This window comes from Capra hircus, unplaced genomic scaffold (assembly GCF_001704415.2).
Source record: "Capra hircus breed San Clemente unplaced genomic scaffold, ASM170441v1, whole genome shotgun sequence".
In the NCBI taxonomy this organism is placed as follows: domain Eukaryota; kingdom Metazoa; phylum Chordata; class Mammalia; order Artiodactyla; family Bovidae; genus Capra; species Capra hircus.
This window is the reverse complement of record NW_017189618.1, coordinates 250,428-322,516: the sequence shown is the minus strand read 5'-3', so window position 1 is coordinate 322,516 and position 72,089 is coordinate 250,428. Positions and strand designations below refer to the sequence as shown.

At 41.1% G+C, this 72,089-nt stretch overlaps 1 protein-coding gene and 1 pseudogene across 1 annotated transcript; both read left to right on the top strand.

Moving 5' to 3' along the window:
• Positions 1-20,903: 20,903 nt before the first annotated feature.
• On the top strand, positions 20,904-30,504 carry LOC108634571 (annotated as a pseudogene).
• Positions 30,505-42,817: 12,313 nt separating this feature from the next.
• Positions 42,818-48,003, top strand: LOC108634570 (zinc finger protein 280B-like). The gene is given in 6 exon segments (XM_018044559.1): positions 42,818-42,826; positions 43,941-44,133; positions 44,136-44,555; positions 44,958-44,984; positions 45,654-45,902; positions 47,963-48,003. Coding segments are annotated over 6 exon segments (939 nt in total).
• The last annotated feature ends 24,086 nt before the right edge of the window (positions 48,004-72,089 follow it).

Below are 72,089 nucleotides of genomic sequence, written 5' to 3'. Positions count from 1 at the left end.
TATTAAGGCTTTCATTCTGTTCTCTGTAACCCTTCACTATTATCTAGTTTTTAATAGTTTGCCAGAATCCATCGCCGAAAATTAGGCTGTATTTAAGTGTCTGCAGAAATGAGGATCATTCCACTTTCCACCTACAAAGTGGTTTTAAAGCACCTTGAAGGCCATTTAATTCTGGGCTACATACTAGAAAACTTCCATGCTACCTCTTTCGCATAGCCCTCCTCATTTTTCTAGTTTCTTGTATGAAACTTGTGTCTTCGGGCTTGAGAATGCAAAGGATGCACTTGTCTTTGCTCCACTTGGAGCTGTCATTGCCACTTTGAAGACTCACAGTCGTCCGCTCCAGAGCCCTTGAGAACCTCTATATGTAACCCTCATCAGGGAGACACACCCTTGTGCTTTTTGAAGTCAACAAATCACTTCCCCAGGCAATGGTGGCCATTGGTGAGCATTGATATTACAAAGCCCAAACCTGCCACCTCTTTGGGAGAATGGGGAGAAATTCAGATGGTTTGGTGCGATAAAAGAAGCTTTAAATTTTTTAAAATATGTTATTTTAATTGGAGGCTAATTAGTTTACAACATTGAAGTTTTGCCATTCATTAGCAGGAATCAGCCATGGGTTTACATGTGGTTTCCATCCTGAATCTCCCTCCCACCTCTCTCCACATCCCATCCCTTTGAGTCATCCCAGCTCACCAGCCTTGAGCAATATTTCTCTTGCCTCAAACCTGGACTGGCCTGCAATAAGGCAGGTTGAATCCTCTTATTCCATTCTTCTTTCTCAAGTTTGCTATGGCTATTCGAGGTTTTTTGTATTTCCAGGAAAATTGGGAAATTATTTGTTCTAGTTCTGTGAAAAATACCATTGATAGCTTGACAGGGATTGCATTGAATTTATAGATTCATTTTCACATATTGATTCTTCCAATCCATGCACATGGTATAATTCTTCATCTATTTGCGTCCTCTTTGATTTCTTTCATCAGTGTTTTATAGTTTTATATATACATATATAGATGGGTCTTTTGTTTCTTTAGGTAGTTATATTCCTAAGTATTTTGTTCTTTTCATTGCAATGGTGAACAGAATTGTTTCCTCAATTTCTCTTTCTGTTTTCTCATTGTTAGTATATAGGAATGAAAGGGACTTCTCTGTATTAATTGTTATCCTGCAACTGTACTATATTCATTGATTAGCTCTAGTAATTTCCTGGTAGAGTCTTTAGGGCTTTTATATAAAGGATCATGTCATCTGCAAACAGTGAGAATTTTACTTCTTCTTTTCCATTGTGGATTCCTTTTATTTCATTTTCTTCTCTAATTGATGTGGCCAAAACGTCCAAAACTATGCTTAATAGTAGTGGGGAGAGTGGACACCCTTACCTTGTTCCTGACCTTAGGGGAAATGGTTACAATTTTTCAGCATTCAAGATGATGTTTGCTGTGGGTGTGTCATATATCTTTTATTATGTTAAGGTATATTCCTTATATTCCTTCTTTCTGGAAAGTTTATCATAAGTGTATATTTAATTTTGTCAAAGGCTTATTCTGCATCTGTTGAGATAGTCATATGATTTTTAGCTTTCAATTTGTTACTGTGATGTATTACATTGATTTATGGATATTAAAAACCCCTTGCAATCCTGGGATAAGTTCACTTGGTCAGGATAGTCATCTTTTTAATATGTTGTTGGATTCTTTTTGCTAGAATTTTAAGGAGATTTGCATCTATGTTAGTCAGTGATATCGCCCTGTAGTTTTCTTTTTTTGTGTGTATGTGGCATCTTTTTCTGGTTTTGGTATTAGGATAATGGCCTCATAGAATGAGTTTGGAAGCTCACCTTCCTCTGCAATTTTCTTGAAGAGTTTGAATAAGATAGGTGTTAGCTCTTTTTAAAATTTTTGGTAGAATGCAGATGTGAAGCCGTCTGGTCCTTGGTTTTTGTTTGCTGGAAGATTTCTGATTACAGTTTCAATTTCTGTGCTTGTGATGGGTCTGTTAAGATTTTCTATTTCTTCCTGATTTGGTTTTGGAAAGTTATAGTTTTCTAAGAATTTGTCCATTTCTTCTAAGTTGTCCATTTTATTAGCATATAGTTGCTGATAGTAGTCTCTTAACGTCCTTTGTATTTTTGTGTTGTCTGTTGTGATCTCTCCATTTTCATTTATAATTTTGTTGATTTGATTGTTATCTTTCTTGATAAGTTCTGGCTAATGATTTGTCAATTTATTTATCTTCTCAAAAAAAAAAAAACAGCTTTTAGTGTTGTCAATTTTTGCAACAAAGCTCCTAGCAACTTCTCTAGACAGGAAACACAGAAAGCATGTATAAACACAAACTTAAAACAACAAAGTAAATGGCAAAGGGACCATACTTATCAATAACTACCTAAAATGTAAATGGGTTGAATGTCTCAACCAAAAGACAAAGACTGGCTGAATGGATACAAAAACACTACCCCTATATATGCAGTCTACAAGAGACCCACCTCAAAACAAGGGACACATACAGACTGAAAGTGAAGAGCTGGAAAAATATATTTATGCTAATGGAAACCACAGAAAAAAGAGGAGTTGCAATACTTATATAAGATTAAACAGACTTAAAATAAAGGCTGTGAAGACGCAAAGAAGGACCCTACATAATGATCAAAGGATCAATCCAAGAAGAAGATATAATTATAAATATTTACATACCCAACATCAGAGAAGGAAATTGCAACCAACTGCAATACTCTTACCAGGAAAATTCAATGGATGGAGGAGCCTGGTAGGTTGCAGTCCATGGGGTTGCAAAGAGTTACACACGACTGAGTGACTACAGTTTTACTTTTCACTTTCATGCACTGAAGAAGGAAATGGTAACCCATTCCAGTGTTCTTTCCTGGAGAATCCCAGGAACAGAGGAGGCTTGTGGGCTGCCGTCTATGGGATCACACAGAGTTGGACACAACTGAGGCGATTTAGCATCAGCAGCAGCAGCACCCAACATAGGAACACCACAATATGTAAGGCAAATACTAAAAAGTATGAAAGAGGAAATTAACAGTAACACAATAATAGTGGGAGACTTTAATACCCCACTCACACGTATGGATAGATCAATGAAACAGAAACTTAACATGGAAACACAAACTTTAAATGATACAAGGGACAAGCTAGACCTAAAAGAGTCATTTTAAATGCCACTTACGAGCCTGTGAAATTTACCTGCCATCTACGTATCTCTAACCTCACAATGCTGTGTCACATGGCAGGAGTAGTGTGCCTCCTCCAAACTTGTTTTCACAGCCAGAGCATTCAGGCTTTCATTCAGTTCTCTCTCACCTTCGACCATTATCTAGTTTTTACAGTCCTTCCTTGAAAATTAGGCTGTATTCAAATGTCTATGGAAATGAAGATCATTCCACCTTACTCCTACAAGGTGGTCTGAAAGCACCTTGAAGTCCATTTAATTGTGGGCCACCTATGAGAAAATTTCCATTCCACCTCATTTTCTCAGTGTTCACATTGCTCTCCTCTGTTCTCTGGCTACTGGTCTGAATGCCCTGTCTTCAGGCTATAAGACAGTGAAAATATGTGCCTTTGCTCCACTTGGAGCAGTCTTTTGCAATGTTGAATTTTTGCAGTGGTCTGCTCCAGCGCCCCTGAGCTGCTAAGTTGCATCAGTCGTGTCCGACTCTTTGCGACCCCATAGATGGAAGCCCACCAGGCTCCTCTGTCTCTGAGATTCTCCAGGCAAGAACACTGGAGTTGGTTGCCATTTCCTTCTCCAATGCATGAAAATAATAAGTGAAAGTGAATTCGCTCAGCCATGTCTGACTCAGCGACCCCATGGACTGCAGCCTACCAGGGTACGCCTTATAGGGGTGTTCCCTTGAGCACCCCCATATATACCCTGCCCAGGGGGCACACCGTTATGTATTATGAGGTCATCAATTCACTTCCCCAGGCAATGGTGGCCCTGGGTAGGCCTTGACATCACAAAGCCCCTTCCTGACATTTCTAGGGTAGGAAGGGGAGAAATTAAGATGGTTTGATGGGATAAAAGAGGCATTTTTAGTGCCCCTTATAAGCCCGTGAACCTCACCTGCCATCTTCATCTCTCTAACTCAACACTGATGTGTCACATGGCAGGGGTAGTGTGTCTCCTCTGAGACTGGTATCACAGCCACAGTATTAAGGCTTTCATTCATTCTCTCTCACCTTTCCCCATTATCTAATCTGTAATGTTTTGCCTAAAATCCCTCCTTGATAATTAGGCTGTGTTTAAGTGTCTGTTTTCCTTGTACAAGGTGCTCTTAAAACACTTGAAAACCATTTAATTCTGGGCCACCTACCAGAAAACTTCCATCCTACTTCCTTTTCTCAGTGTTCACATAACTCTCCTCAGCTTTCCAGTTTCCATTTTGAAAACCCTGTCTTCTGGCTGTGAAAATGCACTGAATACATGTGCCTTTGCTCCACTTGGAGCTGTCTTTTGTAATTTTGAAGACTGGCAGTGGTCTCCTTCAGTGACTGCCTCTGTACCCATGGGGGATGCCTCCACGCCTCGGGCAGTTTTGTACTTTGTCCATTTGAGAATTGGTGAGACTGCCACTCCCTGCAATGGCCTGGTGACCCCGAGAACCCTCTGTCTCTCCTCTACATGGGAGTTGAGGATGGTGCTGACCTCCATGGGCCACAGAGAAGCCCCCTCCCACAGGCACAGTGTGCAGCTCTTTGCAGCCAAGCCTGTGTGTGCCACTCACCTACCCCTTCTCACCAGTCTCACTCTTCCCACCTGTCTCTGTCTACTGGGGCTGTTCCCAGCCCCCTTCATCTTTTGGAGTTTGTGGGCAATTAAAGGCCTCCCCTGGCCTATGGCTGCATCACTCCCACCTACTTCACATGACCATCTCCTCCCTGGGTCTTCACATCCCTTCTGTCTGTACCTGTGTCCCAGTTTCCCCTTTGTAGAAGGACAGCAGTCACACTGGGTTTGGGTCACCCTAATCGCCCCACTGTAACTTGATCACCTGTGAAAAGACACCCCCCCCAAACAAGGTCACAATTCTGCAGTCATACTCACACATTAGGGTGCCAATGAATTTGTGGGGATGCATTCAGCCGGTAAGAGCACCCCCCAATTGCTTCTCCACCAGCTCTGGTGTCTCTGGGCTCATCACTAACTGCACCTCCTGGCCTTGTGAGGAGGGTGTGAATGGGGCCTCTCCTGACTTCACACCCTACCCCTGCCCTTCCAGAATGGGTCTGTGCAGGGGTGAGGGGTAGAACTGGGGTGGAAAACCCCCTGAGATGTGGAAGCAGAGAGGAGCCGGCCTGTCCTGTGCACTGCACTCTTCCCCCATCCCCCACCATTTGGGCCCCTTCAGCCTCCACTGTCCTCTCTGCCTCTTCCAGCTGTACACCTCAGGTCAGCCTACGTGGTCACTCTGGACCCCATGGAGTGACTGCTCTGCCACTTGTGGCCCAGCCCAGCACCATAGACACTGCTTCTGCACGTGGCCCCCTGGCAGGGCCCTGTCCAGCGTGGCTCCGCTGCCCCTGCTAGGCTCAGCATCCCCTCTTTGCTGAGGCCCCGAGGTAGAGGAGCCCTGTCTCCTGCTGGAATGTGACCGTGCGTTCCATGGAGCCCAGACGAGCCTGTTGCCTTGCCCCAGCCAAGCCCAGCCTCTCGCTACTGCTTCCTCTTCTATTCCCCGGGAGCTGGAGGCTGGGGCCCTTGGGGACTCTGGTCCGGCTGTAGCCGGAGCCGGGCGGGAGGCTATGGAGTCAGACTGGAGCCTGTGACCAGCCCTTACCCCAGGGTCTGGGGGATTACTCTGAAGGGTGTCAGACCCAGGGCAGGGCCTGGAAAGCTCTGTGGTTTCCCAGTACCTGCCAGGGAAGGCTGTAGAGGTCAAGGAGGAGAGGTGGGAAAGCTGAGGGGATGTTCTGGGGAGGCGAGCGGGGAGGTGGGGATGGAGCGGGGGAGCAATCCGCACAGCTGTATACCCATCCGGCATCCTCCCTCTGCAGTGAGCAAGTGCACCGCCCTCAAAGGGGCCAAGTACAGAGCCTGTGGTCCTTCATGCCCTCCCTTCTGCGATAACCTCATGGTGCGATCGGGCTCCTGATGGTCACGTTGCAGATAGCAGGGTGTGGCCCCTCTGACCTGGGGGCGTCCGCAGTTGGTGGGCAGGATAGAGGTCAAAGCCCAGCTGGCCTGGCTCCTGGATCTAGAGATTAGCGCGAGTGAGCCTCAACCTGCAGCCCTTGTCCTTGCCGCGTATACCTTTCTCGGTTGACACGTTTTATGATAGAAACAGCAGGAACGCACAGGAAAAGGGTAGTCTTCTTGGAGGATCATCCCAAACCCCCTGCCTGGGGTGCAGACCTTGACCCTGTGCGTGCAAGAGTGCGCACGCATGTGTTGGGGCACGGGGTCAGTCCAGGGCCACGGTGAGGGACCCAGTCAGCCATCAGTGGGTGGGTGGGGTACGGGGTAAGGCGCTGTCAAGTGGTGCCTGTGCAGTGGCAAGGCAGCTGCCCTGAGTCAAAAGATGCTGGAGCAAACAGCTAGGGAAGGGATGGCGCTTTGAGAAGCCTTGCTCGGGCCTGTCCAAGGAGGATGGGGAGCTCCACACTGAGGCTGGAGGGCCTGGTCCTAGCCTCTCCCAAATAGTTCCAAGACCTCAAACGCCCACCTATCCCGCCACCTTTAAGGCCCCGGCTCCCTCCGTCCTAGGAGATCTGTTTGTTCCCCATTCAACCCTCTACCAGGCCCATCATCAGGCAGATACGCCATTCAGGGCAGCTCCTCATAGGCTGTCCTTTCCCCCACACCCCCAGAGGAGAAACTCCAGTGAAAACTTGGCATAAACTTGTTTAGAAAAGACAGTTATGAACTGGAGCATTGGACTTCCCTCAGTCTGCCCCTTCCCCCTGGAGCCACCTTCTTCACTTCATCGTGTTTCCTAGGCATTCCCCTCAACCCAGAGCAGTCCCCTTGGGCCCCTCGCTTTCCAAAGACCTGGGCCCTCCCTTCCTTGTTCCCCAGCACTGCCTTTGGTGCTGCCAGCTTGGCTGTTACTGCCCTCCAGGCCAGGTGCTGAATGCTGACGGCACTGTCTGTGTGCAGCTGGGTCACTGCAGCTGCCTGGACCCAGTGACCAGGGAGTAGCACCGTCTGGGCGCCCTGCTGGCCAAGCCTGATGGCTGGAACTACTGGTGAGGGCCAGGGGTGGGGCGCGCAGGCACGATGCCGCGGGTGAGTGCATGGTGAGTCTACTCCAGGTCTCACGCACCCAAGTTATCCCAGTCTCAGCTGATGCACACTAGGCTTCCGTAGCCCTGAGAAGATGCGGCAGGTACTGTAACCCCTGAGCTCACAGGTAGGGAAAATGAGGCACCCAGTTCTGGGGGTCTGGGAGACTTCAAAGATCTGGACTTATGCTTTGAGGGGGCAGGGAGTGGCAGTGTGTGTTTCTGCCTGCTGTCTGGCCTCCTTCAGTAGCAGACAACCTCTGTCACTTCCCCATAGGACCGAACCTGTAGGATATCTGAGAATGCCTTGAGTGGGTCAGGGAGCAGGGGCTGGGGTTGCTGGAGAGTTGGGAGGTGGACTGAGACCTCAGAGGGCAGTGGAGGTGATTGAGCTCTTCATTCACCTTGGAACACTGGCTACAGAGCTGTGAGACTCAGAATTTCTTCAGTTTCTTTAGGTGGGATTATTTTGAGACACTTCCTTGGTCTGCTTTGCTTAAGTGTGCTTATTCACCCCCATGGTTACCCTGGCCATCTGGAGAAAACAAGAGAGGGAGCCCAGAAGGGCAATGGTTGGGGAAGAGGGTGAAGACGGATGGGAACAGTGGCTTCAGGAGAAGGGGTGTAGGTAGAGAAGGGGTATGTGCCAGGCAAGGTCTTATGAGATGATGTCAATAGGCAAGATGACCATGGGTGGGTTCAGCTCACCTTTACTTTTTTGGGACCTCAGTTGATAGGAGGCCTTTATCTTTTCCTCCTGGGTATCTAGAGTCAGCTGTTCCATAACAGCTCTAGAGCCTTGTGGCTTCCCAGTCACCTTAGTCCTTTGAAGACTCCCAGTGGTCTGTTCCAGAGGTGCTGAGCACCCCTATATATACCCATCCCCAAGGGGTCACACCGTTATGGTTTATGAGATCAGCAAGTCACTTCCCCAGCCAATACTGGCCCTGGGTGAGCCTTGATATCACAAATCCCCATCCTGACACCTCTACAGGAGATGAGGAGCAACTCTGTTTTGTGGGAGAAAGGAGGCATTTTTAATGCCTTTAAGAGCCCTCCAAATTCACCTGCCATCGTCATCTCTCTAAGTCAGCTCTGATGGGTCACATTTCAGGGAGAGTGTGTCTCCTCCAAAACTTGCCTCACAGCCACAGTACTCAGGCTTTCTTTCTGTTCTTTCTCATCTTTCACCATTAACTAGCTTTTAATATCTTGCTAACAATCCCTTCATGATAATTAGGCTGTATTGAAGTGTCTGTGAAAATGAGAATCTTTCTACTCTCCTCCCAGAAGGTTGTCTGAAAGCACTTTTAAGACCATTTAATTCTGGGGCAACTTCCAGAAAACTTTCCCATCCCACCTCCTTTTCTCAGTGTTTATGTAGCTCTTCTCAGCTTTCTAGTTTCCAGTCTGAAACCCCTGTCTTCAAACTGTGAGACTGCACTGAATATACTTGCCCTTGCTCCACTTGGCTTCCCTTGTGGCTCAGCTAGTAAAGAATCTGCCTGTCATGTGGGACACCTGGGCTCCATCCCTGGGCTAGGAGGATCCCCTGGAGAAGGGCATGGCAACACACTGCAGTATTCTTGCCTGGAAAATACCCAAGGCCAGAGGAGACTGTTGTGCTTATAGTCAATAAGTTCACAAAGAGCTGGACAGGACTAAACACGTTCTGTCAAAAACTCTTAGCAAACTAGAAATAGAAATCTTCCTCTACCTGATGAATGTCACAAATTTCATAATTAACATCACACTTCATGGTAGAATACTGAGTGCTTTACTTCCAAGATCAGAAGCAACAAAAAGATATCCACTCTCTTAATATTGAATTTCTGTCCATGAATCATCTTAGACAATGATTGAGAAGTTATCCAGTTTGGAAAAGAATTAAATTTATTGTTGGTGACATCTATGTAGAATATCCAATGAAATCTAGAGCAACCACAGAATACCTAAAACTAAGAATTAATTTAAGCAATGATGCAAGATGTACAGATGATATGTGAAATGTAATCAATTGCTTTTCTATATGGAAGGACAGACAATGGAAAATCAAAATCAAAATAATAACTGTAACATTAAACTATGAAAAACTTAAGAATCTGACAAAATATATGAAAGGCACCAATACAAAAAATGGACAAAAATTTGAACGTGAAATTCACTAAAAAAGATATACAGATGGCAGCTAAACATGCAGGGCACAGCAAAAGGATGGCTCTAGTGAGAGAAGAGACAAGAACAAGTGTGATGAGGAGGTGAAAATATTTGGACTTTCATGGCCTGCTTATGGAATACAAAATGCTACAGCCATGGTAGAAGACAGTTTGGATGCTTCTTAAAAAGTTAAACATTAGTTTACCATATGACCCAGCTATTCCATTCCCAGGTTTATACCAATAAGCATGAAAAAAAAAAAAAAGAAGTTTGCCCAAAGATTTGACATTATTGCCCATATCAGTCATTTCTAATAGTCAAAATTTGAGATGAACAAGATGGTGGATGTGGCATGCCTCTCTATCTAGGGACATGTCAAGAATACATCTTCAGACACAGAAGTGCTTGCAGAACATCAGCTGATAGCTGACAGGAGTACCTGGCCAATAGAAAAGAATATATAGAACCACATAATTGGTAGGATGAATGAACTGGGGGCTGGGGGGAACAGGAGTGTTAGTGGGACTCGACCTGCCCTCCATGGGTGGGAGAACTGAAGAAAGTGTCAAATCCCCACATTGGGGTAATGATCTGGATGAGAGGAGAAACATTTAAGGCTAAGAGTGAAACAATTGATCTGTGGCCGCCAAAATGGAATGAAAATAAAACATTATTTTCATTGGCCTCACTGCAGTGATACAAACCCCAGACAGTGTGCAGGTCCCCTAGAAGTCACAGCAGCTGGGAGCTGGAGGTGGTGATTGTGAAGCTATCTCAGGATGAGAGCTGCTGTTGACTATGGAGAGATGGATTAAGGGGATATGCGGGAGGAGACTGTAGTGGGAAATGCCTGCAGAGATAAGCCAGGCAGCCATGGAAGCAAGATGATACTGTTGAGTTGTTGAGTCGCATGTAAGGGGTGGAGCCATCACCGTAGCCTCTCTCTTTCCACATGCCAGCATCCAAAGCTGAATAATAGAGGCTGGCCCATCAAGTGCCCGACTCACCAAACTGCAGAGCAGCACTCCACCCAGGGAGCCCCTTTAAATGCCTGACTCATGTAACTACAAGTAGCACTCCAGTGAAGGGGCCCCTCTATGTGCCTGACGTGCTGGACAACAGATAAGGACCCCAGACAAGGGAATGCTCAAAATGTCCGATTGGGTGCAGCTATGGACAAAAAGTAGCCAAAGAGGCCTCCTGATCGCTAGCTACAAGAAGCTGGAAAAAAGACTCTAACAGGGCCATAACTCCTGCAGTGGAGGCAGTCTGAGTCCCTGCACATTTGGCGCTGCCATGGTGCCTACAATCCAAGCAGCTGTGCCAACTTCATGCTCAACTCTCACCGGGGAAGGGCTGTCACAGGCAAATAATGTCTTGGGTCTATGCATGCAGAGTTGCTTCAGTAGTGTCTGATTCTTTTCTATCCTGTAGACTGTGGCCTGCCAGGATTTTCTATCAGTGAGGGGATTCTCCAGGCAAGAATACTGGAGTGTATTGGCCAATACTGTATGCCCTTCTAGAGCACTATATTTCTTGTGCTGTAGTCACCAACCCCCCTGAGTACATGGTGCTGCCACAACTGCTGTGACCCAAGCATCTACCCCACCTCCACATCTGGCCCTGAGAGGGGCAAGCCCAGGTCCTCCAGGGCAGCCTCAGGAGCAAACCTCGGTGGACAAACCGCATGCAGAGAAGGAAATAAAACCGCAGTTGAAACCCAGGGGCAATGTGGTTAAGGAAGAAGACCCCAAAACCTTCCTACCAGCTGTACAGGCTGCAGAGTAAATCCACACGATCAACTAGGCAGCCCCTGTGTCTACAGAATATGTAAAAGGTCATTGAAAGGTCCCACAAAAGAAAATGCCCTAGTTCTGATAGCTGTGGACATTGCAGGCAAGAACACATAGAAGTAGGACAAGATTAGTACCTGAGCAGTCACAGCAGGTTCAGATATCAACAAAATATTGAAGAGCATCCTAGGGAAGTGAGGTAGACTGTGACTTCCAGGTATGGATTGGACTCTGACAGCAGTGACTCAAGATAAAATATATATTATTCTTATCTTTTGACTTCCTCTGTAGATTCTTTTGGATGCCACAACCCTCTGTTGTAGTTGTAGATTTTATTGGTACTAAAATATCTATTGAACATTTTGAGCTTTTGTTTTCCTCAGTCACATTTTTTATTGATTTTATAAACCTCTACTTCTACGTTGGGCTTTTGCATTTCTGTAGAGTTTTCCTTTTATTTTTCATTTACCTGTCTCTATTTTTTTTTTATTTTTTACACCTATTATTTTCCTACATTTATTTCTCTGTTTGCTTTTTCCACTGTTCTTTTCCCATTGCAGTTAATTATTATAGCATATAAATTATGTTTATCTACCTCTGTTTAAGTGTGCATATCTGTTCTTTCTTTCTTTCCTCTCAAAATATATCACTTTTAATTGCTTTATTCCCCAACTAGAACCTTGCTCTAGTTTTGTTTTCCAGTTTGTTCTTTAGTTAGTTTTGTTCCTGTAAATATAATTTTAGTGTCCTTTGTCACGTCAACTTAATACACCCTATGTTTCTTTATCTGTTTTGATGTTCCTTGTGGGTATATACGTATATTTGCATACTCAGTCACACTTTTTATTGTTGTTATAAACCTCTGCCTCTACGTTGATCTTTTGTCATTCTGTGGAGTTTTCTCTTTCTTTTCTTTTTTCCTTTTAACTGTCTTCTGTTTGTTTGTTTGTTTTGCTGTTTTCCTTTATACATTTAATTAAAAAATGTAAATGTATTATATTTTCCTACATTTATTCCTAATGTTGCACATTGTAGCCATAAAAAAGATTAAATAAATGAATATATGTATATGTTTATATATATATATACACACTATGCTTATAACATGTATGCATGTATAAATGAATCACTTTAAGCAATAATTAACACAACATTGTAAATCAACTATGCTTCAAATAAAAAATAACAAGACAGGATAAAAAAAGATGGGTGTATTTCATTGCACATAAAGTTTTTATTTCAAAGAAACTACTGTAAACAAACATAGCTCACCACTGAATGGCAGTCTTGCTAAAATACTTACAGAGGTGCATACTGATGTCGGCAATTTATTACAAAATGCATCAGGAAATAAGAGGGATTCATGGATGGATAGAAGGATGGACAAAAGGATAATCACATGACAAAGGAAGTACCGTAAAATGGTTACAGTAGAATTGAGGTGGGAAATCTTTGTGTATTACCTAGAAAAAATTTTCAACTTTGTGGAATGTTTGGGAATGTTTATAATGAAATATTTGGGAAAGTACAGAGCAAAGAACAATGAAAACCAAAATACAATGAAGTATAGTTCCAACTGTAAAAATATGCTGTGAAACATGATGGGGAGGAAATGGTTTAGAATATGCACTGTGGTGAAAGTAATCATGGTTTTTGCTTACTTTTTCACAGTCCGTGCACTGACCAAGTTCTTTTCCCAATATCCACAGACTACATTTTCCATAGTAAAAGTAGCATCAACTTTCTGGCCCCAGGGAGACAGACTTACTGGGCAGGATCATCGCTTGTGCTTCCCTCCTCGTGACCTTGTCTTTGAGCATGTGCTGGGGCTCTCTTAGTCCTCCAATCACAGCTCGAGACACGTGTCCCTATTGACTTCACAGGACTGACCAAGCCTATGGCTGACTCATCTGTTTGGAGTCCCAGGTGCCGCCCCACCCATCCTGGCTTCATCTTGGCCCATCACGGCACTAACCACCTTCACTTAACTTCTCTCTCTCTCCACACACACACACACACACACACACACACACACACACACACACACATATATATATATAATATATCAGTCTTATTGTGGTCTCCCAAAACCCCATAAAATTTCTTCTCTATCTACAGTTCCCTCACGGAGTCTCTAACTGTTTGATCATTCTATTCTATAATTCCATCCCTACCACCTGGTGACACTCCCATTCCCCAAGTGCAGGCTGCAGTGCCCTCAGTGATCCTGACACCACTCCAGCAAATGAGATACAGCTCTGAGAGCCAGGAGACCAGGCCCTTAGTTCTGCTGTCATTTCCTTCCTCCTCCTTGTTCCTTGGCTACCCTCTGCCAAGTCCTGCAGTCCTACCTGCCTGGAGTGGACCCTCAACCTCCCATCCCCATCCCACTCCACCCTACTGCTGTATTGCCTGTAGAAGCACAGCCCTCAGGAGTAACTGGCTAGAGTTAGGGTGACCTGGACATCTGGCAAGTCTTCACTGGGGAGGAAGAAGGAGGAAGCCTCTTGTTTAGGTCTACATGTCATTGAATCTCTCTCGCCAAGCAAAGAAAAAGGCAAATAGGGCTCATAGAGAGGATAGGTTATTCCAGGGTAAGAAGAGATCTGACTTCAGAGTGGAGGGAAGGCAGACCTATTGGAACTCCAAGTGGGATCTCGTCTGCTGGAGGCTGGGTCCCCAGGGCTTCTTGTCAGTCTGGTGTCTTTGAGGACCAGCCAGGCTGTGGTCTTCCTCCAGAAGCCAGGGAGGGTCATCTTCCAGCATTTTGAGTGCCTCCTGGGGCATAGATGCATTCCAAAGACCCCAGGAAGGTGCTAGGGAGCAGATGCTTTGCAGTCAGAGAAGGAATTATGCAACTATAGAGGGGATGAGCTCTTCCCAACCCCGAAAGAGCTCAGGGGCTGCACCAGCTTGTGCTGCACAAAAATAGGTAAAACTGTCCCCCAGGTTGACTCATGCCTCGGTCCCTGGGAGCCTTCCAAAAAATTCATCTGCTCTCAACCCATCTACAGAAAGCATTCTGTCCTCCTTCCTGGAAACCTTCCATGCAGAAGAAGTTGAACTCATGTCCTCTGTTTCTTCCTAACCTAACATGGGAAGGCTTTTCTCTACATCTATTGTTAAGCTTCAGTGTGTTCTGCTAGAAAACAGTGTTTACTTTTCCTTTCCTTTGGCAGGGGAGTGGTTAATAAACACACTCCCCTTCACATCCAGGATGGTTTAAGCAAAAGCCTCGCTCTGTTCTCACAGTTCTGTCTCTCAAAGTCTAGGAGAGTAGTAAAAAAAAAAAAAAAAAAAAAGTTTGGGCCTAAAAGAGAGTTGGGTGAGGACCTTTAGCAGCAGTGGTGTGCAAGAAATTGTCTACAGGAGCAGGCTGCATCATGGAAAATCTGGGTGGATGGGCATTTGTTGATTGGTAGGAGTCACCTGGGACCTGAGTCATCACCTGCATATCCCCTACCTGTCCCTGAGGTGAGCCCTCTCTAGGGACCCCTCATCTAAAGAACATGTTAAAGCAGTAAGGTGGCCAACAGAAATACGACAGACTTACACAACAGGAAATTGTTTGTTTGTTTGTTTTCCCACTTTCGGAGGTGAGAAATCCAGGATCATGGTGTTGACAGTGTGCTGTCTCCGGAGGTCTCTTTCCTTGATGTGCAGACAGCTGCATTCACGTGTCTTCCTGTTTTTTTTTTTTTTTTCATGTTCAAGCATGCTTGATGTCTTGTGTGTCCTAAATTACTCTTTTTTCTTTTTTCCTCCCTGGCTGTGCTGCTTTGCCTCTGGGTCTTAGTTTCCAGACCAGTGAATGAACTTGGGCTCTTTGCAGTGAAAGCTCTGAGCCTTAACCAATGGCCTGCCAGAGAATTTCCCTCACTCTTTTTATACAGAGAACCATCAGATCAGACTAGGGCCCATGCTAATGACCTCCTTTCAACTTCATAACCTCGTTAAAGTTATTATCTCCAAATATGGTTACATTCCAAAGTACTGGGTGTTAGGACTTCGACAGATATTATTTTAAAATGTATGAGTTTATTTGACTGTACCAGGTATTAGTTGTGGCACTTGGGGTCTTTGGTCTTCCTGACAGCAGGTGAGATCTAGTGCCCTGACTAGGGATGAAGCCAAGCCCCCTGCACTGGGAGTGCAGAGTCTGAGCCACTGGCCCCTTGTGAAAGTCACCACCACATATTGATTGTGCAGGACACAATGAAGCCCCAAACAGGGTTGATGGTAGGGTGATTTGCCTGGCTATACATTTGCACCCTACATGCTCCTTAGAAATAGCTGAGACCTTTATTAACATTGACTCCCTCTTCCCAATTGTGGAGATACTTATTCTTTGGGTATGGAGTAAAATGGGCAGAATCAAACATAACATCAGTGCTTTTCCAAAGCTCTCCAGTATTCACTGTTTAACATGGACATCTTAAGCAGCCTGGGCAACAGCTGGAGCTTGTAAGAAACTCACATTCTCAGGCCCAACCCACAACTGTTAAACAAGAATGTGGTTTGCACAAGACACATAGGCAATTCCTTAGATTCACTGAGGGTTAAGAAGCACAGCCCAGGAGATTTGAAAGTGTGATCAGTTCTACTACCATCTGGCATGTGGGATCATAGTTCCCCAACTTTGGATCAAACTCATGTTCCCTGCATTAGAAGGCAGATTCTCAATCACTGGACCACCAGGGAAGTCCCTAGCCTTGGGTTTTGATACTCACCAACTTTGCAGAAGGACATGGCAACCCACTCCAGTATTTTTGCCTGGAGAATTCCATGGATAGAGGAACATGGCTGGCTAGAGTCCATGGGGACGCAAGGAGTCAGACAGGACTGAGCACCTAGGCACAGCACTCACCATCAACCATCTTAAAAGAGTGTAAAACCAGCTCTTTCTAATGGTCAGTTTTTGTTTTTGTTTTTCCTGCTCCTTTGAGATGTAATGGACCTGTATTGTGTAAATTTAAGGGGAACATATGTTGATTTTACAAGAAAGGTATTTTTGATGTTATATTTGGTTACAGCACTTGAGATCACGTTCATTAACGAACTTCATTTTTGTTGTAATTTAGTGGCTTTGTTACCTTTTAAGGAATGGAAATGCACATATTTCTTCTCTGAATCCCTCTCTCCCCCTAAGAATCTGTGTGTAGTGGGCTGTTAATTCAGTGGGAGGGAAACCTTGAGATATAATCTAGGTGGTGCAAAGGGGAAGGAAGGAGAAGAAGGGGAGTGAGGGAGGAAAGGAGAAGGAGGGGGAACAGAGTGTGACCTAACACACCTGACGTGGTTTAAGAAAGCATGAGCTCCTGCCTAAGAAAAGCTTCTGGGCTTCAGCATGAAGATCCACAGTGAGGACCCTGGGAATCCATTGGGTGCGAGACTTTAAGTGCAGATCACTTGGGAGTAAGCTTGCTCCCTGGCACCCACACCCTTTCCACCCTCCGCCTACCAACCCCCTCCCCTTTTCCTTCTGAAGAGAAGAGGGGTTTGCTATATGCAGCTGGAGAATTTTCTGACTTTGGAAGAGGACGCCTGGCTTTTGAGGTTCCTGACATCAGCACAAGCTCTGTTGGAATAGCTGTGTGGACCACCGTCCCCTGTCCTTAAGCTATTGAGCCCCAAATAACTAAAGATATAGATACATTGGAGATAAGGAGGTGGGCCACTGGATGCCAGAGAGGGAAGCAGGGACTCTTACCACACTGAGACCTGGAAACAGCCCCTAAGTGGGCCCCTGAAACCCCTCCCACATTCTTTCTCCCCTCTAGCAACTTGGTAGGAAGGTTTCTAGTTGACAGATCCTATGGGGAAAAACTGGTTCAGAAACATGTATGGAGCCCGGTTTGGATACTATGGATTAGATTTGAATGGGTTTTAAAAGCCTTGGAGTCGCCTGTACCAGCCTCACTGAGAAAAGGCTTTTGGAGAGCCAGGTAGGACTTGCACAGACGCAAGACACAGGATGTGGTATTGGTATTTCCAGAGAAATCTCTCTGGGATGTGGAGACATAGACACTCCAGCTTCACCCTTCACTAGGGCTCAGAGTGGGAAGTGTTTAGCTGCACTGAGTCAACTGGACTGATGAGCCATAGGGTTTGGATTGTTTCATTTTGTTCTCTGCAGCCATGAGTCTGCAAAATTTCTCTGTAATGGGCTAGAGAGTAACCAGGCCTTAAGGGACATGCTGTCTCTGCCACTAGCAGTGTGAAACAGACTCTGGCAGTGGCAAATATTCATGACTGTGTTCCAATAAAACTTTATTTGTGACACAGAAATTTAGATATCATGTAATTTTCACGTGTCACAAAATGTTCCTTTGTTTTCCCCAAATTTAAAAAAAATGTAAAATTATGAAACATATTTTTAAAAGTTCAAAAAATGGTAAAGTATAAAAATCATTCTTAGCTTACTGGTGGGAGGAAAAAAAAAACACAAACAAACACACAAATTGGGAGGCAAGCCAATTTGTCAATCCCTGTATAAACCATTTGCCTATATAATGCAGCTAGCATCCCACTAGTGACTTGTGGCATGCATTTAGTAGGATGGATTCTGCTTCTGAAAAACAGAAATTGTTCATAAATCCAAGATGAAATCAGCTGTAAGATACAACATCAATCCGTTTTTTTGTTTGTTTGTTTTAATTGGTCACACACTGTGGTCTGTGGGATCATAGATTTGAACCCATGCTCACTAGAATGGAAGTGAGGAATCTTAAATACTGGACCATCAGGGAAGCCCCACAGCATTGTTTTTCATGCCATATAAAATATATATTTATATACATATGTATGCATGTGAGCTCAGTTGCTTCAGTTGTGTTGAACTCTTTGTAACCCTAGGGACTGTAGCTCTCCAGGGTCCTCTCTCCATAGGATTCTTCAGGCAGAAATACTAGAGTGGGTTGCCATGCTCTCCTGTAGGAGGTCTTCCTGACCCAGAGATGGAACCTGAGTCTTCTGCATTGGCAGGAAGGTCCTTTACCACTAGGGCCACAATTTAGGCACAGCCAAACAAACTATGATATGCTGCTGATGAAAGGTGATCTGATATCAGAAATGGTCACATGTAAACTTTAGAATGTCCCTTAATGTCAAGGAAACGTGTTAATGGCATGGAAGTTATCAACAAATGCATTATATGGTGGCAAACTGTTATAAAACTTTTATTTCAGTGACCACCACTGCCCCTGTCAGCAACCAGCTACCTACTGGCTGACCTTATCCCTTGCATGCTAGTTTTAAATAATTAAGATTTGTATTACATGAAATGCTTGGAGAAATCCTTTCTCAGCCTTCTGGCTAAGGTCAAGTGTAAGTACTTGGGGAGCCAGGAAGTAGTGGGTTGAGCATGTGGTCCAGATAAATGATTGTGTCAAAAACACTTACTGATTGTTTATGTAGCATACACATAGCACTGACAGATGCCACATGTTGTTCTAGAAACAAAAATACAGTAACCTAATAGCTCTGGCGGTGAATATGGCATGTGGGTTGGGGGAGGCTGTGATTTCTGACATCCTGGTCAGGGAAGCCTGGCAGGTCAGGAGCTGGATAGCAGTACTTGAGACAGCGTCCAAGACAGGGGGAGTAGCAGAAGTCCTGAGAAGGCCCCGTCCCCTGTGCTCGGAACCCTGCACCCACAGATACCAAAATCTATGGGTGCTCAAGTCCCTTATATAAAATGATGTAGTCTTTGCATGTAACTCTAGGAGATGCTCCTGCATGCTATCAATCACCTCCACATTCCTTATAATGCCTAATACAATGTCAATGCTGTGTAAATAGTTTCAAGTACAATGTAAATTTATATATATATATATATATATATATATATATATATATATATATGTACATATATATGTGTAGTTGCCAGCATGAGGCAGGTTCCAGTTTTGCTATTAGAACTTTCTGGAATGTTTTTCAAAAATGTTTCTGATCCATGTAAAGAGTCTGGTGCCTCTGGACTCAGAGAGTGGAGGGAGTGAGGGACACCCCTAAAGGTACATCTGGGGGCTCTTTTGGACATTTTATGTTGGTCAGCATTTCTGAGTGACATTGGAGATCAATAAGCAAAATGGTGCCTAGCAGCTCTCCTGTAGAGTTTAACAGGAGCATTGGGGCCACCATGGGGAGATAAGGCAAAAGTCTGGACTGGAGAAGGAAGTTTAAAACTCTCATGTCACTTAACTGAGTTTGAGATGTTTTCTTATGTATAAAATAAGTGTGTGAATACTTATCTCAATGTTTCAGCCATTGAGTACCTGCTGGTGCTAAGTTGTTTCAGTTGTGTCCGACTCTGTGTGACCCCTTCAGTGGCAGCTCACCAGGCTTCCCCGTCCCTGGAATTCTCCAGGCAAGAACACTGGAGTGTATTTCCATTTCCTTCTCTAATGCATAAAAGTGAAAAGTGAAAGTGAAGTCTCTCTGTCGAGTCCGATCCTTAGCGATCCAATGGACTGCAGCCTACCAGGCAGGCTCCTCTGCCCACGGGATTTTCCGGGCAAGAGTACTGGAGTGGGGGTGTACTTACCTTCTCCTGCAGATGCATAAATCAGGTACTAATTTTGTCTTTTGAAAGAAATGTAATCATCACGACTTATCTGCAGAGAATAAGTACCAAGACCCCAAGCTGACATCTGTAACCTCACATAGTATCAAACCCTATTTACACAATGTTTTTTTTTTCTCTATTTAGACATGCCTGTGATAGTTTATTTGATTAAAGCACAATAAGAGATTGGCAACTAAGGAATAGTAACAGGAAAGTGAAAGTAAAGTGGCTCACTCCTGTCCAACTCTTTGTGACCTCATGGAGTGCAGCTTTCTAGTCTCCTTTGTCCATGGAATTTGGCAGGGAAGAATTCTGGAATGGGTGGCCATTTCCTTCTCCAGAGGATCTTCCCAACTCAGGGATTGAATAGGGGTCTCCTGAATTGTAGGCAGACACTTTACCATCTGAGCCACCAGGGAAGGTATAATAATAACAGAACAATTATAACAATATATTTTTATAAAAGTTTTTTGAATGTAGTCTCTATGTAAAAAATATTACGGTACTAATTTAGTGATTTTTTTCCACCCTAATTAGGCCTTTCTATGCTCTGCGGCTATAACTTTTGCAGTTTGAGTTTTGACAGCAAAACTAACCCAGATTCCCTTTCTCTTTTTCACATTCGCCACAGAGCTTAGCAATCTCAGCATACAATTGTTTCTCTTTTTCTATCAAATTAAGACCTTCAATCTTTTCACTTAGTGGTTGCACTGAATGGATTCTCTCTGGCGTATCTAACAGGCCAGCATCATTCCAGTTATTCTTTGGGGCCATTTTGAGTAAAATAAGTGTGACTTTGTCACAAGCCCTGTGAATTCTCAACAGTCATGGTGGTAAGCGAATGACCAGTGGGTTGGATGTGCAGGACTGAAGAGCAACTCAAAATCTGGGCAGGAGGAAGCAGGATGGTGTAAGATTCCAATTACACTCCTCAGAATGACATGCAATTTAAAACTTATGAGGTATTTATTTCTGGAACTTTTACATTTAATATTTTTGGTGAACAACTGAGGGTTACCTGAAACCACAGAGAGTGACACCTGAGATCAGAAGCAATGATCTTGTGCTGTGGTTGCCTTTAGGTGGGGAGGAGGGGACTAGAAGAAGGGGCCACTTGAAGTCAAAAATGGTTGTACAATGGCCCATCTCGTCCTGTGTGAGGAAATAAAAGCACCACCACAACCCCAGAAAAAAAAAAGAGGGTCCAAATCCGGAAATGAGGATGGTGACAGTACTGAGGGCATCTTTGTTGGAGTAAAGCACGTCAATGAGGATAATGAAACACTCTTTGTCAGAGTAATTTCAAGTTCAAAACCAGTCATTTCTAACATTTTAAACAGAGTTACCATGGACTCCCCTTCAAGAGGAAAGAAGGGCCACATGAGTCCAGATCCCTCCTGTATGTTACAACCTGCAAATCTCAGGACCCCAGCATCACAGCCAGTGGCCGTCTGTTCAGCTTCTCAGTCTGAATGAAGAGGAAGAGACACTCCTTTTATTTCTGAGCCTTCATCTAAACATGATTACAAAACGAGATATCTGCAAGGCATGCTTCACAATTCAGAATTGCTGTCTCCATGGCCTCACTGTCTATCTGGAGCTGTCTCTCATTAGAAGGCAAGGATGAAGTCCTCTTAATTCAAAGAGATGTCTGACTTCAGATGTAAATTTTAACAGTAAGAATCCCAAAACACCTAAACTCAGCGATGGAATCCCATGGGGACTGGCCTCCACCATGACCCCCCACGCCCTCTCCCTCACCCCCACCCCCACCTCCGCACCAGGAATCTCTCCTACAAAGAATATGATTATGACCTTGGAAGATCTCTGGACCTCACAGAGCCATATTCATGATGGGGCATCATTTTCATGGACTTGTGAAAATGACCAGGCATGCTTCAGCCTTATGGATCCAAACAGAACATGTAGTTTGGAAGGGCTGGAGAAAACAGAAACTTTTGGACTCTACCAAATCAGAGCAAGAATGTTGATCCCATGAAAGGAAATCTGATCATGTTAGTTGCTGACTTTTACTATAGATAGCATACAAGAGATGGGCAGCCAGAACAGAAGATTCATGTAGCCTTCAAACGCCTCAGCTGCTTGAGAGTTGTAAAAAATGTTAAGTTTATGACCCATGTGAGGAACCATCTGGGGCTTGAGAGGCAGAAGGGTGACAGCTGGGAAACCCACACTACCTGCCAGCACTGCCACCGCCAGTTTCCCAGCCCCTTCCAGCTGCAGTGTCACATTGAAAGTGTCCGTGCTTCCTGGGAGCCCTCCACGATCTGTAATATCTGTGAATTGTCCTTCAAAACAGATCAGGTTCTCTTACAGCACGTGAAGGACAGTCACACACCTGGCAAAATGCCCTATGTGTGCCATGTTTTCAATTACAAACCATCAGCCTTTGCTGATGTAGGGGCACATTTTAGAACATGGCATGGAAACATGAACAATATGCTTTGTCTGTTTTGCCTCAAAATTTTCAAACTGGTGACATCCTTCTTAAATCATGCTTGGAGACACTGGAACAAGAGGGTCTTTCCATGTTCCAACTGCTGGCTACAGTGTTTGAACCTGAAGGAAAAGACAGAGCACCAGATCAGGAAGCATCAGTCATTCAAAAGGCCAGAGCAATGGCGAGGGTTGCCTGTATGCAGGTCAAAAAGCAACAGTTAGAACTGGACATGGAACAACAAAACAGACTGGTTCCAAATAGGAAAGGAATACATCAAGATAGCATACTGTTACCCTGTTTATTTAACCTATATGCAGAGTACATCATGAAAAACACTGGGCTGGATGAAGCACAGTCTGGAATCAAGATTTCTGGGAGAAATATCAACAGCCTTAGATATGCAGATGATACCACGCTAATGGCAGAAAACGAAGAGCCTCTTGATGAGGCTGAAAGAGGAGAGGGAAAGGGCTTGCTTAAAGGTCACCATTCAAAAAATGAAAATTGTGATATCTGGTCCCATCACTTCATGGCAAACAAATGGAAAAAAAAGTGAAAACAACAGGAGATTTTATTTTCTTGGCCTCCAAAATCACTGCGGAGGGTCAATGTAGCCACAAAAAATTAAAATAAGCTTGCTCCTTGGAAGAAAAGCTATGACAAACCTAGACAGGATATAAAAAGGTGCTGACCAAAGTTCTTATAGTTAAAGCTATGGTGGCTCAGACAGTAAGGAATTCACTTGCAATGTGGGAGACCTGGGTTCGATAATAGGAAGGACATCCCTGTAGTCCAGTGTAAGACTCTGTGCTCCCAAATTAGGGAGTCTAAGTGCATTCCCTTGTTGGATATTAGATCCCACATACTGCAACTAAAATACCGCATGTGACAATTAAAAATCCTGCATTCCACATGTTACACTGAAGACTGAAGAACCCTTGTGCTGCAACTAAGACCAAGCACAGCCAAGTAAATAAATATATATTTGAAAGAAAGAAAGAAAGAAAATATGAGAATCCCCTGTTGATTCAGCAGTTAGGACTTGATGCTTTCACTGCCAATGGACAGGGTTCCACACCTGGTTGTGGAACTAAGATACCACAGGTTCCGCAGCATGGCCAAACAAAACCCCAGAAAGATTACTGAGGAGGAAATAACTCGGAAAGTTTGAACACTAAGCAACGTAACTGGAAACAGGCTGAGGATAGAGTAAGGATTGCCAGGATCTCAAAGGGCAAAATTGGCAGCTTTGTAATTCACAAGACTATTTAATGTTGTGGTTTAGGCTCCTCCTACTCCTGCTTCTGAACCTAAATAACTTGTAGCTCCTAAGAAAATCTGTTATGGAAAAGAGAAAATATTTGAACTGAATGATATTGAAAATAGCAATTTTTTTGAGACAGAGCTAAAGTAGCTTCATGTGTTACCGTGCATTATATTTGAAAAAAAGAAAGGTTGGCAAAACAGTGCTCTAAGTCAGTGCTATTCACGGAAGTTTCTACAGCAATATAAATTTTTAAAATCATTGCTACATGTATTCCTTAATAAGGACAATAGGCTTTTCTGAGAGGTGACCTGTTTATATCCTTTATCTGATTTTTCAGATGGAGTGTTCATCTTGTAGGAATTTTTTTTTTTTTTTTTTGCCTTGCTGTGAGGCCTCTGCCAGACCTCTCCACCATGACCCACCCATCTTGGGTGGCCCTCCAGGGCATGTCTTAGTTTCATTGAGTAGACAAGGCTGTGATCCTAGTGTGATTAGATTGACTAGTTTTCTGTGATTATGATTTCAGTATGTCTGCTCTCTGATGCCCTCTTGCAACACCTACCATTTCACTTGGGGTCCTCTTACCTTGGACGTAGGATATCTCTTCATGGCTGCTCCAGCAAAGTGCAGCAGCTGCTCCTTAACTTGGATGCGGGGTATATTCTCACCATCGCCCCTCCTGAACTTGAATGTGGAGTGGCTCTTCTAGGCCCTCCTGAGCCTGCACAGCCACCACTTCTTGGACGTAGGGTTGCTCCTCTTGGCCACCACCCCTGATCTTGGATGCAGGGTAGCTCCTCTTGGCTCCTCTGTCAGAGCTCCTCCATGACAGAATGTGGTCAACTGAAGAAGGGAATGGCAACCAACTTTAGTATTCTTGCCTTGAGAACCCCATAAACAGAATGAAAACAAAACAAACAAAAATCATAGGATACTGAAAGAGGAATGCCACAGGTCTGTAGATGCCCAATACGCTACTGCAGATCAGTGGAGAGATAACTCCACAAAGAATGAAGGGATGGAGTCAAAGCAAAATGAATACCCAGTAATGAATGTGACTGGTGAGAGAAGCAAGGTCCGATGCTGTAAACAGCAATATTGCATAGGAACCTGGAATGTTAGGTCCATGAACCAAGGCAAATCAAAAGTGGCCAAACAGGAGATGGCAAACACAAATGTCGACATTCTGGGAATCAGCATACTAAAATGGACTGGAATGGGTGAATTTAATTCAGGTGACCATTATATTTACTACAGTGGGGAGGAATCCCTCAGAAGAAATGGAGAAGTCATCACAGTCAACAAAGAGTCAAAAATGCAGTACTTGGATGCAATCTCAAAAATGTCAGCATGAACTCTGTGCATTTCCAAGGCAAACCATTCAATGTCACAATAATCCAAGTCTATGCTCCAACCAGTAATGCTGAAAAAGCTGATGTTGAATGGTTCTATGAAGATCTACAAGACCTTTTAGAACTAACACTCAAAAAAGGTGCCCTTTTCATTATAGGGGACTGGAATGCAAAAGGAGGACATCAAGAAACACCTGGAGTAACAGGCAAATTTGGCCTTGGAATACAGAATGAAGCAGGGCAAAAACTAATAGCGTTTTGCCCAGAGAATGCACCGGTTATAGCAAACATCTCTTCCAACAACACAAGAGAAGACTGTACACATGGACATCACCAGATGGTCAACACTGAAATCCGATTGATTTCGCTGATTCTTTGCAGCCAAAGATGGAGAAGCTCTACACAGTCAGCAGAAATAAGACTGGGAGCTGACTGTGGCTCAGAGCTTCTTATTACCAAATTCAGAGTTAAACTGAAGAAAGTAGGGAAAGCCACCACACCATTCAGGCATGAACTAAATCAAATCCCTTATGAGTATACAGTGGAAGTGAGAAATAGATTAAAGGGACTAGATCTGATAGACAGAGTGCCTGATGAACTATGGACTGAGGTTTGTGACATTGTACAGGAGACAGGGATCAAGAACATCCCCATGGAAAAGAAATGCAAAAGAGCAAAATGGCTGTCTGGGAGGCCTTACAAATAGCTGTAAAAAGAAGATAAGCAAAAAGCAAAGTAGAAAATAAAAAATATATATAAGCATCTGATTGCAGAGTTCCAAAGAACAGCAAGAAGAGATAAGATAGCCTTCCTCAGCAATTAAAGCAAAGAAACACAGGAATCAACAGAATGGGAAAGACTAGAGATTTCTTGAAGAAAATTAGAGATACCAAGGGAGCATTTTCATACAAAGATGGGCTCAATAAAAGACAGAAATGGTATAGACCTAACAGAAACAGAAGATATTAAGAAGAGGTGGCAAGAATACACAGAACTGTACAAAAAAGATCTTCATGACCAAGATAATCACGATGGTGTGATAACTCACCCAGAGCCATATATCCTGGAATGTGAAGTCAAGTGGGCCTTAGGAAGCATCACTACAAACAAAACTAGTGGAGGTGATAGAATTCCAGTTGAGCTATTTCAAATCCTGAAAGATGATGCTGTGAAAGTGCTGGACTCAATATGCCAGAAAATTTGGAAAACAGCAGTGGCCACGGGACTGGAAAAGGTCAGTTTTCATTTCAATTCCCAAGAAAGGCAATGCCAAAGAATGTTCAAACTACTGTACAATTGCAATCAGCTCACAAGATAGTAAAGGAATGCTCAAAATTCTCCAAGCCAGGCTTCAGGAATATGTGAACCATGAACCAGCTGGTTTTAGAAAAGGCAGAGGAACCAGAGATCAAATACCTAACATCTGGTGGATCATCTAAAAAGCAAGAGAGTCCAGAAAAACATCTATTCTGCTTTATTGACTATGCCAAGCCTTTGGATGTGTGGATCACAATAAACTGTGGAAAATTCTGAAAGAGATGGGAATACGAGATCACCTGACCTGTCTCTTGAAAAACCTATATGCAGTTTAGGAAGCAACAGTTAGAAGTGGACATGGAAAAACAGACTGTTTCCAAACAGGAAAAGGAGTACATCAAGGCTGTATGCTGTCACTCTGCTTATGTAAGTTCTATGTAGTGTACATTAGGAGAAACCCTGGGCTGGAAGAAGGACAGGCTGGAATGAAGACTGCCAGGAGACATATCAATAACCTCAGATATGAAAACGACACCAATCTTATGGAACAAAGGGAAGAGGAATGAAAAACCCTCCTGATGAAAGTGAAAGAGGAGAGTGAAAAAGTTGGCTTAAAGCTCAACATTTAGCAAATGAAGATCATGGCATCTGGTCCCATCACTCCATGGGAAATAGATGGGGAAATATTGGAAACAGTGTCAGACTTTATATTTTTGGGCACCAAAATCATTGCAGATGATGACTCCAGCCATGAAAATTAAAGACGCTTACTCCTTGGAAGGAAAGTTATAACCAACATAGAAAACATGTTTGAAAGCAGAGACATTACTTTGCCAACATAGGTCTGTCTAGTCAAGATTTTTGTTTTTCCAGTGGTCTTGTATGGATGTGAGAGTTGGACTGTGAAGAAAGCTAAGCAATGAAGAATTGATGCTTTTGAACTCTGGTGTTGGAGAAGACTCTTGAGAGTCCCTTGGACTGCAAGGAGATCCAACCAGTCCATTCTGAAGGAGATCAGCCCTGGGATTACTTTGGAAGGAATAATGCTAAAGCTAAAACTCCAGTACTTTGGCCACCTCATGCGAAGAGTTGGCTCATTGGAAAAGACTTTGATGCTGGGAGGGCTTGGGGGAAGGAAGAAAAGGGGACAACAGAGGATAAGATGGCCAGATAAATCACTGACTCAATGTACGTGAGTCTGTGTGAACTCCAAGAACTGGTGATTGACAGGGAGGCATGGTGTGCTGCCATTCATGGGGTAGCAAAGAGTCAGACATAACTGAGTGACTGAACTAAACTGAACTGAACTGTTATGCTTAATGGATCTGGATATTCAATCAGGGATCAAATATTTGCCCCCTGCAGTGGAAGCACAAAGCTCTAACCAGCAGATCACTGGAGAATTGTCAATGAAAATGTTTTCTATCTCTGTCTAATATGCCACTTCGAAGATGTTAAAATGTAGCTAGTGTGACTGAGGTATTAAATCTTTGCCTGTGCTCAGTAGCTTCAATCCTGTCCAACTCTTTGCCACCCCATGGACCGTAGCCCCCCAGGATCCTCTCTCCACGGGATTTTCCAGGCTATACTACTAGAGTGGATTGTCATTTCCCTTTCCAGGGGTTCTTCCTGACCCAGGGATTGAACCCACATCTTTTATGTCTCCTAATTGGCAAGCAGGTTCTTTACCACTAGCACCACATGGGAAACCTATTAAATCTTTATTTTATTTAATAAAATTAATTTAAAATTAAAAGATACAGCTAGAACAACCAGATCTCCTTATAAATGAGTTTCAATTAATTTGAATACTCAGTAATTTGTGTATCTCTTAAATATTTTCCTCAGGATGAGAGTCCATTCCCCTCCCAAAGTGTAGGCTGAGATTAGTGACTTGTTTCTAAAGCACAGAATATGTCAGGGGGAAGGAGATAACTTTATAGCAGAGAAACTAGTGGTAAGTCATATTGAGAGTATGAATCCTTGATGGGAAGTGACCAGAAAAATATGTTGCCTTGGAGATATAGTTCTAAAACTATATAAACTGCAGTGCAACCAGAAGAAACATATCAAACCCATATTGAGAGTCATTCTGCAAAATACCTGTCTCTGAAGGACTCCTTAAAATTGTCAAAAATCATGAAAATCAAGGAAAGTTTAAGAAACTGCTACAGACCAAGTATAGCTATGGTTTACTTATAGAGTAAGCTAAGGGAGGTATCTGTAGCTTTTCAGCATATATCCTCATGCAGTTCGGTATCCTATATGGGACTATGAAACTGGAAAAGAACATTTGTGGAAAAACTAGTAAAATTTGAATAAAACCTGGAACTTAGTAAAAGGTACCCTATTGAAAGATACTGGAATAATTGAGAGGCTTAAAGGAGGTCATTTCACATATGTAATTTTAGACATTGCAACTATTTTCTCTACACCACACCCACTTCATTTTGACTTCACTGGAATGGAACTATAAAGTATAGTATACTTAGCTGAATGGAAATCTGCAAATACAAAATGATCAATAATGTTTAGACTGTGTGATTTGATCATAATGCAACAATGAGAAATTGACAGAGAAACACCTTTTAAAATTCCATTCATTTGGAAAATATCAATAACTGTATTAATACATAATATATATCTCCATGGAATTTTCAGGCAAGACTACTGGAGCAGATTGCCATTAGTTTCTCCAGGTGATCTTCCTGACCCAGGATTGAACCTGGGCCTCTTGGGTCTCCTGCATTGGCTGAAAACTTATTTACCAGTTGAGTGACCAGGGAAGCCTATATAATATATAATCTTGTCTTAAGAGAATATTAGGGTATGCTTGGAAGTGAATGATAATGAATATATCATTCAGCAAAAATTGTGGGACACAGTTAAATTTGCACGGAGAAATGATGGAAACAATGATAGATTTTATTTTCTTCGCGTCCTAAACGATTGTGCATGGTGACTGCAGCCATTAAATTAAAAGATACTTGCCCCTTCGAAGAAAAGCTGTGCGAAACTTAGCATATTAAAAAAGCAGAGACATTACTTTGCTGACAAAGCCTGTCTAGTCAAAGCTATGGTTTTCCAGCAGTCATGTATTGATATGACAGTTGGATCATAAAGAAGGCTGAATGCTGAAGAATTGTTGGAGAAGACTCTTGAGAGTCCCTTGGACTGTAAGGAGATCCAACGAGTCAATCCCAAGGGAAATCAACTGTGAATATTCACTGGAAGGACTGATGCTGAAGCTGAAGATCCAATACTTTGACCACCTGATGTGAAAAGCCAACTCATTGGAAAAGATCTTGAAGCTGGGAAAGGCTGAGGGCAGAACTAGAAGTGGGCAGCAAAGGATGAGATGTTTGGATAGTATCACCAACTCAGTGGACACGAGTGTGAGCAAACTCCAGGAGAGAGTGAAGGACAGGGAAGCCTGGTGTGCTGCATGCAGTCCACAGGGTTGCAAAGAGTCCAACATGACTGAGGGGCTGAACAACAATGAATTAAGGTAAATTTATAGCATTAGATAAAAGAGAAATGAGAGTTACCAATAACTATGTCGAAATGTTGTAAAAATGAGGAACAGAACAAACTTATAGAGATAAGAAGGAACAAAATTTATAAGAATGAAAAATGAATATAATAGAGAAGAAAATATTGTAACAAAACCAAAACTTTATTCCCTCATATGACTACCAGGAGACTTCCAGCAGAACAGGGCGTTTAAAAAAGACTCTGTACAGGGCCAAAAATATAAATACTTGAGGCTTTGGGAATATGATCTTTGGTGATTAATAAAGTTTGCAGCCATACACAATAACAAAAGGAACTGGCAAGTCCCTGTTCCAACTTTAAGGACTCTGAAAATTGAATTCCACACAATTTTCACATCAGAAAATAATATTCTTTTCGGTTTTTCTGTCATTAAAAAGTGTAAGGCTCTAAAACTTAAAAAAAAAAAAAAAGAAGTAAAGCTCATTCTCAGCTCACTATAGGCTGTGTAAAAACAGGGGCAGACTACCCTTCATAGATCCAAACGGAATTCCAAGAGAAGGGGCTTCAAGATCCAGGTGTATGGTCAAGTTCCTTAAGCAAGGGGCAGGTCACCCCTGATGGCTGTGAGTACTGGCCACTATCACTGGACTCCCCTGGTAGATTGGATTCTGCCCTCAACCCTGTGCCCTGGCGACTGTGCAATTTCTTTTCACCTCCCACCCTGCTTCAGTGAGCTTCACAATCTTGAAAGACCCAAGACCCTTGAGATTCAGGTTCAGCTTGATCTCGCTCCCTGCAATTGCCTCCAGAGGTACCACGGCCGGCGCATGTGTCCAGCTCGGCCACGCGCCCAATCAGATTACAGGAGCCAACACCTGGCAGCCAATCAGGGGCGGGACAGCTTAGGTTTAACCCCAGGACCGCTTAGGGGCACGTGAGCTGCGGGCAGTTCTTGCACCGCTGCCAAAGGGGACCGGTAAGTACTGGGGTGAGGTGTGGCCAAAGCGATGCCTGAGGGCCGAGGGGAGGGTTTCTTAGCTCCCCACGCGCTAAGGCCTTGCTTGGCTGGGCGGCCTGTGAGGGCCCGCGGGCCCTCAGGAGGGATCGTGCGCCATAGCCTACAGGCCCCAGGCCCCTTTCGCCCTCTCCCCTCTCTAGTCTGGGCTGGGGCTGCACTCCATCAGCCTTCCTGCCCTGGGAGGATGGGACGAGCCAGCTCGGGAGAAGGGCCTGTCAAGCCCCTGGCCACTGCCCACGTCTCCTGTGGAACCTAGTATGTTTAAACAGACACATACACACACACGCGTGTACACACACACACACACACACACAAATTTTCACGGCGGGTTTGTGACTCTGGCCCAACCCAGTTCTGGACCCAGGCACAGTCAGGCTGGCGCACCGGGGGAAAAAAAAAAAAAAAAATCGATCTAGTGGCCTCTTCACTGCCACGGCGCCTTGGTCGTTTTCCTGTTTCTTCTGCCTCTCCTCGGACTCCAGCGCTGCTCCTGTCCCTGGGAGCCCCGAGATTCAGGCCTTTGGTTCGGGAAGTTGGCAGATGAGGTGTTTGTTACTGAGAGAAAGGAGATAGGAGGCAGAAGCTCAGGGAAGAGGAGTCCAATCACTTGCTCTGCTTGAGAGTGAGACGCCTGGTGAGCATCCGTAGGGTAGGACCAGGTAGGGCCTGGGGGGATAGAATGTTCCCAGAACAGGTGACTCACCCTGACCTTTCCCTTTGCCCGCTCCCAGGATGTGACCTTCTCCTGCCTGGGAAGTCTCAAGTGCTCAGGTTTTCTAGTGTGCCCCTGAGGTAAGGTGACAGACATCTTTACAATAAGGGACAAAGTTGTGGCTTTCTTACTTTCCGTTTTCCTCCTTTCATTCATGGGCTGACAGGTTGCTGTTTTGAGAGAATTCCCATGATTGGGGATTAGCTTACCCTGATTTTGGGTGGTGACTTCAGGGCAATCATGGCAGGTCACTCTGAAGCTCTCTGAGTTGCAACCTTAAAAACAGGCAGAGAGGCTGATGGCTTGATTTCTCCTGCCACCTTGGAAAAAAAAAAAAAGTAAAAGCACCATGGATTTTAAGCTGTGTAGAGCTGACTTCTACAACTTGGTGAGGCTAAAATGGGGGCAATGCAGGTATCCTAAGGTTTTAGCTACAAAATCAAATTAATGAAGGTGTAGGAGTTCCCTGATGGCCTGGTGGTTAGGATTCTGGGCTTTCACTGCAGAGGTCTGGGTTCAGTCTCTGGTCAGGAAGCTGGGATTCCACAACCCAAGCACATGGCCAAATGAAAAAATGAATAAAGAGGTTCATTCAGAGAAAATGAGTTGTGATAAATCATGTTTAATGGGATTACTCATTCATTTCTGTACCCTTAAGGACTTTATTTCATTAAGTAATTGAACTCCACTGGATGGGGGTGGGGGACCATCTGAGTTTATTTCATGCCAGTAAACAAGATCATAGGTAGCTCTACTCCCAGTAACTTGTGCCTACAGCTGTGTTGTATAGTTATTTATTGCTGGTACAGCTTTGAACTTCATAGCATATCAATGTTGCTGTGTTTTGTTTTGGTCACACCATGTGGCTTCGTAGGATATTGGTTCCCCAACCAGGGATCGAACACAGGACCCTGGCAGTGAGAGGGCTGAGTCCTAACCACTGGACTGCCAGGCAACTCCTGTTCTTAGGTTTTTTGGTTAATTGTTTGTGTTTTTTTTTAATTTTTGCCGTATTTATAGGAGAACTCTTCTGTGTATAAGTATGATGTGAATCATATTATAATTCAAAATGTTGTATTGTACATATTATCTCAAAATTGAATAGTTTGAAAGAACTTACATTCGTTATCTCTTGGTCTAGAATCCAGCTGGGTAGTTTAGCCTCAGGGTCTCTCCTGAGGTTGTAGTCAAGCTTTTCTCTGGTTTGGCAACCTCTGAAGACTTGGCTTGTTGACTTTAAGCTCTCTCACTTGGCTGTACTCATGAGGCCTCAGTTCCTCCCTCTGTGGGCCTCTCCAAGGGGCTGCTCATGTAGAGGCTGCTGTCTTTTCCCAGACTGAGTGATTCAGGAAAGAACTTGCACCCAAGATAGAGTGCAGAGTCTTTTTTCAGATGTTACACATCTTCACTCTGTATTTGCTTAGTCTCACAGGTCAACCCTGTGATAGATTGAGAGAGAACTACACAGGGGTGGGAATATCAGGAGATGTGATTTAGTTGGGGTTGTCTTGAAGGCTGGCTACCATGCCCATTAATCCACCATGCCAACCTTTCTTCATATGATCTCGGTTCTGTTACTGTGAGCGATTTGCTTATATAGACTTCTTGTGTGCTAGTTCTACTCAATTCTTTTTTATTCAGTGATATTCTAGCAAGTCTCTTCTTTGTCCTGGATTAAATTCTCTGTTTCTCTGGATGGTTCCCATCAGCAAACAGACTGACTTAAAGTCACCTCTCATTAAAAATCCATCTTTGGTGACGCATCCTGCTTCTGCTTCTTTTATTTCATATTTGCTTATAGACTTCTACAGAGTTGTTTGTAGAATTTATTATCTCTAATTCTCTCACTTTCCTTTAAATCCACTCTTGTCAAGGTCACCAGTGAATTCCAAATGTTTAACTAAGTGGTCAACTTTTAGTTGTTATTGTATTTAATTTATTGGCAGCCTTTATCAGAGGAGTTCATTTCCTCCTCCCCTCAAAAAATATATCATTTGGATTACAGAATGCTTCTTTTTTCTGCTTCTCTTCCACCTACAGTTCTCCTGCATAAAATGTGTCATCTTTGTGTCTGGCTTTATTCAGAGATTACATTTTCAATTTAAATATTTATATTTTTTAGCTATGTGGCATGTGGAATCTTAGTTCCCAGCCCAGGGATGGAACCTGTGCCGAGTCTTAAACACTGGATCTCTAGGGAAGTCCCCAAGTTTGTGCATTTTCAAGATTCATCAATTTCATGGGTGTATAGCAGTGTGTTTTTTATGGCTGAATATGGTATATGGCTTATGTATAGTCCATTGTTAGCATATACCACAGTTTATTTATCCATTCATCAATTAATGGATAGTATATGGATGGTGTACTCTTTGTGGCTATTGTGAGTAATGTTGCTGTGAACACTGTTTTTGCATAGACTTAACATTTTCAGTTTTTATTGATATATACAAAAGAGTGAAATTGCTGGATCGTATGGCTACTCTATATTTAATTTTTGAGGTACTGACAAACCACTTTAAGTGGTTGTACCATTTTACAGCAATTATATCAACAATATATGAAGATGCCTTTTCTCCACATCCTCTGCAGCACTTGTTATTATTCCTCTTTTTCATTATAGCCAACCGAATGCATGTGAAGTAGTATCTCACTGAGACTGATTTACATTTTCCTAGACTCTTGAGAGTCCCTTGGACTGCAAAGAGATCCAACCAGTCCATTCTGAAGGAGATCAACCCTGGGGTTTCTTTGGAAGGAATGATGCTAAAGCTGAAACTCCAGTACTTTGGCCATCTCATGCAAAGAGTTGACTCACTGGAAAAGACTTTGATCCTGGGAGGTACTGGGGGCAGGAGGAGAAGGGGAAGACAGAGGATGAGATGGCTGGATGGCATCACTGACTCGATGAATGGGAGTCTGAGTGAACTCCGGGAGTTGGTGATGGACAGGGAGGCCTGGCATGCTGTGATTCATGGTGTCGCAGAGTCGGACATGACTGAACTGAACTGAACCATGTTAAGCAGTATTTTTTGTGATTGATGGCCATCTGTATATCATCTTTGGTGATAAGTCTATTCAAATTATTTTCCTGATTGTTAAATGTTTTGTTTTGTTTTTTAAAAAAATGTGTAAGTTAAATTTCACCATTTTAACCATTTTTACATGCTAAGTATTTCACACACTTTCATCAGCCTTTTTGGAGAAGAAAATGGCAACCCACTCGAGTATTCTTGCCTGGAGAATCCCATGGACAAAGGAGCCTGGTGGGCTACAGTCCATGGGGATGCAAAGAGTTGGACACAGCTGAGCAACTAACACACACACACACACACACACACACACACACACACACACAGTCACAGTGTTGTTTTGTTGTTGTCTTTATTGTTTTAGCTGTGCTATTCACCTTGCATGATAGTTCCCTGGTTGGGGATTATACCCTGATAGGAAAGTGTGGAGTCCTAACCTCTGAACTACCAGGGAAATGCTTATCACATTGTTATGAAACAGATCTCTACACCTTTTCATCTTGCAAAATTGAAACTCTGTATGCATCACCTGTCCAAGTAAACAACAACTCCTGTTTTCTACCTTGTTTCCCTAGACCCTGAAATCCATTGTCCTTCTTTGTTTCCTTTCTATTGCTTGACTATATTACATATTTCATATAAGTGGAAACATACACTATTTATCTTTTTTTATGACTGGCTTATTTCATTTAGCTTGATGTCTTAAAGGATGATGCATGCTATAGCATGTGGCAGAATTTCATTATATATGGCTAAATAATGTTTAATTGTGTGTATATATCACATTTGATGGACATTTAGATGCTTCCACCTCTTAGTTGTTGTGATTAGTGTCGCTGCTGTGAGCATGGCTGTGCAAATATCTCAAGACCCCGTGTTAACTTCTTATGAATTTATATCCAGAAGTGGAATTGCTGAATCATGTGGTAATTCTATTTTTTTTTAATTCGAGGAGTTTTATACTGTTTTCTGTAGCAGTTGCATTATTTTAAAATCTGTCCATAACACACAAGGATCCAGTTTCTGTATGTGTTTGCCAGTGGTTGTCCTTTCCTTTCCTTCCCTTTCCCTTTCCTTTCCTTGATATGTTTACATACAAACATGCACACACATTTTTTTTCATACTCTTTTCCACTATTGCTTATCACAAGATATGAATATAATTCCTTGTGCTATACAGTAGGATCTTGTTTATCCATTCTGTATATTAGTATTATAGTTTGCATCTGCTAATCACCAGCTCCCAATCTAATCCTTCCCCTCTTGGTAATCACATAGTCTGCTCTCTATGTCTGTGAGTCTATTTCTGTTTCATAGATAAGTTCATTTGTGTCATATTTTAGAGTCCACATGTAAGTGATACCATATGATACTTGTCTTTCTCTTTTTGACTTCCTAAGTATTCTTTTTAATGCTAGTGTAGATTCACCTGTTTACTTAACTTCATTTTCAGAACATTTGTTGCTACTATATAGAAATGTGATTGATTTCTTATTTATCTTCTTTCTGCAAGCCTTTTGTTAGTTGTAATACTTGTGGTTTCTTCAGGATTTTCTATGTACAAAAGTGTGTTATCTCCAATATACTTTGATTTTTTCCTTTCCATTCTGAATGTTTTTTTTTTTTTTCTCTTTTTTTAAACAGCGACAACAACATCAACTCCTTTTTCTTACCTGATTACCCTGGTTATAGAACTGCCAGTATAATGCTGAGCCAAAGTGCAAAATAAACATCCTTGTGTTGTTCCTGATGTTAGAGGGAAAGCTTTCAGTTTTTCATTGTTAAGTATATGTTACCTATGGGTCTTTTACAGCTACCCTTTGATTCAGAAAGTTCTCTTCTGTTCTTAGTTATTTTTTTTAACCCCTATTATGAAAATGTGATAGATTCAGGAAATGCTTTTTCTGCAGGCAGATGTGATTTTTTGCCCTTTATTCTATTAAAATGTCATAATGTTGATTGACTTTCATATAATGAACCAACTTTGCATACCTCCATAAATCCCACCTGATCATGGTATATAATATTTTTTTAATGTTGTTAGTTTTCGTTTGTCAGTATTTTGTTGAAGACTCTTGCCTCTGTATTCTTAAGTCATATAGGATGTGTGTGTGTGTGATGTCTCTGTCTTATACTGGTATTACAGAAATACTGGCATCACTTTGCCTGCTATGTGGGGAAGAGACATGTGGAGTGAAGTATGAAGCATTGTTGGATTTAAGTTTAGTAAGGATTAGAGGGAGGAATTTAGGGCATATCAGTGTGGAATTGGGGTGAGATTATCCAAATAGTTCATTCTCAGTATGCTTGGCCTGTGTTAAGTGCTTGACATTGAATCATGCTGTTTGTTAACTATGTATAGATACTTTATATTTTGAATTTGCTACCTATTTTTCTTTATTAATGTTTATGAAATTAGCATGTGTAAATCAGTTGTAATGTGCATTTAAGATGTTTTCTTTCAATTTTACTACAAAACAAGATGCATTTTATTTTCTTTTTATTTTAATTTTTACTTTATTTTACTTTACAATACTGTATTGGTTTTGCCATACATTGACATGAATCCACCACGGGTGTACATGCGTTCCCAAACATGAAGCCCCCCTCCCACCTCCCTCCCCTTAACATCTCTCTGGGTCATCACCATACAGCAGCCCCAAGTAGGCTGTATCCTGCATTGGACATAGACTGGCGATTCGATTCTTACATGATAGTATACATGTTTCAATGCCATTCTCCCAAATCATCCCACCCTCTCCCTCTTCCTCTGAGTCCAAAAGTCCGCTCTACACATCTGTGTCTTTTTTGCTGTCTTGCATACAGGGTCGTCATTGCTATCTTTCTAAATTCCATATATATGTGTTAGTATACTGTATTGGTGTTTTTCTTTCTGGCTTACTTCACTCTGTATAATCGGCTCCAGTTTCATCCATCTCATCAAAACTGATTCAAATGTATTCTTTTTAATGGCGGAGTAATACTCTATTGGGTATATATACCACAGCTTTCTTATCCATTCATCTGCTGATGGACATCTAGGTTGTTTCCATGTCCTGGCTATTATAAACAGTGCTGCGATGAACATTGGGGTACATGTGTCTCTTTCAATTCTGGTTTCCTCGGTGTGTATGCCGGGCAGTGGGATTGCTGGGTCATAAGGCAGTTCTATTTGCAATTTTTAAGGAATCTCCACACTGTTCTCCATAGTGGCTGTACTAGTTTGCATTCCCACCAACAGTATAGGAGGGTTCCCTTTTCTCCACACCCTCTCCAGCATTTATTGCTTGCAGATTTTTGGATTGCAGCCATTCTGACTGGTGTGAAGTGGTACCTCATTGTGGTTTTGATTTGCATTTCTCTAATAATGAATGATGTTGAGCATCTTTTCATGTGTTTGTTAGCCATCTGTATGTCTTCTTTGGAGAAATGTCTATTTAGTTCTTTGGCCCATTTTTGATTGGGTCGTTTATTTTTCTGGAATTGAGAGGCATAAGTTGCTTGTATATTTTTGAGATTAGTTGTTTGTCAGTTGCTTCATTTGCTATTATTTTCTCCCATTCAGAAGGCTGTGTTTTCACCTTGCTTGTATTTTCCTTTGTTGTGCAGAAGCTTTTAATTTTAATTAGGTCCCATTTGTTTTTGCTTTTATTTCCATTATTCTGGGAGGTGGATCATAGAGGATCCTTCTGTGATTTATGTTGGAGAGTGTTTTGCCGTGTACTCCTCTAGGAGTTTTATTGTTTCTGGTCTGACATTTAGGTATTAAATCCATTTTGAGTTTATTTTTGTGTGTGGTGTTAGAAAGTGACCTAGTTTCATTCTTTTACAAGTGGTTGACCAGTTTTCCCAGCACCACTTGTTAAAGAGATTGTCTGTACTCCATTGTATATTCTTGCCTCCTTTGTTAAAGATAAGGTGTCCATACATGTGTGGATTTATTTCTGGGCTTTCTATTTTGTTCCATTGGTCTATATATCTGTCTTTGTGCCAGTACCATACTGTCTTGATGACTGTGGCTTTGTAGTAGAGCCTGAAGTCAGGCAAGTTGATTCCTCCAGTTCCATTCTTCTTTCTCAGTATTGCTTTGGCTATTATAGGTTTTTTGTATTTCCATACAAATCTTGAAATTATTTGTTCTAGTTCTGTGAAAAATATCACTGGTAGCTTAATAGGGATTGCATTGAATGTGTAAATTGCTTTGGGTAGTATACTCATGTTCACTATATTGATTCTTCCAATCCATGAACATGGTATATTTCTCCATCTATTAGTGTCCTCTTTGATTTCTTTCATCAGTGTTTTATAGTTTTCTATATATAGGTCTTTAGTTTCTTTAGGTCAATATATTCCTAAGTATTTTATTCTTTTCGTTGCAATGTGAATGGAATTGTTTCCTTAATTTCTTTTTCTACTTTCTCATTATTAGTGTATATGAATGCAAGGGATTTCTGTGTGTTGATTTTATATCCTGCAACTTTACTATATTCATAGATTAGCTCTAGTAGTTTTCTGGTGGAATCTTTAGGGTCTTCTATGTAGAGGATCATGTCATCTGCAAACAGTGAGAGTTTTACTTCTTCTTTTCCAATTTGGATTCCGTTTATTTCTTTTTCTGCTCTGATTGCTGTGGCCAAAACTTCCAGAACTATGTTGAATAGTAGCGGTGAAAGTGAGCACCCTTGTCTTGTTCCTGACTTTAGGGGAAATGCCTTCAATTTTTCACCATTGAGGATAAGGTTTGCTGTGGGTTTGTCATATATAGCTTCTATTATGTTGAGGTATGTTCCTTCTATTCCTGCTTTCTGGAGAGTTTTTATCATAAATGGATGTTGAATTTTGTCAAAGGCCTTCTCTGCATCTATTGAGATAATCATTTGGCTTTTATTTTTCAATTTGTTAATGTGGTGAATTACATTGATTGATTTGCAGATATTGACGAATCTGTGCATCCCTGGGATAAAGACCACTTGGTCATGGTGTATGATCTTTTTAATGTGTTGTTGGATTCTGACTGCTAAAATTTTGTTGAGTATTTTGCATCTATGTTCATCAGTGATATTGGCCTGTAGTTTTCTTTTTTTGTAGTATCTTTGTCAGGTTTTGGCCTCATAGAATGAGTTTGGAAGTTTACCTTCCTCTGCAATTTTCTGGAAGAGTTTGAGTAGGATAGGTGTTAGCTCTTCTCAAAATTTTTTGTAGAATTCAGCTGTGAAGCCGTCTGGACCTGGGCTTTTGTTTGCTGAAAGATTTCTGGTTACAGTTTCAATTTCCGTGCTTGTGATGGGTCTGTTAAGATTTTCTATTTCTTCCTGGTTCAGTTTTAGAAAATTGTACTTTTGTAAGAATTTGTCCATTTTTTCCACGTTGTCCATTTTATTGGCATATAATTGCTGATAGTAGTCTTATGATCCTTTGTATTTCTGTGTTGTCTGTTGTGATCTCTCCATTTTCATTTCTAATTTTATTGATTTGATTTTTCTCTCTTTGCTTCTTGATGAATCTGGCTAATGGTTTGTGAATTTTATTTATCCTTTCAAAGAACCAGCTTTTGGCTTTGTTGAATTTTGCTATGGTCTCTTTTGTTTCTTTTGCATTTATTTCTGCCCTAATTTTTAAGATTTCTTTCCTTCTACTTACTCTGGGGTTCTCAAATTCTTCCTTTTCTAGTTGCTCTAGGTGTAGAGTTAGGTTATTTATTTGACTTTTTTCTTGTTTCTTGAGGTATGCCTGTATTGCTATGAACTTTCCTCTTGGCACTGCTTTTATAGTGTCCCACAGGTTTTGGATTGTTGTGTTTTCATTTTCATTATTTTCTATGCATATTTTGATTTCTTTTTTGATTTCTTCTGTGATTTGTAGTTTATTCAGAAGTGTGTTGTTCAACCTCCTGTAATGAGGAATTATGTTGGAATTTTTAATAGTTTTTCCTCCTGTAATTGAGATCTAATCTTAATGCATTATGGTCAGAAAAGATGCTTGGAATGATTTCAATTTTTTTGAATTTATCATGTTTAGATTTATGGGCCAGGATATGATCTATCCTGGAGAAGGTTCCATGAGCACTTGAGAAAAAGGTGAAATTCATTGTTTTGAGGTGAAATGTCCTATAGATATCAATTAGGTCTAACTGGTCTAATGTATCATTTAAAGTTTGCGTTTCTTTGTTAATTTTCTGTTTAGTTGATCTGTCCATAGGTGTGAGTGGGGTATTAAAGTCTCCCACTATTATTGTGTTATTGTTAATTTCCCCTTTCATACTTGTTAGCATTTGTCTTACATATTGTAGTGCTCCTATATTGGGTGCATGTATATTTATAATTGTTATATCTTCTTCTTGGATTGATCCTTTGATCATTATGTAGTGGCCTTCTTTGTCTCTTTTCACAGCCTTTGTTTTAAAGTCTATTTTATCGGATATGAGTATTGCCACTCCTGGTTTCTTTCGGTCTCTATTTGCGTGGTATATCTTTTTCCAGCCCTTCACTTTCAGACTGTATGCGTCCCTTGTTTTGAGGTGGGTCTCTTGTAAGCAGCAAATAGAGGGGCTTTTTTTTTTTTTTTTTTGTATCCACTCATCCAGTCTTTGCCTTTTGGTTGGGGCATTCAACCCATTTACGTTTAAGGTAATTATTGATAAGTATGATCCCGTTACCATTTACTTTATTGTTTTGGGTTCGGGTTTTATACACCCTTTTTGTGTTTCCTGTCTAGAGAATATCCTTTAGAATGTGTTGGAGAGCTGGTTTGGTGGTGCTGAATTCTCTCAGCTTTTGCTTGTCTGTAAAGCTTTTGATTTTTCCTTCGTATTTGAATGAAAATCTTGCTGGGTACAGTAATCTGGGCTGTAGGTTATTTTCCTTCATCACTTTAAGTATGTCTTGCCATTCCCTCCTGGCCTGAAGAGTTTCTATTGAAAGATCAGCTGTTATCCTTATGGAAATCCCCTTGAGTGTTATTTATTGTTTTTCCCTTGCTGCTTTTAATATTTGTTCTTTGTGTTTGATATTTGTTAATTTGATTAATATGTGCCTTGGGTTTATCCTATTTGGAACTTTCTGTGTTTCTTGGACTTGGGTGATTGTTTCCTTCCCCATTTTAGGGAAGTTTTCAACTATTTTCTCAAGGATTTTCTCATGGTCTTTCTTTTTGTCTTCTTCTTCTGGGAATCATAATTCGAATGTTGGAGCATTTCATATTGTCCTGGAGGTCTCTGAGATTGTCCTCATTTCTTTTAATTCATTCTTCTTTTTTCCTCTCTGAGTCATTTATTTCTACCATTCTATCTTCTATTTCACTAATCCTATCTTCTGCCTCCGTTATTCTACTATTTGTTGACTCCAAAGTGTTTCTGATCTCATTTATTGTGTTATTCATTATATATTGACTCTTTTTTTGTATCTTCTAGGTCCTTGTTAAACCTTTCTTGCATCTTCTCAATCCTTGTCTCTAGGCTATTTATCTTTGATTCCATTTTGATTTCAAGATTTTGGATCATTTTCACTATCAACATTTGGAATTCTTTCTCAGGTAGATTCCCTGTCTCTTCCTCTTTTGTTTGGTTTGGTGGGCATTTCTCCTATTCCTTTACCTGCTGAATATTCCTCTGTCTCTTCATCTTGGTTATATTGCTGCGTTTGGGGTGGCCTTTTAATATTCTGGTAATTTGTGGAGTTCTCTTTATTATGGAGCTTCCTCACTGTGGGTGAGGTTGTATCAGTGGCTTGTCAAGGTTTCTTGGTTAGGGAGGCTTGTGTTGGAGTTCTGGTGGGTGGAGCTGGATTTCTTCTCTCTGGAGTGCAATGTAGTGACCAGTAATGGGTTATGAGACGTCAAAGGTTTTGGAGTAACTTTGAGCTGCCTGTATATTGAAGCTCAGGGGTGTGTTCCTGTGTTGCTGGAGAATTTGCATGGTGTGTCTTGTTCTGGAACTTGTTGACCCTTGGGTGGAGCTTGGTTTCAGAGTAGGTATGGAGGCATTTGATGAGCTCCTATTGCTTAATGTTCCCTGAATTCAGGAGTTCTCTGATGTTTTCAGGCTTTGGACTTAAGCCTCCTGCTTCTGGTTTTCAGTTTTATTTTTACAGTAGCCTCTAGACTTCTCCATCTATACAGCACCGATGATAAAACATCTAGGTTAAAGATGAAAAGTTTCTCCACATTGAGGGACACCCATAGGGCTTCACTGTTTTTGAAGACAATGGTCTGCTTTTCTGGTTGCCTGATGTTCTCTGCCAGCCTTCAGAATTTGTTTTGTGGAGTTTGCTCAGCGTTGAAATGTTCTTTTGAGGAATTTGTGAGGGAGAAAGTGGCTTTCCCGTCCTATTCCTCCACCATCCTAGGACCGCCCCCCAACAAGATGCATTTTAAAAAGAGCCATTAGCCTTAAGTCTAAGAAATAAACATGTTTGTCTTTAAGATACCGAAACACATTTAAAAGTTAAAAAATTTCCTCAAAACATGCAGCTGGTGAGTGGTAACTAAGAATTCCAGTTAACTCTTCTTTGACTCTAAAGTCCTTGTTTCTAAACACTGTACAATAGTACTTTTGTAAACATACTCCTCCTTTACATGTGATTTCACCTAATGATCAGTGATTTTTTTTCTTCGTTTTTTAAATAGAAGAGATTAAATCAACATGGGACAAAGCTATAATTCTAGAGACATGTAGACTTGTAGTCATAGGTTTTTCACCTGTCATTTAGTTTCTTTGAAGCTCAGTGTCTTTATCTGTAAGATAAGGGTGTTTATAACTACCCTAGAGTTGTGGAGATAATCAAATAGTGCATTTTTCTATACTTAACTAATATGTAGATGTTTATACATAGGTGGCTGTTTGTATAAAGGAAGCACTGGGACTTGTGGCCGCACCCTCTAAGAATACGAAAGTATTTAAAATATGGAACCACCATATATGTTGTGTGAAGAACACGAGCCAGAACCACAGAAAAGTGTGAGAAACGAAACAAGTAGATGTTGAAGATGCTGAACTGATCTTGGTTGGAGTGGAACATGTAAATGAAGATGTTGATGTGATCTTTGTTGGGATGACCTCAAATTCAGAACCAGTTGTTTCAAACATATTGAACAGAGTTACCCCAGGTTCATGTTCAAGGAGAAAAAGGTATGGTCACTTCAGGAAAGATCAGAAGCAAAGGCTGTCTTGCCAGTTTCTGACTCCGAAGAGAAAGATCAGCAGCTAGTCCTATTATTATTGAGCCTTTGTCTAAAGCTGATTGTAAAAACATTTCACCACAAATAGTGCCTAATAGGTTTTCAGAGTTATGTTCTCCTTTTGATTACCTTCACAAGTTCATGGCAGCATCCAGTAGAAAGAGCAGTTTCTGCAGGAGATATGAATAAAAGTCCTCATGTATCAAAGTGACTTTCCACTTGTGAAACAAATAGCAGAAATCCCAGAAGGCCTAAGCTCAGTGATGGCATTATAGGGGAACATTCTTTAGGTTTTTCCCCTTCAGGTATTTTTCATACAGTGACTACTCAGCAAAGCACACCAGACCGTGTGCATACCTCACTAAGCCACGCTCAGAATAGAGAACCTTGTCCGACACCTTTTCCAAAGGACAGTGTTCGTTGCAAGCCTGTAAGACCTTTAGGGGAAAATGGACTGACAAAAACTGATTTTCCAAGTTTAGCAAGTCCAGACAAGATTGTTGATCCCACAGAAGGAAATCTGATTGTGTTACTTCATGACTTCTACTATGGAGAGCATATAGGAGTTGGGCAGCCAGAACCGAAGACCCACACAGTGTTTAAAGCCTCAGCTGCTTGAAAGTTCTAAAAAATGTCAAGTTTATGAATCACATGAAGCACCATTTGGAACTTGAGAGGCAGAGAGGTGACAGCTGGAAAAACCACACCACCTGCCAGCACTGCCTCCGCCAGTTTCCTACTCCCTTCCAGCTGCAGTGTCACATTGAAAGTGTCCACACTCCCCAGGGGCCCTCCGCAGTCTGTCAAATCTGTGAGTTGTCCTTTGAGACAGATCAGGTTCTCTTAGAACACATGAAAGACAATCACAAGCCTGGTGAAATGCCCTATGTATGCCAGGTTTGCAGTTACAGATCATCATTTTTTGCAGATGTGGATGCACATTTCCGAGCATGCCATGGTAACACTAAGACTTTACTTTGCCCGTTTTGTCTCAAAATTTTTAAAACTGATATTAGCCCTGGGTGTTCATTGGAAGGACTGATGCTAAAGCTGAAACTCCAGTACTTTGGCCACCTCATATGAAGAGTTGACTCATTGGAAAAGACTTTGATGGTGGGAGAAGGGGACGACAGAGGATGAGATGGCTGGATGGTATCACTGACTCGATGGACATGAGTTTGGGTGTACTCTGGGGGTTGGTGATGGACAGGGAGGCCCGGTGTGCTGTGATTCATGGGGTTGCAAGAAGTCAGACACAACTGAGCAACTGAACTGGACTGAACTGATGATTTGGTAGATTTTCTTAAAATATTTGTTCTATAAACACTTTCAGGTTTTCTAATCTTGGGTTTTGTAATTAGGGACCTCTAAAATGCCAACAGTGACTCTAAGTTGACATCTAAACCTCAATCAAAAGCTTACTCAGAGCCTTTTATGAATTACACAGTTTGGGGTTTTTCTCTCTAAATTACTGTAATTTTGACTTTGTATCCCTGATCTGTTCATTTTTGGACAATTGTCCTTGACAGTTAAAATTTAGTGAGATACTCAGAAAATAAAACCAATGTTTTGTATACATTACCTTAAAATACAATTGTTCCCTTTCTGACACTTTGAAAAGTGAAAGTGAAAGTTGTTCAGTAGTGTCCAACTCTGTGTGACCTTAGAGACTATACAGATCAGAATACTGAGGTGGGTAGCGTATCCCTTCTCCAGGGAATCTTCCTGACCCAAGAATCAAACCGGGGTCTCCTGCACTGCAAGTGGATTCTTTACCAGCTGAACTAGTTGTTTTCTATGTCCTCTACCATATTTATGTCATTAAATGTGAGAGCAAAATCACATCTGGCATATAGAATTTTTCACTTTGCTAAGTCATAGCACCATTTTTTCCCCGAATACAGTACAATTGAGTACATATTTCTAGTTCACAGTGCTTTCCAATATCTTATTGTGAGTATCTCATTGTGATTCTTTGTCTGTCATAAAAAAAAATTACTTGGGTGTGGTGGTAGAATGTGGTCCCAAATGTATTTCTTTTCCTCCTTTTTAAAAAAGAAAAGTTTTATTTAAAAAAAATGAATAAATAAAACCGCAACACCATACATGTGTCGTTATAGAGGGCACTGGGAAAAGAGTTTTCACCAGTGTTCCAAATGTCAGCTACAGTTTTTAAATTTCAGAGAGAAAATGGAGCACAAGACCCAGGGTCATCAAATGTTTAAGAAGCCTAAGCAGCTAGAGGGATTGTCTCCTGAAACAAAAGTTGTTATTCAGGTATCACTGGAACCTCATCAACCAGGATTGGTAGAAGTAACATCCATTACTGTGAATGCATCTGATTCTGAACCATCAACCCCCAAATCTAAAAGTAGGAGTTCAAAATATAAAAAAATAAACCCCGTTAATTCTACTTTCAGTAAGTCTGAAGCAAGTATTTCAGTCAAAGTTAAAAACCCCATTAAAAACAAAAAAGTGAAATTATAGCATTATTCAATAGTATCAAATATAGAGAAATCAATGGGTAATTATTATTATTTTTTTAATTCATGAAGGTTCATCTGTGTGTAGGGGACTGGTAGATACAAGCTACTACATTTAGAATAAACAACAAGGTCCTACTGCAGAATGCACAGAGCTATACTCAGTATCCTGTGACAAACTGTAAAAGGCTATAAAAAAACAAAAATGACTTTGTGTGTATCACTGAGTCAGTTTGCTGTACAGCAGAGGTGGGCACCACACTTTAAAGCAAATAGACTTCAATTAAAAAAAAAAAAAGACAAAAATATGTGGTTTAGAATCCTGTTTCCTTAAAGAAAAAAAAGGAAAATGGGAGAGATGTGAGGGAGGGATCGGAATACCAACACCTTACATGACCTGGAAAAGTACTCCAGAAAGCCTCGGCATCCTGTCCTGTCCAGGGAAGGAAGGACTCATGCAAAGAAACAGGATTAGGTAGTACCTGTGAAGGGCCTAAAGGAACCTCACCTCGCTTGAGTAGATCCTGGCACTGCTCCAGGGGGAGTTGCCAACCATAGGAAGAGAGCTCTGAGGAGAGGTGATAAGGGATGAGGGGCAGGGTCCTGGAGAAACCGTTGTCTGTACTTGGCCTGTCAGTACTGGCAGATACGTCTTCATCCAGGTGAGAAGGCAGCAAGTACGCATGCATGTGGAGCTCAAGTATTGCTGTAAAACTGTCAACTAGTGCCATCCACACACATGCATCACTGTCTGTATATGTTTTGTTTGATCTGAAAGTTGAGATGTTATTTAAAAATACATTTCCTGGTGTTCATATAATTGTCTTAACACTTAAAAAGTATGTGTCTGTGTGTGTGTTGAGAGAGAATGAGAGAGGGGGAAACGGGAAAAGTAACAACCCATACTGGTATTTCATGTTATTTGTAAGTTTGAAAGCTCTAGTATTATACATATAATCTGTAGAGTGTTTTAGCAACGTAATTTTCAACTGTTTTCATGTCTTGAAGATCTCAGTATTAATATAGCCAGATAGGAATGGCTTTGTTATGGTATGGTCCCATGTGGTGCTGAACTCTCCAAAGTGCCTTTGTTGTGCTGATCTAAGATAACTGGGCTCCGAAAGCCTGATGTGGAGAAGTTGATAGAGAAGCTGTGATGTGAGTTTGGACCAGACATGGGATTTAGTCAGCGGAGAGCTGTAGTTTCTTGTTCCAGTTGAGGAAGAGGCACACATTCACTCCACTCATGGAGCCATGGCAGAAGGAACACTGCCTCAGAGTCTTTACCTAGCCCAGGGACATCTAAAGGAAGACAACAATTAAAATGCCTATGTTTGGTGAGTGGCCCCTGCAAGCATCAAGCAGGCCCTGTGTATCATTGACTGTAGTTGGAGAAGCAGAGATAGTTAATAGAGTGCTGCCTGGTGCCCGTGGACCTGGTTGTTGAGTGATCAGAAGGGGAATTTGATTCATTATGTCCCCTTTCCCATTTGGCTGGCCTTTAGGAGAAGGCAATGGCACCCCACTCCAGTAATTTTGCTTGGAAAATCCCATGGATGGAAAAGCCTGGTGGGCTGCACTCCATGGGGCCATGAAGAGTCAGACAGGACTAAGCGACTTCACTTTCTTGCATTAGAGAAGGAAATGGCAATCCACTCCAGTGTTCTTGCCTAGAGAATCCCAGGGGCTGGGGAACCTGATGGGCTGCCATCTATGAGATCACATAGAGTTGGACACTACTGAAGCGATTTAGCAGCAGTGGCAGCAGCAGTCAGAATGAAATAGCCATATCTGTCTCAGTCACAGTAGTAAAGCAAGTAAGATACCCAAGGAAAAAAGCCATGACGTCCAGGTTGATATGTGCTGGACCCATAGTTTTAACTGAAAAGGATCAAACCCCGGGAATCTGTTTATGAATTGGGCTAAATTTAATTCTCTTACCCTTAAGCTACAATGGAGTTGTCTGAGGATAGTAAATATAGTGGATAAAAATGGTCCAGGGTGATTAAACCCTTTGTAGAACTTTTTTTTTTTTTTCCAGTTACATGTGTCTTACCCTAGTTGAACATGTGAATATTTCAGTTTTGTATCTTCTCTTGCCTTGGACCCGAATGTATTACAGTTAACAGTGAATTCTTTGTGTGTGTAATTTCCCATTTTATCAAAATAATACTGAGTTTTCATCTTACTTGACACAGTCTGATGTGCAGGAATTGTGTCATTTATTTCAGTAGTTATCAGGTCTTAGAGTTATTATGCTTCCTCTTATCTAACAAACTATCTAATCTGTGATTATACTTGTGGAAACCTTTTTTCTTGCATTCTCCAAGGGCTCTTTCACAGACCTGTGGAGTACCCCTAAGAATTGGTTCCTGAACATCAGCACATTTGGCTGCCTCTGTGGTTTCCTGGAGTTGAGTCTCCTTAGGTATGTATTAATACCATCCCTTCTCCACTTCTGGCACAGATACCTAGTGATCTCTGTGCATCATTCAAGGAAACTGGGATCCTGGCTGTAGACCTATGCCAGGAGAAATCTCTCCATTTCCTCTTCCTTTCTGGTCCTCCTTCTCTCCCCACTCTCATTTTTTCCCATCCTCAATTTATTTAAATTCTCTAAACTTTCACAAAATGCTGGAAAGTGGTAATCACCAAGGTGTTAGCATCCCTCCTAGAACTGAAGAGGCAGGACTACAGATAACTAAGCTGTAGTGAGTCTATTGTCTGCATTTTAGGTAATTTCCTGAGTGTAAATTCTATTGTATTTATTTACTTCTCAATGCTTGATTGATTGATTTACACTTTGAATACTTTACTAGGATTTTCCAGTTAGTTTGCTTGGGCCAAAGCACTTTGCTAAGTGTCAGCTTAAACCACTTTCTTTATGTGTAGAAAGAGTGTGTGTGTGTGTGTGTGTGTGTGTGTGTGTTCTGGTGTCAGGTGAAAACTTCTATGTATAAATAAATGTGAAGACTTTTGTATACGTATCTCCTTTATTCTATTACTGTAGTAAAAATATGAAATGTTTATTTATGTGTTTTTATTGTTGCTTAGTATTATCAACACCATTACTGTTGTTTGCTCTGAAGTATGCTCCTAAGGGGTACACATTTTTATTTATTGCCAACTAAAAAGGTTCCAGTGATATGGTGCCTGACTACCTCCTCTCTTCCATTCTCCACTACACTAGTATTTTCCACACTGGTGCACTGTTTTTGACAACACTGGCATTGCTTTTCCTCAAGCCAATTCCATTTCTTTCCTTCCGATCCAAAGACTTTGCAAATACTGTTATTCTGGAAATACTCTTCCCCTAGGCCTGCATGACTTGCTACCTCCCTTGTTTGAGCTTCACCAATGCTGTTCAGATCACACAATGAAATCTCCAACCCCCTCCCTTTCCTCCTCCTCCTTAAAGGCACTTTAAGTCTCTACCCTCTCTTCCCTGTCCAGCCTAAATTTCCGAGATTTTCACACACATACACACACATGCACAAAACAACTGAAAAGAGATAATAACATCAAGGCTTTGCTTCTTAGAATTAACTTGAGTCACTTTCTGTGCCGGCAAATAAAAGATAGTTAATAGTGAGTTGAGTTCTTTCAGGAGCTTCCTCTGTTTTTTATATTGATACCTCTATATTTTTTAAGGCAATGTCACTTTGTTTTGTTTACAAATATATTTTATATCTGTTAAGATAAGTATTTTGTTATTGCCTTTTGTGAATTTCCTTGTCTATTTTGCTTGTTCTTTCAGATATAATTTATTTTATTAATGTTGCCAAAAATTGTAAGTAAAATCAGTATTTACAGAAATAAAATGTTTTTTTTTAAGTCATTTCTGCTGTCTGTCTTTTTACAAATAACATGGAATATTTTTTAATTTTTAAAAATAATCTTATTGTGTTGGCCAGGAATTCTAAACAAGGATGTGTAAATGAGTTTTCTTTTTCTTAGTACCAAGAAAGGCAATGAGTATATGGCTTAATAAATTTCTATTTCTACTTTTAGAATTTAAAGAGAATTGTTTTATTGGATAATTTACATCTTTGAGACATTTACGTTTCTTTCTCCCTTCCTTTTTCCCCCTGTCTCTCTTCCTCTTTCTTTCCTTCCTTCATCCCTTTCTTACCCCAGGTTTTTGCTTGACTGAGCCTTTTCTGAAACAAAAGTAATTCCACTCAGGGTTGAATATTATCCTCTCAGAATCTCATTCCATTTTTCATTTCTACTATTGGAATTAACTTCCTCTTCCCCCTTATTAGATTTTACACAGTTGTATCAATGTTTCTGATTTATTTTTCCAAGAACCAGCTCTTGTTTTATTATCTCAACACGTTTTTTTTTTCTATTTTTGTTTCAATTAATATCTACTTTTTACTTTCTTTTTTTAAAATATAAATTTATATTTTTAATTAGAGGTTAATTACTTTACAATGTTGTATTGGTTTTGCCATACATCAACACGAATCTGTCACAGGTATACACGTGTTCCCCATCCTGAAACCCCTCCCTCCTCAGTCCTTGTGCCATCCCTCTTGGTCATCTCAGTGCACCAGCCCCAAGCTTTCAGTATCATGCATTGAACCTGGACTGGCGATTCGTTTCATGTATGATAGTATACATGATTCAATGCCATTCTCCCAAATCATCCCACCCTCTCCCTCTCCCACAGAGTCCAAAAGACTGTTCTGTACATATGTATTTATTTTGCTGTCTTGCATACAGGTTTATTGTTACCATTGCCAGGGTCCTACCTGGGTGGATCCAGGGTAATTTGAAGAGGAGACAGCGTGGGCGAGGAAAAACTTATTTATTTAGAAATATAGTGAGAGATTAGGAAGAAATAGTGTAGCAGGAAAATTTAGTGAAGAAAAGAGACTGAATAACTTGGTTTACATTGAAAACCAATAAATTTCCAGACAAGGAACTTGCACCATCTACGTTGGGCCAATGGTGCCCGTTTGAATATTGGAGGGTGCCCCGCCTTTGGCTCCCTCTCTCAACGGATCTTAGAAGCCAGGGCAAGTAAGTAGACATGACAAGCCTCCCAACTCCAGATAGGAATTCAGCCAGAAAAGGAGAATAGACCACACAGGGGAAAGCAGTCCAGTGAGTGGCCCATCCTCTATTGTTGTAAAGTCTTTTTATACCTTTTTTTGTTTGTTTTTTGTACATAGAGACCAATGGAAAATATAAAATTATGCAGCATCAGCAGCCCTTACTCTTATCAAGACCAGGCTTTCTCTCTGCATACCTAGGTGTATACACAAATCTTATGTGATTAACATCATCTTCTCACCAGAAGGCCAATTAACATTTTATGGCCCTTTTCTGATAAGAGTTTGTCAACCATAAGACTTATTTGTCTTAAAATTGTTGTTCTTCCCATAGTCTGGTGCCATTCTCAGAAAGCACTAAATGAAGTTACATGCTTGCATAGCAAAGAAACAACAATTAATAACAATGAAATAAGTACAGTGATATATAACACAGGGAAAAGTGATTAACTCAAAAGTCTAGTGTTGCTAACATCAAAACTATTATTTTCCCTTTTCTATATCCCAATTACATTGATTAATATCCTTCAGGTGCCTAAAAGATAAAGAATATGGAGGCCTGGCAGCAGTCATTGACTCAACAGTGAAACCCGTCATCAATATAATTTTTAGCATTTTAGAAAAGGCTCTGTATCTTTAAGATGCTTTAAGCTTTGTGCCTCTCATGTGGAAAGGGTGCCATATGGGTGCTGTCATCTGCATATCTGTAAGAAATTCACAAATTGTAAAAGTCCCCAACTGTTAGGCAAATTAAAGAGCCATCAAAGTGGTTTGAGCTGAAATATAGTTTTCATATGCAGGAAACTAATTGGAGCTCTAAGTTAAGGTTTTCCAGAGAAAGGTGGTGGCGTGTGGAAAGCACAGTACAATGAGAAAGACAGACTGGTTTTGGAGGGTTTTGGGATGTTCAGGAAAACCCATGGGAACCACTGAGTCTGACTCGCCTTGCCCATCAGGCCTCTCAGCATGACCTGTCATGGATGGGATCTCCCGTGCTGGTTTCTGGCAACAATATTCCTAAATTCCATATATATGTGTTCAGTTCAGTTCAGTCGCCAAGTCGTGTCCGACTGTTTGCGACCCCATGAATCACAGCACGCCAGGCCTCCCTGTCCATCACCAACTCCCAGAGCTTACTCAGACTCAAGTGCATCGAGTTAGTGATGCCATCCAGCCATCTCATCCTCTGTCGTCCCCTTCTCCTCCTGCCCCCAATCCCTCCCAGCATCAGAGTCTTTTTCCAATGAGTCAACTCTTTGCATGAGGTGGCCAAAGTACTGGAGTTTCAACTTCAGCATCATTCCTTGCAAAGAAATCCCAGGGCTGATCTCCTTAAGAATGGATTGGTTGCATCTTCTTGCAATCCAAGGGACTCTCAAGAGTCTTCTACAACATCATAGTTCAAAAACATCAATACTTCAGCACTCAGCCTTCTTCACAGTCCAACTCTCACATCCATACATGACCACAGAAAAAAGCATAGCCTTGACTAGACGGACCTTAGTCGGCAAAGTAATGTCTCTGCTTTTGAATATGCTATCTAGGTTGGTCATAACTTTTCTTCCAAGGAGTAAGCGTCTTTTAATTTCGTGGGTGCAATCACTATCTGCAGTGATTTTGGAGTCCCCAAAAATAAAGTCTGACACTGTTTCCACTGTTTCCCCATCTATTTCCCATCGAGAAATGGGACCGGATGCCATGATCTTCTTTTTCTGAGGGTTGAGCTTTAAGGCAACTTTTTCACTGTCCTCTTTCACTCTTTCAAGAGGCTTTTTAGTTCCTCTTCTCTTTTCTCCCATAAGGGTAGTTTCTTCTGCATATCTGAGGTTATTGATATTTCTTTCAGCAATCTTGATTCCAGCTTGTGTTTCTTCTGGTCCAAGGTTTCTCATGATGTACTCTGCATAGAAGTTAAATAAGCAGGGTGACAATATACAGCCTTGATGTACTCCTTTTCCTATTTGGAACCAGTCTGTTATTGCATATCCAGTTCTAACTGTTGCTTCCTGACCTGCATATAGATTTATCAAGAGGCAGGTCAGGTGGTCTGGTATTCCCATCTCTTTCAGAGTTTTCCACAGTTTATTGTGATCCACACAGTCAAAGGCTAGTAAATAAAGCAGAAATAGATGTTTTTTTCTGGAAAGCTCTTGCTTTTTCCATGATCCAGCAGATGTTGGCAATTTGATCTCTGGTTCCTCTGCCTTTTCTAAAACCAGCTTGAACATCAGGAAGTTCATGGTTCACGTATTAATGAAGCCTGGCTTAGAAAATTTTAAGCATTACTTTACTAGCATGTGAGATGAGTGAAATTGTATGGTAGTTTGAGCATTCTTTGGCATTACCTATCTTTGGAAATGTAATGAATGAAAACTGACCTTTTCCAGTCCCATGGCCACTGCTGAGTTTTCCAAATGTGCTGGCATATTGAGTGCAGCACTTTCATAGCATCATCTTTCAGGATTTGAAATAGCTCAATTGGAATTCCATCACCTCCCCTGTGTCTGTTAGTTCCATACAATTTCTGTCCTTTATTGAGCCCATCTTTGCATGAAATAGTCCCTTGGTATCTCTAATTTTCTTGAAAAGATCTCTAGTCTTTCCCATTCCATTGTTTTCCTCTATTTCTTTGCACTGATCGCTGAGGAAGCCTTTCTTATCTCTCCATGGTCTTCTTTGGAACTCTGCATTCAAATGGGTATAGCTTTCCTTCTCTCGTTTGCCTTTCACTTCTCTTCTTTGACAGCTATTTTCAAGGCCTTCTCAGACATCCATTTTGCTTTCTTTTTCTTGGAGATGGTCTTGCTCCCTGTACCCTATGCAATGTCATGGACCTCTGTTCATAGGCCATCAAGCACTCTATCAGATCTAATCTCTTAAATCTATTTCTCACTTTCACTGTATCACAGTAAGGGATTTGATTTAGGTCATACCTGAATAGTGGTTTTCCCTACTTTCTTCAATTTTTGTCTGAATTTGGCAATAAGGAATTCATGATCTGATCCACAGTCAGTTCCTGGTCTTGCTTTTGCTGATTGTATGGAGCCTCTCCACATTTGGCTGCAAAGAATATAATCAATCTGATTTTGTTACTAACCATCTGGTGATGTCCACGTGTAGAATCTTTTCTTGTGCTTTTTGAAGAGGGTGTTTGCTATGACAAGTGCGTTCTCTTTGCAAAACTGTATTAGCCTTTGTCCTGATTCATTCTATACTCCAAGGCCAAATTTTCCTGTTACTCTAGGTGTTTCTTGACTTCCTACTTTTGCATTCCAATCCCCTATAATGAAAAGAGCATATTTGTTTGAGTGTTAGTTCTAAAAAGTCTTGTAGGTCTTCATAGGTTTATTTTAAGGTATTTTATTATTTTTGTTGTGGTGGTAAATGGGGTTATTTCATTAATTTTTCTTTCTCATCTTTTTTCATTAGTGTATAAAACTGCAATAAATTTCTGTGCATTAATTTTATATCCTGCAACTCTATCAAATCCACTCATTAGTTCTAGTAATTTTCTGGTGGCATCTTTAGGATTTTTTATTTAGAGTAACATGTAATTTGAAAGAGAGACAGTTTAACTTCTTTTTAAATTTATATTCCTTTAATTTTTTCTTCTCTATTGGGTAGGAATTCCAAAACTATGCTGCATAATAGTGGCAAGAGTGCACATACTTGTATTGTTCCTAATATTAAAACACTTTTAAGTTTCTCACCATTCAGAATGATGTTTACTGTTTATGTTTGTTGTATATGGCCTTTATTTTGTTGACATATGTTCCCTCCACTATCTGGAGTTTCTATCATAAATGGTTACTGAATTTTATCAAAAGTTTTTTCTGCATCTATTGAGGTGATCAGATAGGTTTTTTTTTTTTTGGTTAAATAAATGGCTTATATTAAACACATTGGATTTAGGAGTTATGAGACTTTACTAAAACTTCTTGCAGAAAAACCACACCTTAACAACAAATTAACTTAATTGTGAAAAAAATGTAAAGTGAGTCAATACAGAGCCTCATTTTCTTTTTTTTTCCCCTCCAATACAGTATTGTAATGCTATATATATATGTGTGTGTGTGTGTGAGTGTGTATGTGAATTGCGATCAGATGGTTTTTATTCATCAGTTCATTAATATTGGGTGCCATACTGATAAATTTGCAAGTGTTGACACACTCTTGCATTCCTTTAATGAATCCCAGTTGATCATGTTGTATGATCCTTTTAATGTATTTTTGGATTCTCTTTGCTTGTATTTCGTTGAGAATTTTTTTGTATGTCTTATGTTTATCAGTGAGAGTGGTCTGTAACTTTCCTTTTTTTATGGTATTTGTCTAGTTTTTGGTATCAGGGTGATGGTGGTCTCCTAAAATGAGTTTGGGAGGGTTCCTCTCTTTGAAGCCTCTTGAAGGAGTTTGAGAAGGATCAGTTGAGTTCAGTTCAGTTCAGAGTCATGCCTGACTCTTTGGGACTCCATGAATCAGCACACCAGGCCTCCCTGTCCATCACCAACCCCTGGAGTTCACTCAGACTCACATGCATCGAGTCAGTGATGCCATCCAGACATCTCATCCTCTGTCGTCCCCTTCTCCTCCTGCCCCCAATCCTTCCCAGCACCAGACTCTTTTCCAATGAGTCAGCTCTTCTCATGAGGTGGCCAAAGTACAGGAATTTCAGCTCTAGTGTCATTCCTTGCAAAGAAATCCCAGGGTTTATCTCCTTCAGAATGGACTGGTTGGATCTCCGTGCAGTCCAAGGGACTCTCAAGAGTCTTCTCCAACACCACAGTTCAAAAGCATCAATTCTTTGGCTGTCAGCCTTCTTCACAGTCCAACTCTCATATCAATACATGACCACAGGGAAAACCATAGCCTTGACTAGATGAAATTTAGTCAGCAAAGTAATGTCTCTGCTTTTGAATATGCTGTTTAGGTTGGTCATAACTTTCCTTGCAAGAAGTAAACTTATTTTATTTTCATGGCTGCAATCACCCTCTGCAGTGATTTTGGAGCCCCCCCCAAAATAAAGCCTGACACTGATAGATGTTAGCTAGTCCCTAAATGTTTGATAGAAATTCTGTGAAGCCATCCAGTTCTGGACATTTTTTTGTTGAATACTTTTTTAAAATTATATTTGTTTATTTTTGACTGTGCTGTGTCTTTTTGCTGTTTGAGCTTTTCTCTTGTTGAGTGAGTGGGGGCTACTCATGACTTCTCATAACATGACATTTTTTCATGCATAACGAAGGCCCTGGGCGCATGAGCTTCAGTAGTTGCAATTATCAGGCTCTGTAGCAAGGGCTCAGAAGCTGTGGGGTATGGACTTAGATGCACCACAACAAAATAAATATTATATATTTTTTATTATCTATTATTACAGGCTATTATAAGATCTTGAATATTATCCCTATAATATACAGAAATCCTTATATATATATAGTTGGTATCTATTAATACCATAGTCTCAACTCAATTTATGCCTCCCCTCACCTTCTCCTTGGTACCAATGTTTGTTTTATACATGAGTGACTATTTTTGTTTTATAAATAGGTTTATTTCTACTATTTTTAATTGTACCTATAAATGATATATCACACTCATATTTCTCAGTTTCACTTAATATGATCATCTCTAGGTCCATCCATGTTAAAATGTAGCATTATTTCATTCTTTTTATGACTAATATCTCACTGTATGTATAACATATATCTTTCTTTATCCATTCACCTATCTACGGGCATTTAAATTTGTTTCCATGTCTGCTACTATACATTGTGCTACTATAAACACTATTGTGCATGTCTCTTTTCTGATGGGTAATTTTTATCCTAACTGGATATATGCCCAGTAGTGGGATTGCTGGATGATATGGTAACTGTATTTTTAGTTTTGAAAAAACTCCATACAGGGAGGGAAATGGGAAGGAGGTTAAAAATGGAGGACATATATGTATACCTATGGGTGATTTGTGTTAAGATTTGACAGAAAACAACAAAATATGTAAACCAATTATCCCTCAATTAAAAAAATAATTTAAAAGAACTACATACTGTTTTCAATAGTAACTCTCTCAGTTTCTTGACTTTCATGTCTAGGATGCTGTTAATCTGCCTGCCTTATATGTAGTTTTTAAAATCTGTTTTTATCTGAAATATTTGTAGGAGTGGAAATGTCAGATCATATGGTCAGTTTCTTGTTATCATTACAAGGCTCTTTTGTAGTGATGTTTATAATGTCTCCTACCAAATATATCTCACTACTACCATAAACGAGTCCCGTTTAAAAATGTTACCTCTATCATGTCTTCTCTGTACAATATTTAATACTTTTTCACTACTCAGAGGTGATATCTCAGTATAGGTTTTGTATCTCTATTAATACACTGGGCTTCTCCAGTGGCACAGTGCTAAAGAATATATCTGCAAAGGCAGGAATCAAAGGAGATGCGAGTTGGGAAGATTCCCTGGAGTAGGAAATGGCAACTTACTCCAGAATTCTTGCCTGGAAAATTTCATGGAAAGAGGAGCCTGGTGGGATATGGTCTCTGGGATCACAAAGAGTTGAACACATAAGAGTTCACAGTAACTCACTATAATGAGCATATTTCACGTACTTTTAAAGAAATACTGTGAACTGTATTTACTGGTTGATATCATCTTCCAGATATGGTGTGGTATTTGACATTTTTCATCATAGGAGCCTGGTAGCAATTTTTGAAGACTAGGTATCTTTTAAAGCCTACCAGACTTGGGAATATTTAGTGCTTTTGATTTGTTTTTTAAAAGCACTATAAGCTGTGTTTAACTGTTGGTATTGTCTTCCTGAGAGTGTCCTGGTTTTACTTTTTTTTTTTTTTTGGTCAGTGACCCCTGATATGTTCAAGGGTAAGCGTCATGTTGAGTCCAGTGGCCTTGTGAAAATTAGATGTCCACCAGCGATAGTTTTCAGGCTGACGCTACTGAAGAAGCCTCCATGCTAGAAGGCTTTTTTATTCCCTCCTCTTTTAGATTGGCAACAGCCACCTGAGAGTTTTTCTCAGGCCTGACTGTACACTGGAGTAGAATGAGCTAGGGGATGCCACCAAACCTGATATCTCCTCACTCTTGGATTTTTTTTTTTAAGTAAATGTTCCTATTCTCTTTAAGTTGAAGACAAGGATGAGTTGGTTTTATGTGCACAGATTCTGGTTTCTTGGCACTGAGTGTACTAGATGAACTCATCTGTGCTTCTTCTCACCCATAGCATTAGAACGTGTTTTGTCTACCGCTCACGCTGAAGTAGGTTTAGCTGCATTCTGTATTTTATATGTATCTGTGGGAAGAAATTAATGCCAAGTTCCAGATGTATCCCTTCCATCCAGCAGGATCCTGTGGTACCCATGAGTTTCTTGCCAGGTTGGAGTATCACCTTTGAGTGGGTGTTCACTGCTGTGGGTTTTTGTATCCCACCTGTCCATTGCATCCCATAATGTTTCTTGAATTGACCCTCCTTTACTCAGTATGATGACATGTACATTCATCTCTACCTCTGAACATGGCCTATGTTCATATTCCAACCCTTGATTCATAATTCATTCCAGACCTCTATCACATTATCCATATGTCTGTCCAGGTACGCTATCTTTAATTTGATTTCTGGACATGGTTTTCAGTGTGTGGTATTCCAAACCTACTCATTTCTTAAATATTTCAGGAGATGATCTAATTTTTCATACTATTTCTACCTTTTAAAATATACTTTTTCCTCTCATGGGGGTGCACTTTTCTAGTCATGCTTATAGTGCCTCTTACGAGGTCCACCCCAAGAGTACCCTAAAGCATCCACTGTAGTAATGTTACTTTACCACTGATGCCATGTCCAGCTTTCAGCAATGGCCTTTTTCCATGCTCAGGCAGAGGGGATAATGTCCTTGCAGTTTAAATGCTTGTATCTCTTAGAATTCACCTAATGTGAAAATTGTCATCTGCTCTTTTCAAGAAACAAGGAATTGTGTTTACCTGCTCATATCCTTTTCATGTTAGCTTCCTCTGTGTTTACTTTCAGTTCAGTTCAGTTCAGTTGCTCAGTCATGTCTGACTTTTTGAGACCCTATGAATCACAGCACACCTCCCTGTCCATCACTAAATCCCAGAGTTTACCAAAACTCATGTCTATCGAGTCAGTGATGCCATCAAGACAGCTCATCCTCTGTCTTCCCCTTCTCTTCCTGCCCCCCCAAATCCCTCCTAGCATGAAAATCTTTTCCAATGAGTGAACTCTTTGCATGAGGTGGCCAAAGTATTGGTTTCAGCTTCAGCATCATTCCTTCCAATGAACACCAAGGATTGATCTCCTTTAGGATGGATTGGTTGCATCTCCTTGCAGTCCAAGTGGCTCTCAAGAGTCTTCTCCAACACCACAGTTCAAAAGCATCAATTCTTTGCAACTCAGATTTCTTCACAGACCAACTCTCACATCCATACATGACGACTGGAAAAAGCATAGCCTTGACTAGATGGACCTTAGTTGGCAAAGTAATGTCTCTGCTGTTGAATATGCTATCTAGGTTGGTCATAACTTTGCTTCCAAGGAGTAAGTGTCTTTTAATTTCATGGGTGCAATCACCATCTGCAGTGATTTTGGAGCCCCCAAAAATAAAGTCTGACACTGTTTCCACTGTATCCCCATCTATTTCCCATGAAGTGATGGGACCGGATGCCATGGTCTTCGTTTTCTGAATGTTGATCTCTCAGCCAACTTTTTCACTCTCGTCTTTCACTTTCATCAAGAGGCTTTTCAGTTCCTTATTTAAATTATTTAAATTATGTGCAGAGTACATCATGAGAAATGCTCAGCTGAAGGAAACACAAGCTGGAATCAAGATTTCTGGGAGAAATATCAATAACCTCAGATATGCAGATGACACCATCCTTATGGCAGAAAGAGAAGACTCTTGAGAGTCCCTTGGACTGCAAGGAGGTCCAACCAATGCTTTCTAAAGGAGATCAGCCCTGGGTGTTCTTTGGAAGGACTGATGCTGAAGCTGAAACTCCAATACCTTGGTCACCTCATGCGAAGAGTTGACTCATTGGAAAAGATTCTGATGCTGGGAGGGATTGAGGGCAGGAGGAGAAGCGCACGACAGAAGATGAGATGGTTGGATGGCATCACCGACTCGATGGGCGTGAGTTTTAGTGCACTCCGTGAGTTAGTGAAGGACAGGGAGGCCTGGCATGCTGCAATTCATGGGGTCGCGAAGAGTCAGACACGACTGAGCGACTGAACTGAACTGAAGTGAACCCTTGTGTATGTTGTGTCTATCACTAATCATTTTAAGGTTGCTGTTAGAGAAAATATCCACAAGGTGGCAGCATTTTTAAATTTCCTACTCTTGCTAGTGTAAGAGCAGCCTGAGAGGTTATCTGAGGCCTGGTTGTAAATGAAACACAGGAAGGCACCAAAAGGTTAATTTTCTTTAGTCTTTGAGGTTTTACTTTAAATGGAACTGTGGTTTTTATTGAAGACTATTTACACCATTGTAGTTGTTTCAGGGAAACAGTTTCTCCTTCCTTTCCACAGTTATCTGGAGGTATTCAGTTGTGGTTACTGTCACAGCTATGTCTTCTGAATCTGTTGAGCACATGTCTCTTGATACAGGAGATCCATATGGGATATGAAGTATAGTTAAACTGTTATTAAAGTATGATTTTTAAGATATATTTAATAATAAAACAAACACAAAAAGTGAGGACTTCTTTCACTACTACTGTGAAGGCTATGGGAATGATAACTGTGAGGCATAGAGCGGTTTATTCATTGATGGGCATGGTCATAGAACTGGCTAGTGAACAGCAATTCTAAACTCCAGGAAGCATTCAGCTATGATCAGTTTATGCTGAGTACAGTGTCACCAGGAGGATTAACTGAGCAACATATTGCTGATATATAAACCTCAAGAAAACATGTTTTACTAAGATACATAGTGTATCATAGCTGGAAGGAAGGAAGGAAGGCACTTCAGAAAAACTCCTTTAAAATGTGCATTCACTCCTGAGACAGTATTTCTGCAGTACCACCCTTCCCTTTCAAATAGTAACATGCTTGCTAGTCATGTTTCTTGAAAGGAAAATGACTTCAGGATTAGATTTTATTTAGCATGCTTTCTTAAACTTTCAATGTGGAAACCATCACTCACAGCTGTTTAATATAATAATTTTAAGCAGGATCTACCTGTACTTATTAATATTCCAGGTAGTTTGGACAGCAAGGAGACCAAGCCATTCCATTGTAGAGGAAGTCAAGTGTGAATATTCAATGAAAGGATTGGTGTTGAAGTTCCAATACTCTGACCACCTGATGAAAAGAGCCAACTCATTGGAAAAAATCCTGATGCTGGGAAAGGCTGAAGACAGGAGGAGAAGGGGGTGACAGAAGTTGATATGCTTGGATGGCATCACTGGCTCTATGGACATGAGTTTGAGCAAGTTCCAGTAGATGGTGATGGACAGGTAACCTGGAGTGCCACAGTCCATGTAGCTGCAAGGAGTCAGGCACAGCTAGGTGACTTGACAACAAAGGTAGGTTTTTCACTAGTCAAGTTCATTTTATAAATAATCTGAGAGTTGTGAGCATGTCCTTGAAACAACAAATCAATTTTAGGAAATTATTTTGAAAATGAGATCCATGGAGAGATTTTAAGAGCTCCTAACCTATGCAGAATTGTGTGTGTGCAGGAATTATTCTGGGGAACATTTCCATGAGGTTAAGAACCACTGGTATAAAAGCTATGTAAATATGTAGTTCAGTTCAGTTCAGTCATTCAGTCGTGTCCAACTCTTTGTGACCCCATGAATTGCAGCATGCCAGGGCTCCCTGTCCATCACCAACTCCTGGAGTAAATATGCTCTAATCGCAACATGAAACATTTGATAAGTGTAGTTGTTATTGTATTGATATATCATTTACTATTTAGTTCTTGAGGAAAACCAGGTTAGTAGAATAACTTTGTAGAATTGTGAAGAGTTGATATAAACAGTATGTTGTGATTGCTTAGAGTTACAGTGTTTTTTAAAAAAAACTCTTAATACCAATGGGGGTTTATCAGAGGACTCATGTCCTTCTGGCTCCATGCCTAGAGTGATACAATTTGTTTACAAAAGCAATAATGTATGAAATGGAATGCAACACTCTGAAAACATAGAAACTCACAAACATAGACACTACTGCTGATTCTGCTGCTAAGTCACTTCAGTTGTGTCTGACTCTGTGTGACCCCATAGATGGAAGCCCACCAGGCTCTCCCATCCCTGGGATTCTCCAGCCAAGAACACTGGAGTGGGTTGCCATACTAGCTACTGTCAAACATTTATGAGATAATTAGGGAAATTTGATCACTGACTAGGTATTTGAATACCTAGAACATTAGCCACACTGCAACACTGCCATTATCACAACATAAACAGTTATCTTTAGAAAAAGAGTACTTATCTTTTCAAAATGTGTATTGAAGTATTTATGGAAAAAATAATTCAAGGCTCAGGTAGGCGGGAGTCAGAGGAGAGAGGAAAAATGGTTAGCTCAAATGCCTATGAAAATTTCCCTAGTAGGTGTGAAAGGTTGTTGCTGAACCAAGAAAAGATGCCGGGATTCTTGGCCTCTGGAGGAGAAGAGTTCAATCTGGAGTCAGAGATGAGGCTTGGTCTCCCAGAGCTTTTGTACAATAGATTTTTATTAAAGTATGGAAGGGATAGAGAAAGCTTCTGACATAGACATCAGAAGGGAACAGAAAGAGTACCCTCTTGCTAGTGTTAGCAATATAGTTATATATTCTCCAATTCATTATTACAATGAATCAAAGAATGTCTGGAGGTTGTAAAGATCTCACTAGACCTACTTTTATAATTTACATTTTAAGATAAGAGGATCCGCTAGAAGTTTATTTATTTATTTATTTTTTCCAGAGACTGTCCTCAAGCAGGATACAATATTGCTATAATGGAGGGATTGGGGGCAGGAGAAGAAGGGGACGACAGAGGATGAGATGACTGGATGGCATCATCAACTCAATGGACGTGAGTTTTAGTGAACTCCGGGAGTTGTTGAAGAACATGAAGGCCTGGCATGCTGCAATTCATGGGGTCGCAAAGAGTCAGGCATGACTGAGCAAATGAACTGAACTGAACTGAACTGAAGGAAAGTAGATGGGGAAAAAAAAGTTTGTCCTTTCTTCCTCCTTGATAATTCCAGACCCCTCTCTCCTTGAGGACCCCTGGACTTCTTATCAACCTGCCTAGGAAATTACTTTCTCAGGATGCTGGGAATAATCTTCAGTTGATACTCAAGAGCTGATATTTAAAGAAGGAAAACCGAGATTGGGGAAATAGTTTAGAAACTTTGTTCAGAATAATATCAAAGGTACATAGGGCATTCTCCCTTGTTGGCTGTAGAAATGTTATAATCAGAGCAGAGAAATGATGTGTTGAATTTTTCTGTAGGAGATAAATTTTAGTGTAACCAAGTAGCTATGCTCCATAGGGAAAGTTCTTTGCAAAGGCATCCCAGATAATAAATATAGTAAAAACGTTAATATCAGAAACTCACCTCTTGTAATCCTTAGTGCAATAATCGATTGGAACACAGACCATCAGGAGAAGAAATAGATGGAAACAAGACGAAACAGAAAATGGAGCACGCTTTCCCCTAGTGACCCATCCATGAATCTTAGCATCCGTACAAGTGGCATTTACTGTCAGCTGCCACTTTCAAGATATTCTCCCTCAAAAAGCTGACCCCACATCTCAGCTTCAGCAGGTCACACATTTCAGAGAAGATAATTGATTTATTTCAAGTCAAAGTCATTTTCTTAAAGGACAGAGGGCATACAGTAGGGGAGGCCTTTAGATACAGACCTAAGAGACAGTGTGAGCACCTTGTGTGTGTGGGGGTGGGGGTAGGGGGGGGAGGATATAAAATTATTTTTGAGGCATTTAAAAATTCTAAATATTCAAATACTTAGAATAATCCTTATGTTTGGAATAATCATAATGCTTATTATGATTATATAATATCATATAATAAATGCTTATTATAATTACATAATAATTATGCTATGGAATAATCCTTAATGTTTTTTGCAAACATGATTATGTGAGGAAATGTCTGTCTATTAGTAATGCTGGAAAGATATTGATGAGTATATATTAGGAGGGATGAAGAGACTGGAGGTGTGGAATTTGCCATAAAATCTTTAGGAAAAAAAGATTGAAAGAGAAGGAGAAAGAGAGAGAACTAGTAGGGCAGACTCCTGGTCAGGTAAGTGTAGTCTTAAAGTGGGTGTTGAGAGACTCCTTATACGCTTCTGCTTGGGAACATCTTGGAGAATTTTACATGCTAGAGAGATGTAGTTATGATGTCACAGGACATAACATTGTTTGTTTGTTTGTTTAAGCAGAAGTTTAGGAAGTAGATTTGATAATCTCAGAAACTTCTTTTCACACATGACATTTTGAGTATTATTCGTTTGACAATACTTAAAATGCTGATCAAATAAGACCATCTGGCAGGTGGGTAAGATTTTTCATGTGATTTTTTCAACCAAGTAGTCAGTGAATCAAATTCAGTTGGAAGGTGACAGCCATTTTCTGCCTCAAACTACTTTTGCCCTGGTCTTGAGAGTCCTTGCACATATTTGACAAAGCATGCTGGTTATATGCCCTTATAAACTCCTGGGAATGTGGGGTTTGGAAAGTCAACTCAGTGAGGAATTATAGATTTCTACATGCGAGGAATGGATTCATGTCTCAAAGGGGGAACTGTAAGCAAAGGAAATCAACCCATCTAAAAACATCTTGCAGGCAGCGACAGATGCTACAAGGATGGCACCACCGAGCTTCTGTGTATCTGGCTTGGCAGACATGTTGAAAGATGGTGGGAAGGCAACTCCCTCTCTGTGTATCCCAGTGTAGTAATTCCAGGGAGTGGTGATCGTTACACGAGCACTGGCAGCTGTGATGAGAATTCCTGCAATAACAAATGAAGTGAAGGTCCTTCCATGGAAGTCTCAGGTACATGTGCTGAACCACAGAGGTGAATAAGCCTTTGCCTCTAAACCCCAGAAAGCTGGAAAGCAGGAGGAGGTTTCGCACAAACCAGATATCCAGAGGGAGGTAAGAATCAAGTTGGCAGTAATGGTGATACTCGATGGCTTTGTTGATGGTGTTGGTATGTTGGAATACACAGACTCTCCACATCCCCTTGGAGGCCAGGTCCCAGGAAAAGAGCGAGGTCTTGTTGATATGCTGAACTCGCCACTCCACCAGACCCATGGTCATGGGCTGAGGATCCAGGTGGAGGTGGCTGCAGTTCCCCCTGCCAGTTGGCATTTGGTGTTATTAGGAATCAACAGCAGGGTGACCTAATTCTCACAGGAATTGCCAACGAATGCAGGGCATCATGAAAGTGGGACCTTCATACATGAAACAGCCCCCCACCATGTCGAAGAGAAGATGCTATGGGTATGAGAGAAGTGCTGTGTTTGAAAGAAGTGCTATATTTGAGAATGGAGACACTGAAGACTCCACTGGTGGGAGTGCTGACCCGGCACACTTTGCCGAGGGCCATCATGTAGCATTTATTGAAAGCCTTCAAATGCACAAACTTTCAAACACACAGTTCCCCCTGACAGGCATTTGTTCAAGGACATAATGAAGACTGGCTGGAAACCTTTCATCACCAAGATGGTCGACACAGCCATGTTTGTGATATTGACAAATGGGAAATGTGTTCGAGTCCAACAAGAGAGCTGGGTTAAATACAGGATGCTAGCTTCATACAAGGGGGCTGTGTGCCAGCATTAAGAATAGACATGGACTGGTATGAGGTGTGATATCTTGCATGTCTGCCTCTCTTCAAGGTTCGTCCTTGTTTTAGCTTGTGTTGGTACCAGGCAGCTTTGACCCCCAGAGTAGTATTCACTTTTAGGGATGCACAACATTTTCTTGACTCACTCATCAGTGGACATCAAGATTGTCTCTGGGTTTAGACTATTATAAATAACAAAGTTATAAATACTTCTCTCCAAAACCTGGGGTGATGGTATGTTTTCATTTTCTTCATCTAGATACCTAGGACTAGGATTTAGTGGGTCATACAGCAAGTGTATCTTTCACTTCTTAGAAAGTCCTAAACTGTTTCCTCAAATAGCTGTGCCATTTTACATCTGCACCAGCCATGTATGGAGGCTCCACTTTCTACTTATCTGACACTTTGGTACAATTATTTATTTTTCTTATGGCCATTCTAGTTGCCATTGAAACAAAATGTGACCAATCAGAGGAGGAAGTTACTCACAGTATATCAAACAGTAAGAGCACATTATGAAACAGTATGTGTAATGTAATCAGGGATGTGACTAGAACTGGAAGTCTATATTCTCAGTGAGTAAGAGATATTTTGAACTGGGTTAGAGGGATTAAGGAAATTTTGAAAGCTGTCTGTATTGTGAAGAATCAGATTCACATTAATAGGAAAGAGCAGGTAATAATATAAGTGGAGAGCTCAATGAATTATCAAGAGCTCCAAGGGAAGCCCTAAGATGTTAGTGGACTTGGACAGGGAGACCGATTTCTCCTCCACAAATTAATGAAAAGATGATTTGAATGCTGAGCAACTTCCAGAAAAGAGCTTCTGAATGCTTGTGGAGGACACCAGGCACCAGAAAGGCAGACTATCCTCTTCAAAAGGAGGTAGGACAAAATATAAAAGACAGATTAAAGAGTTAGGGGTGGAGATGTCCCAGGGAGGGAGTCATGAAGGAGGATAAATTTCCAAACACCAGGAAACCATCTCACCAGTGGGTCTGTGGGGCGTTCTGGAGTCTCAGGGGGCAGCATAACTAGTAGGAGAAATAAGACCAAAAAAGCACAGAACATGCTCCTAACTGCAACTCCCAGTGGAGAAATAGCCCAGATGCTCGTGTTCACCACCAGCAAGCCGGGGCTGGACAGGGAGGAGTAGGTTGCAGGCTTAGGGTAAAGACTGGGGGACCAGAATGCCCTGAGGACAATCTGAGAGCATTCTGCTACAAACTTGATGTAGCAATTCAAACTGTGGGATAACCATCGAGAGAAAAGAAAAAAAGAAATAGAGAAAAAGAGAACTTTCCCACGAAAAGCTCTAACCTAATGCACAGCTTGGCCCGCTCACAGAACAAAAGACTGAGTGAATACCAAAGGAGAACTAGCCAGCTGTGGATTGGCCCGTCCCCCATCAGAAGCAGAGAGGCAGGCAGATGACAGCAAGAACCAGAAGGCAAGGGGCAACCTCGGCTCCAGAGATGGCATGGCATCCTCCACCAAACTGTGAGCAGGCTCCCAGTTGCTAACCAGGTCTTCCTGGGTTCCTCCATGGTTGACATCTGCCAGGAGGGTCACAGCCTGAGATCAGCTACCCAGAGGAGATATACAACACACCTAAGATGATGCTCTTGTTGCACACCCAGGAAACCAAGGGGCTAGGACCAGGTAGGTGACTAAGATGTACATCTCCCCTGGGACAGTGTGCTTGCCAAGCACCTGGTCTCCTGAGCTGCTCAGAGCTGGGAAGAGCACAAAACGCATGTTCAACCGAGTCTGTGCCTTTGAGGAAATATCGAGAAACTGAATCTGACCAGCCTAGTCCTGGGAAGGGCATGAAATGCAGGGCCTGCTTTTGAAAATATCCCTGCAGGGAAACCTGGAGCCTGAGAAGTGTAGACCTGGAAAGCACACACCACTGTGAGCTGGGGTAAACCCAGTGTTGTCCAAACACTGCAAGCACTACCCACCGCCACCCCTGCCAGTGACACACACACACATGCCAGCGACATTGTTTACAGTGTTCCACCTTCCCACAAAAAAATTGAGCAAGGAAGTATGAATAAGTGACCACCTTGTGTCAGGGTGGAAATTAGAAACTGAGGAAACTTGCAAAGACAGGAAGCCAAAATAAATAAGAGGGAACCACTCTGGGAGTGACAGATACAACAGATTAAAACCCGGTAGTTAGCATTGACTAAGAATTGGCAGGGGCCTATGAACTTGAGGAGAAGTATAAGCTGGAATATGGAATTATCTGAAACTGAACTGATGGCACACTGCCCTCAACAGCTCCAGAGAAATTCCTAGATGCTATTATCATTTTTTATTTTTTAAAAAACTTTATTTTCTTTATTACTCCTTTAATTTTCATTTGTATAACTCACTTTTGCCTTGCAAGAAAGACCCTATTTTAAAGAAAAGTTTATATATACATATTTATAACTTTTGTGACTGATTTTGTTTTGTATTTTTAATATTGTATTTTGTAGAGTTTAACCTCTACTCTAGATTTTTAATATCTGATTTTTTGTATTTGTTATCAATTTTGTACTTTTAAGAACCTAATCTTCATTTCCCATTTTTACTTAGGGGTGTGATTACTGGCTTGATTATTCTATCCACTTTTGACTCTCTCTTTTCTCTCCCAGGTGACCTCTATCTCCTTCCTTCCCCTTGTTTTCTACTTAACTCTGCAAATTTCTCTGGGTGTTCCAGACTGTGGAGAACACTTAGGGAAATGATTACTGGCTAGATTGTTCTCTCTTCTCTTGACCTCCCCTCTTCTCCTCCTAGTCACTCTATCTCCCTCCTCCATCTTCTCTTCTCTATATAATTCTGTGAATCTCTGGGTGCTCCTCACTGTGGAGAATATTTTCACTATTTACCTAGATATTTTATCTTCTATGCTGTATTGATGGAGAAGCCTTGAGGCTACTGTAAGAATAAGACTGAAAGGAGAGGCAGAAGGCTTAAATCTAAAACTTGAGAACACCAAAAAATCTCCTGACTCCAGGGAACACTAATCAACAAGAGCTCAACCAAAAGCATCCACACCTATGAAGAACCCAGATCCACCCAAGAACCGACAAGTTTAAGAGCAAGACATACCATGCTAAGTCTGCATCAACACAGGAACATAGCCCTGAGCATTAAAATACAGGCTGTCCAAAGTCACACCAAACCTATAGAGACCACCAAACCTATAGAGACCTCAAAACTCACTACTGTATTCTTCATTGTGCTCTAAGGAAAAGAGATCCAGCTCCACTCACCAGAAAATTGATGTAAGCATCCCTAACCAGGAAACCTTGACAAGCCATCCACAGGGAGCAACCTCCACAATAAAGAGGAACCACAAACTTTCAGCTTACAGAAAGGCCACCCCAAACACAGCAATCTAAACAAAATGAAAAGGCAGAGGAAATATTCAGTAGGTAAAGGTGTGTGATGAATGCCCACCAAATCAAACAAAAGAAGAGAAGATAGGGAGTATACCTAAAAGATAATTCAGAATAATAAAGATGTTCCAAAATCTTCAAAACAAAGTGGAGTTACAGGTAAGTAAACTAGAGACAAGTGTTGAGAGGATGCAAGAAATATTTAACAAGGACATGGAAGAAATTTAAAAAAAAGAGCCAATCAATAATGAATAATGCAACAAATGAGATCAAAAGCACTCTGAAGGGAATCGTTAGAATAATTTAGGCAGAAGATAGGATAAGTAAGGTGAAAGATAGGATAAGAAAGGTGGAAGATAGAATTGTGGAAATAAATGAATCAGAGAGGGGGAAAAAATGAATGAAAAGAAGTGAGGACGACCTCAAAAACTCTGGGACAATATTAAACATCTTAGCAATCGAATCATAGGAGTCCCAAAAGAAGGCAAAAAGAAAGACCATGATAAAATACCTGAGCAGACAATAGTTTAAAACTTCCCTAAAATGGGGAAAGAGTCATCCAAGTCCAAGAAATCCAGAGAGTCCGAAATAGGATAAACCCAGGACAAACACCCCAAGACATGTGTTAATCAAATTAACAAAGATCAAACACAAGAGCAAATACTAACAGCAGCAAGGGGAAGCAACACACAAGGGGATTCCCATAAGAATAACAGCTGATTGTTCAATAGAAATTATTCAGGCCAGAACAGAATGGCAGTATCATGTCAGCTGGTCCCATTACAAATAGATGAGGTAAGAAGGAAACAATGGCTAACTTTATTTCTGGGGGCTCCAAAATCATTGCAGATGATGACTGCAGCCATGAAATTAAAAGATGCTTGTTCCTTGGACAGAAAGTTATGACCAACCTAGACAGCATATTAAAAAGCAGAGGCATTATTTTGCCCACAAAAGTCCATCTCATCAAGGCTATGATTTTGCCAGTAGTCATGTACGAGTGTGAGAATTGGAATATAAAGAAAGCTGAGCTCCAAAGAATTGACACTTTTGAACTGTGGTTTTGGAGAAGACTCCTGAGAGTCCTTTCAACTTCAAGAGTCCATCCTAAAGGAAATCAGTTCTGAATATTCATTGGAAGGACTGCAGCTGAAAAACCAATAACTTTGGCCACCTGATGCAAAGAGCTGACTCATCTGAAAAGACCCAGATGCTGAGGAAGACTGAAGGCAGGAGGAGAAGGGGACAACAGAGGATGACCGATGAGTTGGCATCACCAACTCAATGGAGATGAGTTTGAGGTGACTCTGGGAGTTGGAGATGGACAAGGAGGCCTAGCATGCTGTGGCCCACGGGTTCATGAAGAGTTGGGCACGCCTGAGTGACTGGACTGAACTGAACTGACTTAAAGTGATGAAAGAGAAAAACCTAAAACCCAGATTACTATACCCAGCAAGTATCTCATTCATACGTGAAGGAGAAATCAAAGCTTTACAGAAAACAAAAGCTCAGAGAATTCAGCACCACCAAACCACCTCTTCAACAAATGCTAAACAATCTTCACTGGACAGGAAACACAGAAAAGGTTTATAAACTCAAACCTAAAACAACAAAATAAATGGCAATGGGATCATACAATAATTACCTTAAACGTAAATGTTTGAATGCCCCAACCAAAAGACAAAGACTTGCCTTTGACTGAATGGATACAAAAATAAGACCCCTATATATGCAGTCTGCAAGAGACCCACCTCAAAACAAGGGACACATAGCGACTGAAAGTGAAGAGCTGGGAAAAATAGTTCACACAAGTGGAGACTGAAAGAAAGCAGCAGTAGCAATACTCATATCAGATAAAATATACTTTAAAATAAAAGCCATCAAAAGAGACAAAGACGGACACTAGATAATGATCAAAGTATCAATCCACGATGATATAATGATTATAAATATGTATGCATTCAACATAGGGACACTGAAATATGTACAGCAAATGCTAACAAGTATGTAAGGGAAAATTAACAGTACCACAATAATAGCTGGAGCTTTTAATACTACCCTCACACCTATGGATAGAGCAACTAAAAAGAAATTTAGCAAGGAAACACAAACTTTAAATAATGAAAGTCACAAGTTAGGCCTAATTAATATCTATAGGGCTGCTGCTACTGCTGCTAAGTCACATCAGTCGTGTCCGACTCTGTGTGACCACATAGATGACAACCCATCAGGCTCCCCCATCCCTGAGATTCTCCAGGCAAGAACACTGGAGTGGGTTGCCATTTCCTTCTCCAATGCATGAAAGTGAAAATTGAAAGGGAAGTCGCTCAGTTGTGTCCAACTCTTCACGACCCCGTAGACCACAGCCTACCAGGCTCCTCTGTCCATGGGATTTTCCAGGCAAGAGTACTGGACTGGGGTGCCATTGCCTTCTCCAATCTATAGGGAATTTCACCAGAAAACGAAGAATTTCACCTTTTTCTCAAGCACACATGGAACCTTCTCCAGGATAGATCACTTGGGCCATAAATCTAGCCTTGGTAAATTGAAAATAATTGAAATAACTTCAAGCACCTTTTCTGATCACAGTGTGGTAAAATTAGATGTCAACAACACACACACACACACAACTATTACAAATACAAATATGTGGAGGCTAAACAACACATTTCTAAATAGCCAACAAATCACAGAAGAAATCAAAATATGCATAGAAAGGAAAGAAAACAAGACATCCCATAACCTTTGGGAATCCATAAAACTGTTAAGGGGAAGATTCATAGCAATAC